At 52.4% G+C, this 68,009-nt stretch overlaps 7 non-coding genes across 7 annotated transcripts; all 7 read left to right on the forward strand.

Annotated features, from left to right (window-relative positions):
* Window positions 1–27,585: 27,585 nt before the first annotated feature.
* Window positions 27,586–27,659, forward strand: TRNAN-GUU (transfer RNA asparagine (anticodon GUU)). Its single transcript has one exon. It is a non-coding gene; the product is annotated as a tRNA-Asn (tRNA).
* A 6,242-nt stretch (window positions 27,660–33,901) lies between these two features.
* On the forward strand, window positions 33,902–33,975 carry TRNAN-GUU (transfer RNA asparagine (anticodon GUU)). Its single transcript has one exon. It is a non-coding gene; the product is annotated as a tRNA-Asn (tRNA).
* A 1,533-nt stretch (window positions 33,976–35,508) lies between these two features.
* TRNAN-GUU (transfer RNA asparagine (anticodon GUU)) lies at window positions 35,509–35,582 on the forward strand. The gene has a single exon. It is a non-coding gene; the product is annotated as a tRNA-Asn (tRNA).
* Window positions 35,583–39,759: 4,177 nt separating this feature from the next.
* Window positions 39,760–39,833, forward strand: TRNAN-GUU (transfer RNA asparagine (anticodon GUU)). The gene has a single exon. It is a non-coding gene; the product is annotated as a tRNA-Asn (tRNA).
* Window positions 39,834–42,682: 2,849 nt separating this feature from the next.
* TRNAN-GUU (transfer RNA asparagine (anticodon GUU)) lies at window positions 42,683–42,756 on the forward strand. Its single transcript has one exon. It is a non-coding gene; the product is annotated as a tRNA-Asn (tRNA).
* Window positions 42,757–57,207: 14,451 nt separating this feature from the next.
* On the forward strand, window positions 57,208–57,281 carry TRNAN-GUU (transfer RNA asparagine (anticodon GUU)). The gene has a single exon. It is a non-coding gene; the product is annotated as a tRNA-Asn (tRNA).
* Window positions 57,282–64,694: 7,413 nt separating this feature from the next.
* Window positions 64,695–64,768, forward strand: TRNAN-GUU (transfer RNA asparagine (anticodon GUU)). Its single transcript has one exon. It is a non-coding gene; the product is annotated as a tRNA-Asn (tRNA).
* The last annotated feature ends 3,241 nt before the right edge of the window (window positions 64,769–68,009 follow it).

Raw genomic sequence — 68,009 nt, forward strand, 5'->3', positions numbered from 1 at the left:
GGCGCAATTGGCTAGCGCGATTAGCTGTTAACCGAAAGGTTGGAGGTTTTAGCCCTCCCGGGAGTGGTGTGTTGCTTTTTTCTTTGCGCTGATAGCTTTGAAGATATGTTCTGATGGTGATGAGAGTAGAGCAGGACTGTCTCCGTGGCGCAATTGGCTAGCGCGATCGGCTGTTAACCGGAAGGTGGAGGTTGGAGCCCACCCGGGGACGGAGTGTCGCTTTTTGTCTTTGCGCTGATAGCTTTGAAGAAATGTTCTGACGGTGGTGAGAGTGGAGCACGACTGTCTCCGAGGTGCAATTGGCTAGGGCGATCGGTTGTTAACTGAAAGGTTGGAGGTTCGAGCCCACCTGGTGGTGGTGCGGCACTTTTTTTTCTTTAGGCTGATAGCTTTGAAGATATGTTCTGATGGTAATGAGAGTGGAGCAGGACTGTCTCCGTGGCGCAATTGGCTAGAGCGATCGGCTGTTAACCAAAATGTTGGAGTTTCGAGCCTTCCCGAGAGTGGTGTGTTGCTTTTTTCTTTGGGCTGATAGCTTTGAAGAAATGTTCTGATGGTAGTGAGGGTGGAGCAGGACTATCTCCGTGGCGCAATTGGCTAGCGCGATTAGCTGTTAACCGAAATGTTGGAGGTTTTAGCCCTCCCGGGAGTGGTGTGTTGCTTTTTTCTTTGCGCTGATAGCTTTGAAGATATGTTCTGATGGTGATGAGAGTAGAGCAGGACTGTCTCCGTGGCGCAATTGGCTAGCGCGATCGGCGGTTAACCGGAAGGTGGAGGTTCGAGCCCACCCGGGGACGGTGTGTCGCTTTTTTTCTTTGCGCTGATAGCTTTGAAGAAATGTTCTGACGGTGGTGAGAGTGGAGCACGACTGTCTCCGAGGTGCAATTGGCTAGGGCGATCGGTTGTTAACTGAAAGGTTGGAGGTTCGAGCCCACCTGGTGGTGGTGCGGCACTTTTTTTTCTTTAGGCTGATAGCTTTGAAGATATGTTCTGATGGTAATGAGAGTGGAGCAGGACTGTCTCCGTGGCGCAATTGGCTAGAGCGATCGGCTGTTAACCGAAAGGTTGGAGTTTCGAGCCCACCCCGTGGTGGGGCGGCGCTTTTTTTTCTTTGGGCTGATAGCTCTGAAGAAATGTTCTTACGGTGGTGAAAGTGGAGCAAGACTGTTAATGTGGCGCAATTAGCTAGCGTGATCGGCTGTTAACCGAAAGGTTGGAGGTTCAAGCCTACCCGGTTGTGGTGCGGCGCTTTTTTTTCTTTGGGCTGATAGTTTTGAAGATATGTTCTGATGGTGGTGAGAGTGGAGAAAATCTGTCTCCGCGGCGCCATTTTCTAGCGCGATTGGCTGTTAACCGAAAGGTTGGAGTTTCGCGCCTTCCCGGGAGTGGTGTGTTGCTTTTTTCTTTGCGCTGATAGCTTTTAACATATGTTCTGATAGTCGTGAGAGTGGAGTACGACTATCTCCGTGGCACAATTGGCTAGCGCGATTGGCTGTTAACCAAAAGGTTGGAGTTTCGAGCTCACCCGGTGGTGGTGCGGCGCTTTTTTTTCTTTAGGCTGATAGCTTTGAAGATATGTTTTGATGGTAGTGAGAGTGGAGCAGGACTATCTCCGTGGCGCAATTGGCTAGCGCGATTAGCTGATAACTGAAAGGTTGGAGGTTTGAGCCCACCCGGGGACGGTGTGTCACTTTATTTTGCGCGGATAGCTTTGGAGAAATGTTCTGACGGTGGTGAGAGTGGAGCACGACTGTCTCTGTGGCGCAATTGGCTAGCGCGATCGGCTGTTAACTGAAAGGCTGAAGGTTCGAGCCCACCTGGGGGTGGTGCGGCGCTTTTTTTTTCTTTAGGCTTATAGCTTTGAACATATGTTCTGATGTTGGTGAGAGTGGAGCAGGGCTGTCTCCGTGGCACAATTCGCTAGCGCAATCGGCTGTTAACCGAAAGGTTGGAGTTTCGAGCCCTCCCGGGAGTGGTGTGTTGCTTTTTTTTGCGCTGATACCTTTGAAGATATGTTCTGATAGGGGTGAGAGTGGAGTACGACTGTCTGCGTGGCGCAATTGGCTAGCGCGATGGACTGTTAACCGAAAGGTTGGAGTTTCGAGCCCATCCTGTGGTGGTGCGGCGCTTTTTTTTCTTCGGGCTGAAAGCTTTGAAGGTATATTCTGATGGTGGTGAGAGTGGCGCAGGACTGCCTCCGTTGCACTATTGGCTAGCGCAATTGGCTGTTAACCGAAAGGTTGGAGGTTCGAGCCCGCCCGTCGGTGGTGCGGTGCTTTTTTCTCTTTAGGCTGATAGGTTTGAAGATATGTTCTGATGGTGGTGAGAGTGGAGCAGGACGGTCTCTGTGGCGCAATTAGCTGGCGCGGTCGGCTGTTAACCGAAAGGTTGGAGTTTCGAGCCCACCCGGTGGTGGTGCGGCGCTTGTTTTTCTTTCCGCTGATAGCTTTGGAGAAATGTTCTGACGGTGGTGAGATTGGAGCATGACTGTCTGCGTGGCGCAATTGGCTAGCACGTTCGTGTGTTAACCGACAAATTGAAGTTTCGAGCCCTCCCGGGAGTGGTGTGTCGCTTTTTTTGCACTGATAGCTTTGAAGATATGTTCTGATGGTGGTGAGAGTGGAGCAGGACTATCTCCGTGGCGCAATTGGCTAGCGCGATTAGCTGTTAACCGAAAGGTTGGAGGTTTGAGCCCTCCCGGGAGTGGTGTGTTGCTTTTTTCTTTGCGCTGATAGCTTTGAAAATATGTTCTGATGGTGGTGAGAGTGGAGCACGACTGTCTCCGTGGCGCAATTGTCTAGCGCGATCGGCTGTTAACCGAAAAGTTGGAGGTTCGAGCCCACCCGGTGGTGGTGCGGCGCTTTTTTTTCTTTGCGCTGATAGCTTTGGAGAAATGTTCTGACGGTGGTGAGATTGGAGCACGACTGTTTCCGTGGCGCAATTGGCTAGCACGTGCGGCTGATAACCGAAAAATTGAAGTTTCGAGCCCTCCCGGGAGTGGTGTGTCGCTTTTTTCTTTGCGCTGATAGCTTTGAAGTTATGTTCTGATGGTGATGAGAGTAGAGCAGGACTGTCTCCGTGGCGCAATTGGCTAGCGCGATCGGCTGTTAACCTGAAGGTGGAGGTTCGAGCCCACCCGGGGACGGTGTGTCGCTTTTTTTCTTTGCGCTGATAGCTTTGAAGATATGTTCTGATGGTGGTGAGAGTGGAGCATGACTGTCTCTGTGGCACAATTGGCTAGCGCAATCGGCTGTTAACCGAAAGGTTGGAGGTTCGAGCCCACCTGGTGGTGGTGCGGCGCTTTTTTTTCTTTAGGCTGATAGTTTTGAAGATATGTTCTGATGGTGGTGAGAGTAGAGCACGACTGTCTCCGTGGCACAATTAGCTGGCGCGATCAGCTGTTAACCGAAAGGTTGGAGTTTCGAGCCCACCCCGTGGTGGGGCGGCGCTTTTTTTTCTTTGGGCTGATAGCTCTGAAGAAATGTTCTTACGGTGGTGAAAGTGGAGCAAGACTGTCTATGTGGCGCAATTAGCTAGCGTGATCGGCTGTTAACCGAAAGGTTGGAGGTTCAAGCCTACCCGGTTGTGGTGCGGCGCTTTTTTTTCTTTGGGCTGATAGTTTTGAAGATATGTTCTGATGGTGGTGAGAGTGGAGAAAATCTGTCTCCGCGGCGCCATTGGCTAGCGCGATTGGCTGTTAACCGAAAGGTTGGAGTTTCGCGCCTTCCCGGGAGTGGTGTGTTGCTTTTTTCTTTGCGCTGATAGCTTTTAACATATGTTCTGATGGTGGTGACAGTGAAGCACGACTGTCTCCGGGGCGCAGTTGGCTAGCGCGATCGGCTGTTATCCGAAAGGTTGGAGGTTCTAGCCCATCCGGGGACGGTGTGTCGCTTTTTTTTCTTTGCGCTGATAGCTTTGAAGAAATGTTCTGACGGTGGTGAGATTGGAGCACGACTGTCTGCGTGGCGTAATTGGCTAGAAGGTTCGTGTGTTAACCGACCAATTGAAGTTTCGAGCCCACCTGGGGACGGTGTATCGCTTTTTTTTCTTTGCACTGATAGCTTCGAAGATATGTTCTGATAGTCGTGAGAGTGGAGTACGACTATCTCCGTGGCACAATTGGCTAGCGCGATTGGCTGTTAACCAAAAGGTTGAAGTTTCGAGCTCACCCGGTGGTGGTGCGGCGCTTTTTTTTCTTTAGGCTGATAGCTTTGAAGATATGTTCTGATGGTAGTGAGAGTGGAGCAGGACTATCTCCGTGGCGCAATTGGCTAGCGCGATTAGCTGATAACTGAAAGGTTGGAGGTTTGAGCCCACCCGGGGACGGTGTGTCACTTTATTTTGCGCGGATAGCTTTGGAGAAATGTTCTGACGGTGGTGAGAGCGGAGCACGACTGTCTCTGTAGCGCAATTGGCTAGCGCGATCGGCTGTTAACTGAAAGGCTGAAGGTTCGAGCCCACCTGGGGGTGGTGCGGCGCTTTTTTTTCTTTAGGCTTATAGCTTTGAACATATGTTCTGATGTTGGTGAGAGTGGAGCAGGGCTGTCTCCGTGGCACAATTCGCTAGCGCAATCGGCTGTTAACCGAAAGGTTGGAGTTTCGAGCCCTCCCGGGAGTGGTGTGTTGCTTTTTTTTGCGCTGATACCTTTGACGATATGTTCTGATAGGGGTGAGAGTGGAGTACGACTGTCTGCGTGGCGGAATTGGCTAGCGCGATCGGCTGTTAACCGAAAGGTTGGAGTTTCGAGCCCATCCTGTGGTGGTGCGGCGCTTTTTTTTCTTCGGGCTGAAAGCTTTGAAGGTATATTCTGATGGTGGTGAGAGTGGCGCAGGACTGCCTCCGTTGCACTATTGGCTAGCGCAATTGGCTGTTAACCGAAAGGTTGGAGGTTCGAGCCCACCCGGTGGTGGTGCGGCGCTTTTTTTTTCTTTGCGCTGATAGCTTTGAAGATATGTTCTGATGGTGGTGAGAGTGCAGCACGACTGTCTCTGTGGCGCAATGGGCTAGCGCGATCGGCTGTTAACCGAACGGTTGGAGGTTTGAGCCCACCTGGTGGTGGTGCGGCGCTTTTTTTTCTTTGGGCTGATAGCATTGAAGATATGTTCTGATGGTGGTGAGAGTGGAGCAAGGCTGTCTTCGTGGCGCAATGGGCTAGCGCGATCGCTGTTAACCAAAAAGTTGGAGGTTCGAGCCCACCCGTTGGTGGTGCGGCGCTTTTTTTTCTTTAGGCTGATAGCTTTGAAGATATGTTCTGATGGTGGTGAGAGTGGAGCAGGACTGTCTCCGTGGCGCAATAGGCTAGCGCGATCGGCTGTTAACCGAAAATTTGTAGTTTCGAGCCCTCCCGGGAGTGGTGTGTTGCTTTTTTCTTTGCACTGATAGCTTTGAAGATATGTTCTGATGGTGGTGAGAGTGGAGCACGACTGTCTCCGTGGCGCACTTGGCTAGCGCGATCGGCTGTTAACCGAACGGTTGGAGGTTTGAGCCCACCTGGTGGTGGTGCGGCGCTTTTTTTTCTTTGGGCTGATAGCATTGAAGATATGTTCTGATGGTGGTGAGAGTGGAGCAAGGCTGTCTTCGTGGCGCAATTGACTAGCTGAATCGGCTGTTAACCGAAAGGTTGGAGTTTCGAGCCCTCCCTTGAGTGGTGTGTTGCTTTTTTCTTTGCGCTGATAGCTTTGAAGATATGTTCTGATGGTGTTCAGTGTGGAGCACGACTGTCTCCGTGGCGCAATTGGCTAGCGCGATCGGCTGTTAACCGAAAGGTAGGAGGTTAGAGCCCACCCAGTGGTGGTGCGGCGCTTTTTTTTCTTTGGGCTGATAGCTTTGAAAATATGTTCTGATGGTGGTGAGAGTGGAGCAGGACTGTCTCCATGGCACAATTAGCTAGCGTGATCGGCTGTTAACCGAAAGGATGGAGTTTCGAGCCCACCCATCGGTGGTGCGGTGCTTTTTTCTCTTTAGGCTGATAGGTTTGAAGATATGTTCTGATGGTGGTGAGAGTGGAACAGGACGGTCTCTGTGCGCAATTAGCTGGCGCGGTCGGCTGTTAACCGAAAGGTTGGAGTTTCGAGCCCACCCGGTGGTGGTGCGGCGCTTGTTTTTCTTTGCGCTGATAGCTTTGGAGAAATGTTCTGACGGTGGTGAGATTGAAGCATGACTGTCTGCGTGGCGCAATTGGCTAGCACGTTCGTGTGTTAACCGACAAATTGAAGTTTCGAGCCCTCCCGGGAGTGGTGTGTCGCTTTTTTTGCACTGATAGCTTTGAAGATATGTTCTGATGGTGATGAGAGTGGAGTACGACTGTCTTTGTGGCGCAATTGGCTAGCGCGATCGGCTGTTAACCAAAAGGTTGGAGTTTCGAGCCCTCCCGGGAGTGGTGTGTTGCTTTTTTCTTGCGCAGATAGCTTTGAAGGTATGTTCTGATGGTGGTGAGAGTGGAGCACGACTGTCTCCGTGGCACAATTGGCTAGCGCGATCGTCTGTTAACCGAAAGGTGGAGGTTCGAGCTCACCCGGTGGTGGTGCGGCGCTTTTTTTTTTGGGCTGATAGCTTTGAAGATATGTTCTGATGGTAGTGAGGGTGGAGCAGGACTATCTCCGTGGCGCAATTGGCTAGCGCGATTAGCTGTTAACCGAAAGGTTGGAGGTTCGAGCCCACCTGGTGGTGGTGCGGCGCTTTTTTTTCTTTAGGCTGATAGTTTTGAAGATATGTTCTGATGGTGGTGAGAGTAGAGCACGACTGTCTCCGTGGCACAATTAGCTGGCGCGATCAGCTGTTAACCGAAAGGTTGGAGTTTAGAGCCCACCCCGTGGTGGGGCGGCGCTTTTTTTTCTTTGGGCTGATAGCTCTGAAGAAATGTTCTGACGGTGGTGAGAGAGGAGCACGACTGACTCCGTGGCGCAATTGGCTAGCGCGATCGGCTGTTAACCGAAAGGTTGGAGGTTCGAGCCAACCCGGTGGTGGTGCGGCGCTTTTTTTTCTTTGGGCTGATAGCTTTGAAGATATGTTCTGATGGTGGTGAAAGTGGAGCAAGACTGTCTATGTGGCGCAATTAGCTAGCGTGATCGGCTGTTAACCGAAAGGTTGGAGGTTCAAGCCTACCCGGTTGTGGTGCGGCGCTTTTTTTTCTTTGGGCTGATAGTTTTGAAGATATGTTCTGATGGTGGTGAGAGTGAAGAAAGTCTGTCTCCGCGGCGCCATTGGCTAGCGCGATTGGCTGTTAACCGAAAGGTTGGAGTTTCGAGCCTTCCCGGGAGTGGTGTGTTGCTTTTTTCTTTGCGGTGATAGCTTTTAACATATGTTCTGTTGGTGGTGACAGTGAAGCACGACTGTCTCCGGGGCGCAGTTGGCTAGCGCGATCGGCTGTTATCCGAAAGGTTGGAGGTTCGAGCCCATCCGGGGACGGTGTGTCGGTTTTTTTTCTTTGCGCTGATAGCTTTGAAGATATGTTCTGATGGTGGTGAGAGTGCAGCACGACTGTCTCTGTGGCGCAATGGGCTAGCGCGATCGCTGTTAACCAAAAAGTAGGAGGTTCGAGCCCACCCGTTGGTGGTGCGGCGCTTTTTTTTCTTTAGGCTGATAGCTTTGAAGATATGTTCTGATGGTGGTGAGAGTGGAGCAGGACTGTCTCCGTGGCGCAATAGGCTAGCGCGATCGGCTGTTAACCGAAAATTTGTAGTTTCGAGCCCTCCCGGGAGTGGTGTGTTGCTTTTTTCTTTGCACTGATAGCTTTGAAGATATGTTCTGATGGTGGTGAGAGTGGAGCACGACTGTCTCCGTGGCACACTTGGCTAGCGCGATCGGCTGTTAACCGAACGGTTGGAGGTTCGAGCCCACCTGGTGGTGGTGCGGCGCTTTTTTTTCTTTGGGCTGATAGCTTTGAAGATATGTTCTGATGGTTGTGAGAGTGGAGCAAGACTGTCTTCGTGGCGCAATTGACTAGCTGAATCGGCTGTTAACCGAAAGGTTGGAGTTTCGAGCCCTCCCGTGAGTGGTGTGTTGCTTTTTTCTTTGCGCTGATAGCTTTGAAGATATGTTCTGATGGTGTTCAGTGTGGAGCACGACTGTCTCCGTGGCGCAATTGGCTAGCGCGATCGGCTGTTTACCGAAAGGTAGGAGGTTAGAGCCCACCCAGTGGTGGTGCGGCGCTTTTTTTTCTTTGGGCTGATAGCTTTGAAGATATGTTCTGATGGTGGTGAGAGTGGAGCAGGACTGCCTCCATGGCACAATTAGCTAGCGTGATCGGCTGTTAACCGAAAGGATGGAGTTTCGAGCCCACCCGTCGGTGGTGCGGTGCTTTTTTCTCTTTAGGCTGATAGGTTTGAAGATATGTTCTGATGGTGGTGAGAGTGGAGCAGGACGGTCTCTGTGGCGCAATTAGCTGGCGCGGTCGGCTGTTAACCGAAAGGTTGGAGTTTCGAGCCCACCCGGTGGTGGTGCGGCGCTTGTTTTTCTTTGCGCTGATAGCTTTGGAGAAATGTTCTGACGGTGGTGAGATTGGAGCATGACTGTCTGCGTGGCGCAATTGGCTAGCACGTTCGTGTGTTAACCGACAAATTGAAGTTTCGAGCCCTCCCGGGAGTGGTGTGTCGCTTTTTTTGCACTGATAGCTTTGAAGATATGTTCTGATGGTGGTGAGAGTGGAGTACGACTGTCTTTGTGGCGCAATTGGCTAGCGCGATCGGCTGTTAACCAAAAGGTTGGAGTTTCGAGCCCTCCCGGGAGTGGTGTGTTGCTTTTTTCTTTGCGCAGATAGCTTTGAAGGTATGTTCTGATGGTGGTGAGAGTGGAGCACGACTGTCTCCGTGGCACAATTGGCTAGCGGGATCGTCTGTTAACCGAAAGGTGGAGGTTCGAGCTCACCCGGTGGTGGTGCGGCGCTTTTTTTTCTTTGGGCTGATAGCTTTGAAGATATGTTCTGATGGTAGTGAGGGTGGAGCAGGACTATCTCCGTGGCGCAATTGGCTAGCGCGATTAGCTGTTAACCAAAGGTTGGAGGTTCGAGCCCACCTGGTGGTGGTGCGGCGCTTTTTTTTCTTTAGGCTGATAGTTTTGAAGATCTGTTCTGATGGTGGTGAGAGTAGAGCACGACTGTCTCCGTCGCACAATTAGCTGGCGCGATCAGCTGTTAACCGAAAGGTTGGAGTTTAGAGCCCACCCCGTGGTGGGGCGGCGCTTTTTTTTCTTTGGGCTGATAGCTCTGAAGAAATGTTCTGACGGTGGTGAGAGAGGAGCACGACTGACTCCGTGGCGCAATTGGCTAGCGCGATCGGCTGTTAACCGAAAGGTTTGAGGTTCGAGCCAACCCGGTGGTGGTGCGGCGCTTTTTTTTCTTTGGGCTGATAGCTTTGAAGATATGTTCTGATGGTGGTGAAAGTGGAGCAAGACTGTCTATGTGGCGCAATTAGCTAGCGTGATCGGCTGTTAACCGAAAGGTTGGAGGTTCAAGCCTACCCGGTTGTGGTGCGGCGCTTTTTTTTCTTTGGGCTGATAGTTTTGAAGATATGTTCTGATGGTGGTGAGAGTGGAGAAAGTCTGTCTCCGCGGCGCCATTGGCTAGCGCGATTGGCTGTTAACCAAAAGGTTGGAGTTTCGAGCCTTCCCGGGAGTGGTGTGTTGCTTTTTTCTTTGCGGTGATAGCTTTTAACATATGTTCTGTTGGTGGTGACAGTGAAGCACGACTGTCTCCGGGGCGCAGTTGGCTAGCGCGATCGGCTGTTATCCGAAAGGTTGGAGGTTCGAGCCCATCCGGGGACGGTGTGTCGGTTGTTTTTCTTTGCGCTGATAGCTTTGAAGATATGTTCTGATGGTGGTGAGAGTGCAGCACGACTGTCTCTGTGGCGCAATGGGCTAGCGCGATCGCTGTTAACCAAAAAGTTGGAGGTTCGAGCCCACCCGTTGGTGGTGCGGCGCTTTTTTTTCTTTAGGCTGATAGCTTTGAAGATATGTTCTGATGGTGGTGAGAGTGGAGCAGGACTGTCTCCGTGGCGCAATAGTCTAGCGCGATCGGCTGTTAACCGAAAATTTGTAGTTTCCAGCCCTCCCGGGAGTGGTGTGTTGCTTTTTTCTTTGCACTGATAGCTTTGAAGATATGTTCTGATGGTGGTGAGAGTGGAGCACGACCGTCTCCGTGGCACACTTGGCTAGCGCGATCGGCTGTTAACCGAACGGTTGGAGGTTCGAGCCCACCTGGTGGTGGTGCGGCGCTTTTTTTTCTTTGGGCTGATAGCTTTGAAGATATGTTCTGATGGTGGTGAGAGTGGAGCAAGACTGTCTTCGTGGCGCAATTGACTAGCTGAATCGGCTGTTAACCGAAAGGTTGGAGTTTCGAGCCCTCCCGTGAGTGGTGTGTTGCTTTTTTCTTTGCGCTGATAGCTTTGAAGATATGTTCTGATGGTGTTCAGTGTGGAGCACGACTGTCTCCGTGGCGCAATTGGCTAGCGCGATCGGCTGTTTACCGAAAGGTAGGAGGTTAGAGCCCACCCAGTGGTGGTGCGGCGCTTTTTTTTCTTTGGGCTGATAGCTTTGAAGATATGTTCTGATGGTGGTGAGAGTGGAGCAGGACTGCCTCCATGGCACAATTAGCTAGCGTGATCGGCTGTTAACCGAAAGGATGGAGTTTCGAGCCCACCCGTCGGTGGTGCGGTGCTTTTTTCTCTTTAGGCTGATAGGTTTGAAGATATGTTCTGATGGTGGTGAGAGTGGAGCAGGACGGTCTCTGTGGCGCAATTAGCTGGCGCGGTCGGCTGTTAACCGAAAGGTTGGAGTTTCGAGCCCACCCGGTGGTGGTGCGGCGCTTGTTTTTCTTTGCGCTGATAGCTTTGGAGAAATGTTCTGACGGTGGTGAGATTGGAGCATGACTGTCTGCGTGGCGCAATTGGCTAGCACGTTCGTGTGTTAACCGACAAATTGAAGTTTCGAGCCCACCCGGGAGTGGTGTGTCGCTTTTTTTGCACTGATAGCTTTGAAGATATGTTCTGATGGTGGTGAGAGTGGAGTACGACTGTCTTTGTGGCGCAATTGGCTAGCGCGATCGGCTGTTAACCAAAAGGTTGGAGTTTCGAGCCCTCCCGGGAGTGGTGTGTTGCTTTTTTCTTTGCGCAGATAGCTTTGAAGGTATGTTCTGATGGTGGTGAGAGTGGAGCACGACTGTCTCCGTGGCACAATTGGCTAGCGCGATCGTCTGTTAACCGAAAGGTGGAGGTTCGAGCTCACCCGGTGGTGGTGCGGCGCTTTTTTTTCTTTGGGCTGATAGCTTTGAAGATATGTTCTGATGGTAGTGAGGGTGGAGCAGGACTATCTCCGTGGCGCAATTGGCTAGCGCGATTAGCTGTTAACCGAAAGGTTGGAGGTTCGAGCCCACCTGCTGGTGGTGCGGCGCTTTTTTTTCTTTAGGCTGATAGTTTTGAAGATCTGTTCTGATGGTGGGGAGAGTAGAGCACGACTGTCTCCGTGACACAATTAGCTGGCGCGATCAGCTGTTAACCGAAAGGTTGGAGTTTAGAGCCCACCCCGTGGTGGGGCGGCGCTTTTTTTTCTTTGGGCTGATAGCTCTGAAGAAATGTTCTGACGGTGGTGAGAGAGGAGCACGACTGACTCCGTGGCGCAATTGGCTAGCGCGATCGGCTGTTAACCGAAAGGTTGGAGGTTCGAGCCAACCCGGTGGTGGTGCGGCGCTTTTTTTTCTTTGGGCTGATAGCTTTGAAGATATGTTCTGATGGTGGTGAAAGTGGAGCAAGACTGTCTATGTGGCGCAATTAGCTAGCGTGATCGGCTGTTAACCGAAAGGTTGGAGGTTCAAGCCTACCCGGTTGTGGTGCGGCGCTTTTTTTTCTTTGGGCTGATAGTTTTGAAGATATGTTCTGATGGTGGTGAGAGTGGAGAAAGTCTGTCTCCGCGGCGCCATTGGCTAGCGCGATTGGCTGTTAACCGAAAGGTTGGAGTTTCGAGCCTTCCCGGGAGTGGTGTGATGCTTTTTTCTTTGCGGTGATAGCTTTTAACATATGTTCTGTTGGTGGTGACAGTGAAGCACGACTGTCTCCGGGGCGCAGTTGGCTAGCGCGATCGGCTGTTATCCGAAAGGTTGGAGGTTCGAGCCCATCCGGGGACGGTGTGTCGGTTGTTTTTCTTTGCGCTGATAGCTTTGAAGATATGTTCTGATGGTGGTGAGAGTGCAGCACGACTGTCTCTGTGGCGCAATGGGCTAGCGCGATCGCTGTTAACCAAAAAGTTGGAGGTTCGAGCCCACCCGTTGGTGGTGCGGCGCTTTTTTTTCTTTAGGCTGATAGCTTTGAAGATATGTTCTGATGGTGGTGAGAGTGGAGCAGGACTGTCTCCGTGGCGCAATAGGCTAGCGCGATCGGCTGTTAACCGAAAATTTGTAGTTTCGAGCCCTCCCGGGAGTGGTGTGTTGCTTTTTTCTTTGCACTGATAGCTTTGAAGATATGTTCTGATGGTGGTGAGAGTGGAGCAAGACTGTCTCCGTGGCGCACTTGGCTAGCGCGATTAGCTGGTAACCGAAAGGTTGGAGGTTTGAGCCCTCCCGGGAAAGGTGTGTTGCTTTTTTCTTTGCGCTGATAGCTTTGAAAATATGTTCTGATGGTGGTGAGAGTGGAGCACGACTGTCTCCGTGGCGCAATTGTCTAGCGCGATCGGCTGTTAACCGAAAAGTTGGAGGTTCGAGCCCACCCGGTGGTGGTGCGGCGCTTTTTTTTCTTTGCGCTGATAGCTTTGGAGAAATGTTCTGACGGTGGTGAGATTGGAGCACGACTGTTTCCGTGGCGCAATTGGCTAGCACGTGCGGCTGTTAGCCGAAAAATTGAAGTTTCGAGCCCTCCCGGGAGTGGTGTGTCACTTTTTTCTTTGCGCTGATAGCATTGAAGAAATGTTCTGACGGTGGTGAGTGTGGAGCACGACTGTCTCCGTGGCACAATTGGCTAGCGCGATCGTCTGTTAACCGAAAGGTGGAGGTTCGAGCTCACCCGGTGGTGGTGCGGCGCTTTTTTTTCTTTGGGCTGATAGCTTTGAAGATATGTTCTGATGGTAGTGAGGGTGGAGCAGGACTGTCTCCGTGGCGCAATTGGCTAGCGCGATCGGCTGTTAACCGGAAGGTGGAGGTTCGAGCCCACCCGGGGACGGTGTGTCGCTTTTTTTCTTTGCGCTGATAGCATTGAAGAAATGTTCTGACGGTGGTGAGAGTGGAGCACGACTGTCTCCGAGGTGCAATTGGCTAGGGCGATCGGTTGTTAACTGAAAGGTTGGAGGTTCAAGCCCACCTGGTGGTGGTGCGGCACTTTTTTTTCTTTAGGCTGATAGCTTTGAAGTTATGTTCTGATGGTAATGAGAGTGGAGCAGGACTGTCTTCGTGGCGCAATTGGCTAGAGCGATCGGCTGTTAACCAAAATGTTGGAGTTTCTTGCCTTCCCGAGAGTGGTGTGTTGCTTTTTTCTTTGGGCTGATAGCTTTGAAGAAATGTTCTGATGGTGATGAGAGTGGAGCAGGACTGTCACCGTGGCGCAATTGGCTAGCGTGATCGGCTGTTAACCAAAAAGTTGGAGGTTCGAGCCCTCCCGGGAGTGGTGTGCTGCTTTTTAGTTGCGCTGATAGCTTTGAAGATATGTTCTGATAGTGGTGAGAGTGGAGCAAGACTGTCTCCGTGGCGCAATTGACTAGCGCGATCGGCTGTTAACCGAAAGGTTGGAGGTTCGAGCACACCTGGTGGTGGTGCGGCGCTTTTTTTTCTTTGGTCTAATAGCTTTGAAGATATGTTCTGACGGTGGTGAGATTGAAGCACGACTGTCTCCGTGGCGCAATTGGCTAGCACGTGCGGCTGTTAACCGAAAAATTGAAGTTTCAAGCCCTCCCGGGAGTGGTGTGTCGCTTTTTTCTTTGCGCTGATAGCTTTGAAGATATGTTCTGATTGTGATGAGAGTAGAGCAGGACTGTCTCCGTGGCGCAATTGGCTAGAGCGATCGGCTGTTAACCGGAAGGTGGAGGTTCGAGCCCATCCGGGGACGGTGTGTCACTTTTTTTTCTTTGCGCTGATAGCTTTGAAGAAATGTTCTGACGGTGGTGAGATTGGAGCACGACTGTCTGCGTGGCGCAATTGGCTAGCACGTTCGTGTGTTAACCGACCAATTGAAGTTTCGAGCCCACCCGGGGACGGTGTGTCGCTTTTTTTTCTTTGCACTGATATCTTCGAAGATATGTTCTGATAGTCGTGAGAGTGGAGTACGACTGTCTCCGTGGCGCAATTGGCTAGCGCGATTGGCTGTTAACCAAAAGGTTGGAGTTTCGAGCTCACCCGGTGGTGGTGCGGCGCTTTTTTTTCTTTAGGCTGATAGCTTTGAAGATATGTTCTGATGGTAGTGAGAGTGGAGCAGGACTATCTCCGTGGCGCAATTGGCTAGCGCGATTAGCTGATAACTGAAAGGTTGGAGGTTTGAGCCCACCCGGGGACGGTGTGTCACTTTATTTTGCGCGGATAGCTTTGGAGAAATGTTCTGACGGTGGTGAGAGTGGAGCACGACTGTCTCTGTGGCGCAATTGGCTAGCGCGATCGGCTGTTAACTGAAAGGCTGAAGGTTCGAGCCCACCTGGGGGTGGTGTGGCGCTTTTTTTTCTTTAGGCTTATAGCTTTGAACATATGTTCTGATGTTGGTGAGAGTGGAGCAGGGCTGTCTTCGTGGCGCAGTTGGCTAGCGCGATCGGCTGTTAACCGAAAGGTTGAAGAATCGAGTGCTCCCGGGAGTGGTGTGTTGCTTTTTTTTCTTTGGGCTGATAGCTTTGAAGATATGTTCTGATGTTGGTGAGAGTGGAGCAGGACTGTCTCCGTGGCGCAATTGGCTAGCGCGATCGGCTGTTAACCGAAAGGTTGGAGGTTCGAGCCCACCCGGTGGTGGTGCGGACCTTTTTTTCTTTGGGCTGATAGCTTTGAACATATGTTCTGATGGTGGTGAGAGTGGAGCGGGACTGTCTCCGTGGCGCAATTGGCTAGCGCGATCGGCTGTTAACCGAAAGGTTGGAGGTTCGAGCCCACCCGGTGGTGGTGCGGCGCTTTTTTTTCTTTCGGCTCATAGCTTTGAAGATATGTTCTGATGGTGGTGAGAGTGGAGCAGGACTGCCTCCGTGGCGCAATTGGCTAGCGCGATCGGCTGTTAACGGAAAGATTGGAGATTCGAGCCCTCTCGGGAGTGGTGTGTTGCTTTTTTCTTTGCAGTGATAGCTTTGAAGATATGTACTGATGGTGGTGAGAGTGGAGCACGACTGTCTCCGTGGCGCAATTGGCTAGCGCGATCGGCTGTTAACCGAAAGGTTCGAGGTTCAAGCCCTCCCGGGAGTGGTGTGTTGCTTTTTTCTTTTCGCTGATAGCTTTGAAGATTTGTTCTGGTGGTGGTGAGAGTGGAGCACGACTCTCTCCGTGACGCAATTGGCTAGTGCGATCGGCTGTTAACGAAAAGGTTGGAGGTTCGAGCCCATCCGTTGGTGGTCCGGCGCTTTTTTTCCTTTGGGCTGACAGCTCTGAAGAAATGTTCTGACGGTGGTGAGAGTGGAGCAGGACTGTCTCTGTGGCGGAATTGGCTAGCGCGATCAGCTATTAACCGAAAGGTTGGAGGTTCGAGCTCTCCCGGGAGTGGTGTGTTGCTTTTTTCTTTGCGCTGATAGCTTTGAAGATATGTTCTGATGGTGATGAGAGTGGAGCACGACTGTCTCCATGGCGCAGTTAGCTAGCGGGATCTGCTGTTAACCGAAAGGTTGGATATTCGAGCCCACCCGGTGGGGGTGCGGCGCTTTTTTTTCTTTGCGCTGATAGCTTTGAAGATATGTCCTCATGGTGGTGAGAGTGGAGCACGACTGTCTGAGTGGCGCAATTGGCTAGCGCGATCGGCTGTTAACAGAAAAGTTAGAGGTTCGAGCCCACCTGGTGGTGGTGCGGCGCTTCTTTTTCTTTGGGCTGATAGCTCTGAAGAAATGTTCAGACGGGGGTGAGAGTGGAGCACGACTGTCTCCGTGGCGCAATTGGCTGGCGCGATCGGCTGTTAACTGAAAGGTTGGAGGTTCGAGCCCACCCGTTGGTGGTGCGGCGCTTTTTTTTCTTTGGGCTGATAGCTTTGAAGATTTTTCTGATGGGGGTGAGAGTGGAGCAGGACTGTCTCCGTGGCGCAATTGGCTAGCGCGATCGGCTGTTAACCGAAAGGTTGGATGTTCGAGCCCACGCGGTGGTGGTGCGGCGCTTTTTTTCTTTGGGCTGATAGCTTTGAAGATATGTTCTGATGGTGGTGAGAGTGGAGCAGGACTGTCACCGTGGCGCAATTGGCTAGCGCGATCAGCTGTTAACCAAAAGTTTGGAGGTTCGAGCCCACCCGGTGGTGGTGCGGCGCTTTTTCTTCTTTGGGCTGATAGCTTTGAAGATATGTTCAGATGGTGCGATGAGTGGAGCAGGACTGTCTCTGTGGCAGAATTGGCTAGCGCGATCAGCTGTTAACCGAAAGGTTGGAGGTTCGAGCTCTCCCGGGAGTGGTGTTTTGCTTTTTTCTATGCGCTGATAGCTTTGAACATATCTTCTGATGGTGGTGAGAGTGGAGCGGGACTGTCTCCGTGGGGCAATTGGCTAGCGCGATCGGCTGTTAACCGAAAGGTTGGAGGTTCGAGCCCACCCGGTGGTGGTGCGGCGCTTTTTTGTTCTTTCGACCGATAGCTTTGAAGATATGTTCTGATGGTGGTGAGAGTGAAGCAGGACTGCCTCCGTGGCGCAATGGTCTAGCGCGATCGGCTGTTAACGGGAAAATGGAGGTTCGAGCCCTCTCGGGAGTGGTTTGTTGCTTTTTTCTTTGCGCTGATAGCTTTGAAAATATGTTCTGATGGTGGTGAGAGTGGAGCACGACTGTCTCCGTGGCGCAATTCGCTAGCGCGATCGGCTGTTAACCGAACGGTTCGAGGTTCAAGCCCTCCCGGAAGTGGTGTGTTGCTTTTTTCTTTGCGGTGATAGCTTTGAAGATATGTTATGTTGGTGGTGAGAGAGGAGCACGACTCTCTCCGCGGCGCAATTGGCTAGCGCGATCGGCTGTTAACCAAATGGTTGGAGGTTCGAGCCCACCCGGTGGTGGTCCGGCGCTTTTTTACCTTTGGGCTGACAGCTCTGAAGAAATGTTCTGACGGTGGTGAGAGTGGAGCAGGACTGTCTCCGTGGCGCAATTGGCTAGCGCGATCGGCTGTTAACCGAAAGGTTGGAGGTTCGAGCCCACCCGGTTGTGGTGCGGACCTTTTTTTCTTTGGGCTGATAGCTTTGAAGATATGTTCTGATGGTCGTGAGAGTGGAGCAGGACTGTCTCCGTGGCGCAATTGGCTAGCGTGATCGGCTGTTAACCGAAAGCTTGGAGTTTCGAGCCCACCTGGTGGTGGTGCGGCGCTTTTTTTTTGGCCTGATAGCTTTGAAGATATGTTCTGATGGTGGTGAGAGTGGAGAAGGATTGTCTCCGTGGCGCCATTAGCTAGCGCTATCGGCTGTTAACCGAAAGGTTGGAGTTTCGAGCCCACCCGGGGACGGTGTGTCGCTTTTTTTTTCTTTGCGCTGATAGCTTTGAAGATATGTTCTGATGGTGGTGAGAGTGGAGCACGACTGTGTCCGTGGCGCAATCGGCTAGCGCGATCGGCTGTTAACCGAAAAATTGGAGGTTCGAGCCCACACGGTGTTGGTGCGGCGCTTTTTTTTCTTTGGGCTGATAGCTTTGAAGATATGCTCTGATGGTGGTAAGAGTATAGCAGGACTGTCTCCGTGGCGCAATTTGCTAGCGCGATCGGCTTTTAACCGAAAGGTTGGAGCTTCGAGCCCTCCCGGGAGTGGTGTGTTGCGTTTTCACTTGCGCTGATAGCTTTGAAGATGTTTTCTGATGGTGGTGAGAGTGGAGCACGACTGTCTCCGTGGCCCAATTGGCTAGCGCGATCGGCTGTTAACCGAAAGGTTGGAGGTTCGAGCGCTCTCGGGGACGGTGTGTCACTTTTTTTCTTTGGGCTGAGAGCTTTGGAGAAATGTTCTGACAGTGGTGAGATTGCAGCACGACTGTCTCCGTGGCGATTTCGGCTAGCGCGATGGTCTGTTAACCGAAAAGTTGGAGGTTTGAGCCCACCCGGTGGTGGTGCGGCGCTCTTTTCTTTGCAATGATAGCTTTGAAGATATGTTCTGATGGTGGTGAGAGTGGAGCACGACTGTCTCCTTGGCGCAATTAGCTAGCGCGATCGGCTGTTGATCGAAAGGTTGGAGGTTCGAGCCCACCCGGTGGTGGTGCGGCGCTTTTTTTTCTTTGCGCTGATAGCTTTGGAAAAATGTTCTGACGGTGGTGAGATTGGAGCACGACGGTCTCCGTTGCGCAATTGGCTAACACGTTCCGCTATTAACCGATAAATTGTAGTTTCGAGCCCTCCCGGGAGTGGTGTGTCGCTTTTTTCTTTGCGCTGATAGCTTTGAAGATATGTCCTGATGGTGGTGAGAGTGGAGCACGACTGTCTCCGTGGCGCAATTGGCTGGAGCGAAAGGCTGTTAACCGAAAGCTTGGAGTTTCGAGCCCACCCGGTGGTGGTGCGGCGCTTTTTTTTCTTTGGGCTGATAGCTCTGAAGAAATGTTCTGACGGGGGTGAGAGTGGAGCACGACTGTCTCCGTGGCGCAATTGGCTGGCGCGATCGGCTGTTAACTGAAAGGTTGGAGGTTCGAGCTCACCCGGTGGTGGTGCGGTGCTTTTTTTCTTTCGACCGATAGCTTTAAAGATATGTTCTGATGGTAGTGAGAGTGAGCAGGACTGCCTCCGTGGCGCAATTGGCTAGCGCGATCGGCTGTTAACGGAAAATTGGAGGTTCGAGCCCTCTCGGGAGTGGTGTGTTGCTTTTTTCTTTGCGCTGATAGCTTTGAAAATATGTTCTGATGGTGGTGAAAGTGGAGCACGACTGTCTCCGTGGCGCAATTGGCTAGCGCGATCGGCTGTTAACCGAAAGGTTGGAGAATCGAGCTCTCCCGGGAGTGGTGTGTTGCTTTTTTCTTTGCGCTGATAGCTTTGAAGATATGTTCTGATGGTGGTGAGAGTGGAGCAGGACTGTCTCCGTGGCGCAATTGGCTAGCGCGATCGGCTGTTAACCGAAAGGTTGGAAGTTCGAGCCCTCCCGGGAGTGGTGTGTCGCTTTTTTCTTTGCGCTGATAGCTTTGAAAATATGTTTTGATGGTGGTGAGAGTGAGCAGGACTGCCTCCGTGGCGCAATTGGCTAGCGCGATCGGCTGTTAACGGAAAATTGGAGGTTCGAGCCCTCTCAGGAGTGGTGTGTTGCTTTTTTCTTTGCACTGATAGCTTTGAAAATATGTTCTGATGGTGGTGAAAGTGGAGCACGACTGTCTCCGTGGCGCCATTGGCTAGCGCGTTCGGCTGTTAACCGAAAAATTGGAGTTTCGAGCCCTCGCGGGAGTGGTGTGTTGCTTTTTTCTTTGCACTGAAAGCTTTGAAGATATTTTCTGATGGTGGTGAGAGTGGAGCACGACTGTCTCCGTGGCGCAATTAGCTAGCGCGATCGGCTGTTAACCGAAAGTTTGGAGGTTCGAGCCCACCCAGTGGTGATGCGGCGCTTTTTTTTCTTTGCGCTGATAGCTTCGGAGAAATGTTCTGACGGTGGTGAAAGTGGAGCACGACTGTCTCCGTGGCGCAATTGGCTAGCGCGTTCGGCTGTTAACCGAAAAATTGGAGTTTCGAGCCCTCGCGGGAGTGGTGTGTTGCTTTTTTCTTTGCAGTGATAGCTTTGAAGATATGTACTGATGGTGGTGAGAGTAGAGCACGACTGTCTCCGTGGCGCAATTGGCTAGCGCGATCGGCTGTTAACCGAAAGGTTCGAGGTTCAAGCCCTCCCTGGAGTGGTGTGTTGCTTTTTTCTTTGCGCTGATAGCTTTGAAGATATGTTCTGTTTGTGTTGAGAGTGGAGCACGACTCTCTCCGTGACGCAATTGGCTAACGCGATCGGCTGTTAACCGAAAGGTTGGAGGTTCGAGCCCACCCGGTGGTGGTGCGTACCTTTTTTTCTTTGGGCTGATAGCTTTGAAGATATGTTCTGATGGTCGTGAGAGTGGAGCAGGACTGTCTCCGTGGCGCAATTGGCTAGCGTGATCGGCTGTTAACCGAAAGCTTGGAGTTTAGAGCCCACCTGGTGGTGGTGCGGCGCTTTTTTTTTAACCTGATAGCTTTGAAGATATGTTCTGATGGTGGTGAGAGTGGAGAACGACTGTCTCCGTGGCCCAGTTGGCTAGCGCGATCTGCTGTTGACCGAAAGTTTGGAGCTTCGAGCCCACCCTGTGGTCGCGTGGCGCTTTTTTTGGGCTGATAGCTCTGAAGAAATGTTATGATGGTGGTGAGAGTGGAGCACGACTGTCTCCGTGGCGCAATTGGCTTGCGCGATCGGCTGTTAACCGAAAAGTTTGAGGTTCAAGCCCACACGGTGGTGGTGCGGCGCTTTTTTTTCTTTGGGCTGATAGCTTTGAAGATATGCTCTGATGATGTTGAGAGTATAGCAGGACTGTCTCCGTGGCGCAATTTGCTAGCGCGATCGGCTGTTAACCGACAGGTTGGAGCTTCGAGCCCTTCCGGGAGTGGTGTGTTGCGTTTTCACTTGCGCTGATAGCTTTGAAGATGTTTTCTCATGGTGGTGAGAGTGGAGCACGACTGTCTCCGTGGCGCAATTGGCTGGCGCGATCGGCTGTTAACCGAACGGTTGGAGGTTCGAGCGCTCCCGGGGACGGTGTGTCGCTTTTTTTCTTTGCAGTGATAGCTTTGAAGATATGTACTGATGGTGGTGAGAGTGTAGCGCGACTGTCTCCGTGGCGCAATTGGCTAGCGCGATCGGCTGTTAACCGAAAGGTTCGAGGTTCAAGCCCTCCCGGGAGTGGTGTGTTGCTTTTTTTTTGCGCTGATAGCTTTGAAGATATGTTCTGTTGGTGGTGAGAGTGGAGCACGACTCTCTCCGTGACGCAATTGGCTAGCGCGATCGGCTGTTAACGAAAAGGTTGGAGGTTCGAGCCCATCTGGTGGTGGTCCGGCGCTTTTTTTCCTTTGGGCTGACAGCTCTGAAGAAATGTTCTGACGGTGGTGAGAGTGGAGCAGGACTGTCTCTGTGGCGGAATTGGCTAGCGTGATCGGCTGTTAACCGAAAGGTTGGATGTTCGAGCCCACGCGGTGGTGGTGCGGCGCTTTTTTTTCTTTGGGCTGATAGCTTTGAAGATATGTTCTGATGGTGGTGAGAGTGGAGCTTGACTGTCTCCGTGGCGCGATTGGCTAGCGCGATTGGCTGTTAACCGAAAGGTTGGAGGTTCGAGCCCACCCGGTGGTGGTGCGGCGCTTTTTTGTTCTTTTGACCGATAGCTTAGAAGATATGTTCTGATGGTGGTGAGAGCGAAGCAGGACTGCCTCCGTGGCGCAATTGTCTAGCGCGATCGGCTGTTAACCGAAAGGTTGGAAGTTCGAGCCCTCCCGGGAGTGGTGTGTCGCTTTTTTCTTTGCGCTGATAGCTTTGAAAATATGTTCTGATGGTGGTGAAAGTGGAGCACGACTGTCTCCGTGGCGCAATCGGCTAGCGCGATCGGCTGTTAACAGAAAGGTTGAAGAATCGAGCTCTCCCGGGAGTGGTGTGTTGCTTTTTTTTTGCGCTGATAGCTTTAAAGATATGTTCTGATGGTGGTGAGAGTGAGCAGGACTGCCTCCGTGGCGCAATTGGCTAGCGCGATCGGCTGTTCACGGAAAATTGGAGGTTAGAGCCCTCACAGGAGTGGTGTGTTGCTTTTTTCTTTGCGCTGATAGCTTTGAAAATATGTTCTGATGGTGGTGAAAGTGGAGCACGACTGTCTCCGTGGCGCAATTGGCTAGCGCGTTCGGCTGTTAACCGAAAAATTGGAGTTTCGAGCCCTCGCGGGAGTGGTGTGTTGCTTTTTTCTTTGCACTGAAAGCTTTGAAGATATTTTCTGATGGTGGTGAGGGTGGAGCACGACTGTCTCCGTGGCGCAATTAGCTACCGCGATCGGCTCTTAACCGAAAGGTTGGAGGTTCGAGCCCACCCAGTGGTGATGCGGCGCTTTTTTTTCTTTGCGCTGATAGCTTCGGAGAAATGTTCTGACGGTGGTGAAAGTGGAACACGACTGTCTCCGTGGCGCAATGGGCTAGCGCGTTCGGCTGTTAACCGAAAAATTGGAGTTTCGAGCCCTCGCGGGAGTGGTGTGTTGCTTTATTCTTTGCGCTGATAGCTTTGGAGATATGTCCTGATGGTGGTGAGAGTGGAGCACGACTGTCTCTGTGACGCAATTAGCTAGGGCGATCGGCTGTTAACCGAAAGTTTGGAGGTTCGAGCCCACCCGGTGGTGGTGCGGCGATTCTTTTTCTTTGGGCTGATAGCTCTGAAGAAATGTTCTGATGGTAGTGAGAGTAGAGCAGGACTGTCTCCGTTGCGCAATTGGCTGGCGCGATCGGCTGTTAACCGAAAGGTTGGAGGTTGGAGCCCACCCGGTGGTGGTGCGGCGCTTTTTTTTCTTTCGGTTGATAGCTTTGAAGATATGTTCTAATGGTGGTGTGAGTGGAGCAGGACTGTTTCCGTGGCGCAATTGGCTAGCGCGATCGGCTGTTAACCGAAAGGTTGGAGGTTCGAGCCCACCCGGTGGTGGTGCGGCGCTTTTTTTTCATTGGGCTGATAGCTTTCAAGATATGTTGTGATGGTGCGGAGAGTGGAGCAGGACTGTCTCTGTGGTGAAATTGGCTAGCGCGATCGGCTGTTAACTGAAAGGTTGGAGGTTCGAGCTCTCCCGGGAGTGGTGTGTTGCTTTTTTCTTTGCGCTGATAGCTTTGAACATATGTTCTGATGGTGGTGAGAGTGGAGCGGGACTGTCTCCGTGGCGCAATTGGCTAGCGCGATCGGCTGTTAACCGAAAGGTTGGAGGTTCGAGCCCACCCGGTGGTGGTGCGGCGCTTTTTTTCTTTCGGCTGATAGCTTTGAAGATATGTTCTGATGGTGATGAGAGTGGAGCAGGACTGCCTCTGTGGCGCAATTGGCTAGCGCGATCGGCTGTTAACGGAAAGGTTGGAGATTCGAGCCCTCTCGGGAGTGGTGTGTTGCTTTTTTCTTTGCAGTGATCGCTTTGAAGATATGTCCTGATGGTGGTGAGAGTGGAGCAGGACTGTCTCTGTGGCGGAATTGGCTAGCGCGATCGGCTGTTAACTGAAAGGTTGGAGGTCCGAGCTCTCCCGGGAGTGGTGTGTTGCTTTTTTCTGTGCGCTGATAGCTTTCAACATATGTTCTGATGGTGGTGAGAGTGGAGCGGGACTGTCTCCGCGGAACAATTGGCTAGCGCGATCGGCTGTTAACCGAAAGCTTGGAGTTTCGAGCCCACCTGGTGGTGGTGCGGCGCTTTTTTTTTAACCTGATAGCTTTGAAGATATGTTCTGATGGTGGTGAGAGTGGAGCACGACTGTCTCCGTGGCGCAATTGGCTAGCGCGATCGGCTGTTAACCGAAAGGTGGGAGGTTTGAGTCCACCCGGGGACGGTGTGTCGCTTTTTTTTCTTTTCGCTGATAGCTTTGAAGATATGTTCTGATGGTGGTGAGAGTGGCGAACGACTGTCTCCGTGGCGCAGTTGGCTAGAGCGATCTGCTGTTGACCAAAAGTTTGGAGGTTCGAGCCCACCCTGTGGTCGTGTGGCGCTTTTTTTGGGCTGATAGCTCTGAAGAAATGTTATGATGGTGGTGAGAGTGGAGCAGGACTGTCTCCGTGGCGCAATTTGCTAGCGCGATCGGCTGTTAACCGAAAGGTTGGAGCTTCGAGCCCTCCCTGGAGTGGTGTGTTGCGTTTTCACTTGCGCTGATAGCTTTGAAGATGTTTTCTGATGGTGGTGAGAGTGGAGCACGACTGTCTCCGTGGCGCAATTGGCTGGCGCGATCGGCTGTTAACCGAACGGTTGGAGGTTCGAGCGCTCCCGGGGACGGTGTGTCGCTTTTTTTCTTTGCAGTGATAGCTTTGAAGATATGTACTGATGGTGGTGAGAGTGGAGCACGACTGTCTCCGTGGCGCAATTGGCTAGCGCGATCGGCTGTTAACCGAAAGGTTCGAGGTTGAAGCCCTCCCGGGAGTGGTGTGTTGCTTTTTTCTTTGCGCTGATAGCATTGAAGATATGTTCTGTTGGTGGTGAGAGTGGAGCACGACTCTCTCCGTGACGCAATTGGCTAGCGCGATCGGCTGTTAACGAAAAGGTTGGAGGTTCGAGCCCATCCGGTGGTGGTCCGGTGCTTTTTTTCCTTTGGGCTGACAGCTCTGAAGAAATGTTCTGACGGTGGTGAGAGTGGAGCAGGACTGTCTCTGTGGCGGAATTGGCCTGCGCGATCGGCTGTTAACCGAAAGGGTTGAGGTTCGAGCTCACCCGGTGGTGTTGCGGTGCTTTTTTTAGTTTCGACCGATAGCTTTGAAGATATGTTCTGATGGTGGTGAGAGTGGAGCGGGACTGTCTCCGCGGAACAATTGGCTAGCGCGATCGGCTGTTAACCGAAAGCTTGGAGTTTCGAGCCCACCTGGTGGTGGTGCGGCGCTTTTTTTTTAACCTGATAGCTTTGAAGATATGTTCTGATGGTGGTGAGAGTGGAGCACGACTGTCTCCGTGGCGCAATTGGCTAGCGCGATCGGCTGTTAACCGAAAGGTGGGAGGTTTGAGTCCACCCGGGGACGGTGTGTCGCTTTTTTTTCTTTTCGCTGATAGCTTTGAAGATATGTTCTGATGGTGGTGAGAGTGGCGAACGACTGTCTCCGTGGCGCAGTTGGCTAGAGCGATCTGCTGTTGACCAAAAGTTTGGAGGTTCGAGCCCACCCTGTGGTCGTGTGGCGCTTTTTTTGGGCTGATAGCTCTGAAGAAATGTTATGATGGTGGTGAGAGTGGAGCAGGACTGTCTCCGTGGCGCAATTTGCTAGCGCGATCGGCTGTTAACCGAAAGGTTGGAGCTTCGAGCCCTCCCTGGAGTGGTGTGTTGCGTTTTCACTTGCGCTGATAGCTTTGAAGATGTTTTCTGATGGTGGTGAGAGTGGAGCACGACTGTCTCCGTGGCGCAATTGGCTGGCGCGATCGGCTGTTAACCGAACGGTTGGAGGTTCGAGCGCTCCCGGGGACGGTGTGTCGCTTTTTTTCTTTGCAGTGATAGCTTTGAAGATATGTACTGATGGTGGTGAGAGTGGAGCACGACTGTCTCCGTGGCGCAATTGGCTAGCGCGATCGGCTGTTAACCGAAAGGTTCGAGGTTGAAGCCCTCCCGGGAGTGGTGTGTTGCTTTTTTCTTTGCGCTGATAGCATTGAAGATATGTTCTGTTGGTGGTGAGAGTGGAGCACGACTCTCTCCGTGACGCAATTGGCTAGCGCGATCGGCTGTTAACGAAAAGGTTGGAGGTTCGAGCCCATCCGGTGGTGGTCCGGTGCTTTTTTTCCTTTGGGCTGACAGCTCTGAAGAAATGTTCTGACGGTGGTGAGAGTGGAGCAGGACTGTCTCTGTGGCGGAATTGGCCTGCGCGATCGGCTGTTAACCGAAAGGGTTGAGGTTCGAGCTCACCCGGTGGTGTTGCGGTGCTTTTTTTAGTTTCGACCGATAGCTTTGAAGATATGTTCTGATGGTGGTGAGAGTGGAGCGGGACTGTCTCCGCGGAACAATTGGCTAGCGCGATCGGCTGTTAACCGAAAGCTTGGAGTTTCGAGCCCACCTGGTGGTGGTGCGGCGCTTTTTTTTTAACCTGATAGCTTTGAAGATATGTTCTGATGGTGGTGAGAGTGGAGCACGACTGTCTCCGTGGCGCAATTGGCTAGCGCGATCGGCTGTTAACCGAAAGGTGGGAGGTTTGAGTCCACCCGGGGACGGTGTGTCGCTTTTTTTTCTTTTCGCTGATAGCTTTGAAGATATGTTCTGATGGTGGTGAGAGTGGCGAACGACTGTCTCCGTGGCGCAGTTGGCTAGAGCGATCTGCTGTTGACCAAAAGTTTGGAGGTTCGAGCCCACCCTGTGGTCGTGTGGCGCTTTTTTTGGGCTGATAGCTCTGAAGAAATGTTATGATGGTGGTGAGAGTGGAGCAGGACTGTCTCCGTGGCGCAATTTGCTAGCGCGATCGGCTGTTAACCGAAAGGTTGGAGCTTCGAGCCCTCCCGGGAGTGGTGTGTTGCTTTTTTCTTTGCGCTGATAGCTTGGAAAATATGTTCTGATGGTGATGAGAGTGGAGCACGACTGTCTCCATGGCGCAGTTAGCTAACGTGATCTGCCTTTAACCGAAAGGTTGGAGGTTCGAGCCCACCCGGTGGGTTGTGCGGCGCTTTTTTTTCTTTGCGCTGATAGCTTTGAAGATATGTCCTCATGGTGGTGAGAGTGGAGCACGACTGTCTGAGTGGCGCAATCGGCTAGCGCGATCGGCTGTTAACAGAAGGGTTGGAGGTTCGAGCCCACCTGGTGGTGGTGCAGCGTTTCTTTTTCTTTGGGCTGATAGCTCTGAAGATATGTCCTGATGGTGGTGAGAGTGGAGCACGACTGTCTCCGTGCCGCAATTGGCTAGGGCGAAAGGCTGTTAACCGAAAGCTTGGAGTTTCGAGCCCACCTGGTGGTGGTGCGGCGCTTTTTTTCTTTGGGCTGATAGCTCTGAAGAAATGTTCTGACGGGGGTGAGAGTGGAGCACGACTGTCTCCATGGCGCAATTGGCTGGCGCGATCGGCTGTTAACCGAAAGGTTGGAGGTTCGAGCTCACCCGGTGGTGTTGCGGTGCTTTTTTTAGTTTCGACCGATAGCTTTGAAGATATGTCCTGATGGTGGTGAGAGTGGAGCAGGACTGTCTCTGTGGCAGAATTAGCTAGCGCGATCAGCTGTTAACCGAAAGGTTGGAGGTTCGAGCTCTCCCGGGAGTGGTGTGTTGCTTTTTTCTATGCGCTGATAGCTTTGAACATATGTTATGATGGTGGTGAGAGTGGAGCGGGACTGTCTCCGTGGCGCAATTGGCTAGCGCGATTGGCTGTTAACCGAAAGGTTGGAGGTTCGAGCCCACCCGGTGGTGGTGCGGCGCCTTTTTGTTCTTTTGACCGATAGCTTAGAAGATATGTTCTGATGGTGGTGAGAGTGAAGCAGGACTGCCTCCGTGGCGCAATTGTGTAGCGCGATCGGCTGTTAACGGAAAATTGGAGGTTCGAGCCCTCTCGGGAGTGGTGTGTTGCTTTTTTCTTTGCGCTGATAGCTTTGAAAATATGTTCTGATGGTGGTGAGAGTGGAGCACGACTGTCTCCGTGGCGCAATTGGCTAGCGCGATCGGCTGTTAACCGAACGGTTCGAGGTTCAAGCCCTCCCGGAAGTGGTGTGTTGCTTTTTTTTCTTTGGGCTGATAGCTTTGAAGATATGCTCTGAGTGTGGTGAGAGTATAGCAGGACTGTCTCCGTGGCGCAATTTGCTAGCGCGATCGGCTGTTAACCGAAAGGTTGGAACTTCGAGCCCTCCCGGGAGTGGTGTGTTGCGTTTTCACTTGCGCTGATAGCTTTGAAGATGTTTTCTGATGGTGGTGAGATTGGAGCACGACTGTCTCCGTGGCGCAATTGGCTAGCGCGATCGGCTGTTAACCGAAAGGTTGGAGGTTCGAGCGCTCCCGGGGACGGTGTGTCGCTTTTTTTCTTTGGGCTGATTGCTTTGGAGAAATGTTCTGACAGTGGTGAGAGTGCAGCACGACAGTCTCCATGGCGATTTCGGCTAGCGCGATGGTCTGTTAACCGAAAGGTTGGAGGTTTGAGCCCACCCGGTGGTGGTGCGGCGCTTTTTCCTTTGCACTGATAGCTTTGAAAATATGTTCTGATGGTGGTGAGAGTGGAGCACGACTGTCTCCGTGTCGCAATTAGCTAGCGCGATCGGCTGTTAATCGAAAGGTTGGAGGTTCGAGCCCACCCGGTGGTGGTGCGGCGCTTTTTTTTCTTTGCGCTGATAGCTTTGGAGAAATGTTCTGACGGTGGTGAGATTGGAGCACGACGGTCTCCGTGGCGCGATTGGCTAACACGTTCAGCTGTTAACCAATAAATTGGAGTTTCGAGCCCTCCCGGGAGTGGTGTGTCACTTTTTTCTTTGCGCTGATAGCTTTGAAGATATGTCCTGATGGTGGTGAGAGTGGAGCACGACTGTCTCCGTGCCGCAATTGGCTAGCGCGAAAGGCTGTTAACCGAAAGCTTGGAGTTTCGAGCCCACCTGGTGGTGGTGCGGCGCTTTTTTTCTTTGGGCTGATAGCTCTGAAGAAATGTTCTGACGGGGGTGAGAGTGGAGCACGACTGTCTCCATGGCGCAATTGGCTGGTGCGATCGGCTGTTAACCGAAAGGTTGGAGGTTTGAGCTCACCCGGTGGTGGTGCGGTGCTTTTTTTACTTTCGACCGATAGCTTTGAAGATATGTTCTGATGGTGGTGAGAGTGCAGCACGACTGTCTCTGTGGCGCAATGGGCTAGCGCGATCGGCTGTTAACCGAAAAGTTGGAGGTTCGAGCCCACCCGGTGGTGGTGCGGCGCTTTTTTTTCTTTAGGCTGATAGCTTTGAAGATATGTTCTGATGGTGGTGAGAGTGGAGAAGGATTGTCTCCGTGGCGCAATTAGCTAGCGCTATCGGCTGTTAACCGAAAGGTTGGAGTTTCGAGCCCACCCGGGGACGATGTGCCGCTTTTTTCTTTGTGCTGATAGCTTTGAAGATATGTTCTGATGGTGGTGAGAGTGGAGCACGACTGTCTCCGTGGCGCAATTGGCTAGTGCGATCGGCTGTTAACCGAAAGGTTGGAGAATCGAGCTCTCCCGGGAGTGGTGTGTTGCTTTTTTTTGCGCTGATAGCTTTGAAGATATGTTCTGATGGTGGTGAGAGTGGAGCACGACTGTCTCCGTGGCACAATTGGCTAGCGAGATTGGCTGTTAACCGAAAGGTTGGAGGTTCGAGCCCTCCCGGGAGTGGTGTGTTGCTTTTTTTCTTTGGGCTGATAGCTTTGAAGATATGTTCTGATGGTGGTGAGAGTGGAGCAGGACTGTCTCCGTGGCGCAATTGGCTAGCGCGATCGGCTGTTAACCGAAAGGTTGGAGGTTCGAGCCCACCCGGTGGTGGTGCGGCGCTTTTTTTCTTTGGGCTGATAGCTTTGAAGATATGTTCTGATGGTCGTGAGAGTGGAGCAGGACTGTCTCCGTGGCGCAATTGGCTAGCGCGATCGGCTGTTAACCGAAAGCTTGGAGTTTAGAGCCCACCTGGTGGTGGTGCGGCGCTTTTTTTTCTTTGGGCTGATAGCTTTGAAGATATGTTCTGATGGTGGTGAGAGTGGAGAAGGATTGTCTCCGTGGCGCAATTAGCTAGCGCTATCGGCTGTTAACCGAAAGGTTGGAGTTTCGAGCCCACCCGGGGACGATGTGCCGCTTTTTTTCTTTGTGCTGATAGCTTTGAAGATATGTTCTGATGGTGGTGAGAGTGGAGCACGACTGTCTCCGTGGCGCAATTGGCTAGCGCGTTCGGCTGTTAACCGAAAGGTTGGAGGTTTGAGTCCATCAGGGGACGGTGTGTCGCTTTTTTTTCGCTCATAGCTTTGAAGAAATGTTCTGATGGTGGTGAGAGTGGAGCACGACTGTCTCAGTGGCGCAATTACCTAGCGCGATCGGCTGTTAATCGAAAGGTTGGAGCTTCGAGCCCACCCGGTGGTGGTGCGGCGCTTTTTTTTTCTTTGCGCTGATAGCTTTGAAGATATGTCCTGATGGTGGTGAGAGTGGAGCATGACTGTCTCCGTGGCGCATTTGGCTAGCGCGAAAGGCTGTTAACCGAAAGCTTGGAGTTTCTAGCCCACCCGGTGGTGGTGCGGCGCTTTTTTTTCTTTGGGCTGATAGCTCTGAAGAAATGTTCTGATGGTGGTGAGAGTGGAGCACGACTGTCTCCGTGGCGCAATAGGCTAGCGCGATCGGCTGGTAACCGAAAGGTTCGAGGTTCAAGCCCTCCCGGGATTGGTGTGTTGCTTTTTTCTTTGCGCTAATAGCTTTGAAGATATGTTCTGTTTGTGGTGAGAGTGGAGCACGACTCTCTCCATGGCGCAATTGGCTTGCACGATCGGCTGTTAACCAAAAGGTTGGAGGTTCGAGCCCACCCGGTGGTGGTCCGGCGCTTTTTTTCCTTTGGGCTAATAGCTCTGAAGAAATGTTCTGACGGTGGTGGGAGTGGAGCAGGACTGTCTCCGTGGCGCAATTGGCTTGCGCGATCGGCTGTTAACAGAAAGGGTGGAGCCTCGAGCTCTCCCGGGAGTGGTGTGTTGCTTTTTTTCTTTGCGCTGATAGCTTTGAAGATATGTTCTGATGGTGGTGAGAGTGGAGCACGATTGTCTCCGTGGCGCGATTGGCTAACGCGATCGGCTGTTAACCGAAAGGTTGGAGGTTCGAGCCCTCCCGGGATTGGTGTGTTGCTTTTTCACTTGCGCTGATAGCTTTGAAGGTGTGTTCTCATGGTGATGAGAGTGGAGCACGACTGTCTCCGTAGCGCAATTGGCTAGCGCGTTCGGCTGTTAACCGAAAGGTTGGAGGTTTGAGTCCATCAGGGGACGGTGTGTCGCTTTTTTTTCGCTCATAGCTTTGAAGAAATGTTCTGATGGTGGTGAGAGTGGAGCACGACTGTCTCCGTGGCGCAATTGGCTAGCGCGATCGGCTGTTAACCGAAAAGTTGGAGGTTCGAGCCAACACGGTGGTGGTGCGGCGCTTTTTTTTTCTTTGGACTGATAGCTTTTATGATATCCTCTCATGGTGGTGAGAGTATAGCAGGACTGTCTCCGTGGCGCAATTTGCTAGCGCGATCGGCTGTTAACCGAAAGGTTGAAGGTTCGAGCCCTCCCGGGAGTGGTGTGTTGCTTTTTCACTTGCGCTGATAGCTTTGAAGATGTGTTCTGATGGTGGTGGGAGTGGAGCGCGACTGTCTCCGTGGCGCAATTGGCTAGCGCGATCGGCTGTTAACCAAAAGGTTGGAGGTTCAAGTACTCCCGGGGACGGTGTGTCGCTTTTTTTTCTTTGAGCTGATAGCTTTGGAGAAATGTTCTGGCAGTGGTGAGAGGGGAGCACGACTGTCTCCGTGGCGCAATTGGCTAGCGCGATTGGCTGTTAACCGAAAGGTGGGAGGTTTGAGTCCACCCGAAGACGGTGTGTCGCTTTTTTTTTCTTTTCACTGATAGCTTTGAAGATATGTTCTGATGGTGGTGAGAGTGGAGCACGACTGTCTAAGTGGCGCAATTACCTAGCGCGATCGGCTGTTAATCGAAAGGTTGGAGCTTCGAGCCCACCCGGTGGTGGTGCGGCGCTTTTTTTTCTTTGGGCTGATAGCTTTGAAGATATGTTCTGATGGTGCTGAGAGTGGAGCGGGACTGTCTCTGTGGCGGAATCGGCTAGCGCGATCGGCTGTTAACCGAAAAGGTTGGAGGTTCGAGCTCTCCCGGGAGTGGTGTGTTGCTTTTTTCTTTGTGCTGATAGCTTTGAACATATGTTCTGATGGTGGTGAGAGTGGAGCAGGACTGTCTCCGTGGCGCATTTGGCTAGCGCGATCGGCTGCTAACGGAAAGGTTGGAGGTTCGAGCCCTCTCGGGAGTGGTGTGTTGCTTTTTTCTTTGCGCTGATAGCTTTGAAGATATGTTCTGATGGTGGTGAGAGTGGAGCACGACTGTCTCCGTGGCGCAATTGGCTAGCGCGATCGGCTTGTAACCGAAAGGTTCGAGGTTCAAGCCCTCCCGGGAGTGGTGTGTTGCTTTTTTCTTTGCGCTAATAGCTTTGAAGATATGTTCTGTTGGTGGTGAGACTGGAGCACGACTCTCTCCATGGCGCAATTGGGTTGCACGATCGGCTGTTAACCAAAAGGTTGGAGGTTCGAGCCCACCCGGTGGTGGTCCGGCGCTTTTTTTCCTTTGGGCTAATAGCTCTGAAGAAATGTTCTGACGGTGGTGGGAGTGGAGCAGGACTGTCTCCGTGGCGCATTTGGCTTGCGCGATCGGCTGTTAACAGAAAGGTTGGAGCCTCGAGCTCTCCCGGGAGTGGTGTGTTGCTTTTTTCTTTGCGCTGATAGCTTTGAAGATATGTTCTGATGGTGGTGAGAGTGGAGCACGATTGTCTCCGTGGAGCGATTGGCTAGCGCGATCGGCTGTTAACCGAAAGGTTGGAGGTTTGAGCCCACTCGGTGGTGGTGCCGCGCTTTTTTTTCTTTGCGCTGATAGCTTTGGAGAAATGTTCTGACGGTGGTAAGATTGGAGCACGACTGTCTCCGTGGTGCAATTGGCTAGCACGTTCGGCTGTTAACCGAAAAATTGGAGTTTTGAGCCCTCCCGGGAGTGGTGTGTCGCTTTTTTCTTTGCGCTGATAGCTTTGAAGATATGTTCTCATGGTGGTGAGAGTGGAGCACGACTGTCTCCGTGGCGCAATTGGCTAGCGCGATCGGCTGTTAACCGAAAGGTTGGATGTTCGATCCCACGCGGTGGTGGTGCGGCGCTTTTTTTTCTTTGGGCTGATAGCTTTGAAGATATGTTCTGATGGTGGTGAGAGTGGAGCAGGACTGTCTCCGTGGCGCAATCGGCTAGCGCGATCAGCTGTTAACCAAAAGTTTGGAGGTTCGAGCCCACCCGGTGGTGGTGCGGCGCTTTTTCTTCTTTGGGCTGATAGCTTTCAAGATATGTTCAGATGGTGCGGAGAGTGGAGCAGGACTGTCTCTGTGGCAGAATTAGCTAGCGCGATCGGCTGTTAACCGAAAGGTTGGAGGTTCGAGCTCTCCCGGGAGTGGTATGTTCCTTTTTTCTATGCGCTGATAGCTTTGAACATATGTTCTGATGGTGGTGAGAGTGAAACGGGACTGTCTCCGTGGCGCAATTGGCTAGCGCGATTGGCCGTTAACCAAAAGGTTGGAGGTTCGAGCCCACCCGGTGGTGGTGCGGCGCTTTTTTGTTCTTTTGACCGATAGCTTAGAAGATATGTTCTGATGGTGGTGAGAGTGAAGCAGGACTGCCTCCGTGGCGCAATTGTCTAGCGCGATCGACTGTTAACGGAAAATTGGAGGTTCGAGCCCTCTCGGGAGTGGTGTGTTGCTTTTTTCTTTGCGCTGATAGCTTTGAAAATATGTTCTGATGGTGGTGAGAGTGGAGCACGACTGTCTCCGTGGCGCAATCGGCTAGCGCGATCGGCTGTTAACCGAACGGTTCGAGGTTCAAGCCCTCCCGGAAGTGGTGTGTTGCTTTTTTCTTTGCGGTGATAGCTTTGAAGATATGTTATGTTGGTGGTGAGAGAGGAGCACGACTCTCTCCGCGGCGCAATTGGCTAGCGCGATCAGCTGTTAACCAAAAGGTTGGAGGTTCGAGCCCACCCAGTGGTAGTCCGGCGCTTTTTTTCCTTTGGGCTGACAGCTCTGAAGAAATGTTCTGACGGTGGTGAGAGTGGAGCAGGACTGTCTTCGTGGCGCAGTTGGCTAGCGCGATCGGCTGTTAACCGAAAGGTTGGAGAATCGAGCTCTCCCGGGAGTGGTGTGTTGCTGTTTTCTTTGCGCTGATAGCTTTGAAGATATGTTCTGATGGTGGTGAGAGTAGAGCACGACTGTCTCCGTGACGCAATTGGCTAGTGTGATCGGCTGTTAACCGAAAGGCTGGAGGTTCGAGCCCTCCCGGGAGTGGTGTGTTGCTTTTTTTTCTTTGGGCTGACAGCTTTGAAGATATGCTCTGAGTGTGGTGAGAGTATAGCAGGACTGTCTCCGTGGCGCAATTTGCTAGCGCGATCGGCTGTTAACCGAAAGTTTGGAGCTTCGAACCCTCCCGGGAGTGGTGTGTTGCGTTTTCACTTGCGCTGATAGCTTTGAAGATGTTTTATGATGGTGGTGAGATTGGAGCACGACTGTCTCCGTGGCGCAATTGGCTAGCGCAATCGGCTGTTAACCGAAAGGTTGGAGGTTCGAGCGCTCCCGGGGACGGTGTGTCGCTTTTTTTCTTTGGGCTGATTGCTTTGGAGAAATGTTCTGACAGTGGTGAGAGTGCAGCACGACTGTCTCCGTGGCGATTTCGGCTAGCGCGATCGGCTGTTAATCGAAAGGTTGGAGGTTCGCGCCCACCCGGTGGTGGTGCGGCGCTTTTTTTCTTTACGCTGATAGCTTTGGAGAAATGTTCTGACGGTGGTGAGATTGGAGCACGACGGTCTCCGTGGCGCAATTGGCTAACACGTTCCGCTGTTAACCAATAAATTGGAGTTTCGAGCCCTCCCGGGAGTGGTGTGTCGCTTTTTTCTTTGCGCTGATAGCTTTGAAGATATGTCCTGATGGTGGTGAGAGTGGAGCACGACTGTCTCCGTGCCGCAATTGGCTAGCGCGAAAGGCTGTTAACCGAAAGGTTGGATGTTCGAGCCCACGCGGTGGTGGTGCGGCGCTTTTTTTTCTTTGGGCTGATAGCTTTGAAGATATGTTCTGATGGTGGTGAGAGTGGAGCAGGACTGTCTCCGTGGCGCAATTGGCTAGCGCGATCAGCTGTTAACCAAAAGTTTGGAGGTTCGAGCCCACCCGGTGGTGGTGCGGCGCTTTTTCTTCTTTGGGCTGATAGCTTTCAAGATATGTTCAGATGGTGCGGAGAGTGGAGCAGGACTGTATCTGTGGCAGAATTAGCTAGCGCTATCGGCTGTTAACCGAAAGGTTGGAGGTTCGAGCTCTCCCGGGAGTGGTGTGTTCCTTTTTTCTATGCGCTGATAGCTTTGAACATATGTTCTGATGGTGGTGAGAGTGGAGCGGGACTGTCTCCGTGGCGCAATTGGCTAGCACGATTGGCTGTTAACCGAAAGGTTGGAGGTTCGAGCCCACCCGGTGGTGGTGCGGCGCTTTTTTGTTCTTTTGACCGATAGCTTAGAAGATATGTTCTGATGGTGGTGAGAGTGAAGCAGGACTGCCTTCTTGGCTAGCGCGATCGGCTGTTAACGGAAAATTGGAGGTTCGAGCCCTCTCGGGAGTGGTATGTTGCTTTTTTCTTTGCGCTGATAGCTTTGAAAATATGTTCTGATGGTGGTGAGAGTGGAGCAGGACTGTCTTCGTGGCGCAGTTGGCTAGCGCGATCGGCTGTTAACCGAAAGGTTGGAGAATCGAGCTCTCCCGGGAGTGGTGTGTTGCTGTTTTCTTTGCCCTGATAGCTTCGAAGATATGTTCTGATGGTGGTGAGAGTAGAGCACGACTGTCTCCGTGACGCTATTGGCTAGTGTGATCGGCTGTTAACCGAAAGGTTGGAGGTTCGAGCCCTCCCGGGAGTGGTGTGTAGCTTTTTTTTCTTTGGGCTGATAGCTTTGAAGATATGCTCTGAGTGTGGTGAGAGTATAGCAGGACTGTCTCCGTGGCGCAATTTGCTAGCGCGATCGGCTGTTAACCGAAAGGTTGGAGCTTCGAGCCCTCCCGGGAGTGGTGTGTTGCGTTTTCACTTGCGCTGATAGCTTTGAAGATGTTTTCTGATGGTGGTGAGATTGGAGCACGACTGTCTCCGTGGCGCAATTGGCTAGCGCGATCGGCTGTTAACCGAAAGGTTGGAGGTTCGAGCGCTCCCGGGGACGGTGTGTCGCTTTTTTTCTTTGGGCTGATTGCTTTGGAGCAATGTTCTGACACTGGTGAGAGTGCAGCACGACTGTCTCCGTGGCGATTTCGGCTAGCGCGATCGGCTGTTAATCGAAAGGTTGGAGGTTCGAGCCCACCCGGTGGTGGTGCGGCGCTTTTTTTTCTTTGCGCTGATAGCTTTGGAGAAATGTTCTGACGGTGGTGAGATTGGAGCACGACGGTCTCCGTGGCGCAATTGGCTAACACGTGCCGCTGTTAACCAATAAATTGGAGTTTCGAGCCCTCCCGGGAGTGGTGTGTCGCTTTTTTCTTTGCGCTGATAGCTTTGAAGATATGTCCTGATGGTGGTGAGAGTGGAGCACGACTGTCTCCGTGCCGCAATTGGCTAGCGCGAAAGGCTGTTAACCGAAAGCTTGGAGTTTCGAGCCCACCCGGTGGTGGTGCGGCGCTTTTTTTCTTGGGGCTGATAGCTCTGAAGAAATGTTCTGACGGGGGTGAGAGTGGAGCACGACTGTCTCCATAACGCGATTGGCTGGCGCGATCGGCTGTTAACCGAAAGGTTGGAGGTTCGAGCTCACCCGGTGGTGGTGCGGTGCTTTTTTTACTTTCGACCGATAGCTTTAAAGATGTGTTCTGATGGCGGTGAGAGTGAGCAGGACTGCCTCCGTGGCGCAATTGGCTAGCGCGATCGGCTGTTAACGGAAAATTGGAGGTTCGAGCCCTCTCGGGAGTGGTGTGTTGCTTTTTTCTTTGCGCTGATAGCTTTGAAAATATGTTCTGATGGTGGTGAAAGTGGAGCACGAGTGTCTCCGTGGCGCAATTGGCTAGCGCGATCGGCTGTTAACCGAAAGGTTGGAGAATCGAGCTCTCCCGGGAGTGGTGTGTTGCTTTTTTCTTTGCGCTGATAGCTTTGAAGATATGTTCCGATGGTGGTGAGAGTGGAGCATGACTGTCTCCGTGGCGCAATTGGCTAGCGTGATTGGCTGTTAACCGAAAGTTTGGAGGTTCGAGCCCTCCCGGGAGTGGTGTGTTGCTTTTTTTCTTTGGGCTGATAGCTTTGAAGATATGTTCTGATGGTGGTGAGAGTGGAGCAGGACTGTCTCCGTGGCGCAATTGGCTAGCGCGATCGGCTGTTAAGCGAAAGCTTGGAGTTTAGAGCCCACCTGGTGGTGGTGCGGCGCTTTTTTTTCTTTGGGCTGATAGCTTTGAAGATATGTTCTGATGGTGGTGAGAGTGGAGAAGGATTGTCTCCGTGGCGCAATTAGCTAGCGCTATCGGCTGTTAACCGAAAGGTTGGAGTTTCGAGCCCACCCGGGGACGGTGTGTCGCTTTTTTTCTTTGCGCTGATAGCTTTGAAGATATGTTCTGATGGTGGTGAGAGTGGAGCACGACTGTCTCCGTGGCGCAATTGGCTAGCGCGTTCGGCTGTTAACCGAAAGGTTCGAGGTTTGAGTCCATCCGGGGACGGTGTGTCGCTTTTTTTTCGCTGATAGCTTTGAAGATATGTTCTGATGGTGGTGAGACTGGAGAACGACTGTCTCCGTGGCGCAGTTGGCTAGCGCGATCTGCTGTTGACCGAAAGTTTGGAGGTTCGAGCCCACCCTGTGGTGGTGTGGCGCTTTTTTTGGGCTGATAGCTTTGAAGATATCCTCTCATGGTGGTGAGAGTATAGCAGGACTGTCTCCGTGGCGCAATTTGCTAGCGCGATCGGCTGTTAACCGAAATGTTGGAGGTTCGAGCCCTCCCGGGAGTGGTGTGTTGCTTTTTCACTTGCGCTGATAGCTTTGAAGATGTGTTCTGATGGTGGTGAGAGTGGAGCACGACTGTCTCCGTGGCGCAATTGGCTAGCGCGATCGGCTGTTAACCAAAAGGTTGGAGGTTCGAGCACTCCCGGGGACGGTGTGTCGCTTTTTTTTCTTTGAGCTGATAGCTTTGGAGAAATGTTCTGACAGTGGTGAGAGGGGAGCACGACTGTCTCCCTGGCGCAATTGGCTAGCGCGATTGGCTGTTAACCGAAAGGTGGGAGGTTTGAGTCCACCCGGGGACGGTGTGTCGCTTTTTTTTTCTTTTCGCTGATAGCTTTGAAGATATGTTCTGATGGTGGTGAGAGTGGAGCATGACTGTCTCAGTGGCGCAATTAGCTAGCGCGATCGGCTGTTAACCGAAAGGTTAGAGGTTCGAGCTCACCCGGGAGTGGTGTGTTCCTTTTTTCAATGCGCTGATAGCTTTGAACATAGTTCTGATGGTGGTGAGAGTGGAGCGGGACTGTCTCCGTGGCGCAATTGGCTAGCGCGATTGGCTGTTAACCGAAAGGTTGGAGGTTCGAGCCCACCCGGTGGTGGTGCGGCGCTTTTTTGTTCTTTGACCGATAGCTTAGAAGATATGTTCTGATGGTGGTGAGAGTGAAGCAGGACTGCCTCCGTGGCGCAATTGTCTAGCGCGATCGGCTGTTAACGGAAAATTGGAGGTTCGAGCCCTCTTGGGAGTGGTGTGTTGCTTTTTTCTTTGCGCTGATAGCTTTGAAAATATGTTCTGATGGTGGTGAGAGTGGAGCACGACTGTCTCCGTGGCGCAATTGGCTAGCGCGATCAGCGGTTAACCAAAAGGTTGGAGGTTCGAGCCCTCCCGGTGGTGGTCCGGCGCTTTTTTTCCTTTGGGCTGACAGCTCTGAAGAAATGTTCTGACGGTGGTGAGAGTGGAGCAGGACTGTCTTCGTGGCGCAGTTGGCTAGCGCGATCGGCTGTTAACCGAAAGGTTGGAGATTCGAGCTCTCCCGGGAGTGGTGTGTTGCTGTTTTCTTTGCGCTGATAGCTTTGAAGATATGTTCTGATGGTGGTGAGAGTGGAGCAGGACTGTCTCCGTGGCGCAATTGGCTAGCGCGATCAGCTGTTAACCAAAAGTTTGGAGGTTCGAGCCCACCCGGTGGTGGTGCGGCGCTTTTTCTTCTTTGGGCTGATAGCTTTCAAGATATGTTCAGATGGTGCGGAGAGTGGAGCAGGACTGTATCTGTGGCAGAATTAGCTAGCGCTATCGGCTGTTAACCGAAAGGTTGGAGGTTCGAGCTCTCCCGGGAGTGGTGTGTTCCTTTTTTCTATGCGCTGATAGCTTTGAACATATGTTCTGATGGTGGTGAGAGTGGAGCGGGACTGTCTCCGTGGCGCAATTGGCTAGCACGATTGGCTGTTAACCGAAAGGTTGGAGGTTCGAGCCCACCCGGTGGTGGTGCGGCGCTTTTTTGTTCTTTTGACCGATAGCTTAGAAGATATGTTCTGATGGTGGTGAGAGTGAAGCAGGACTGCCTCCGTGGCGCAATTGTCTAGCGCGATCGGCTGTTAACGGAAAATTGGAGGTTCGAGCCCTCTCGGGAGTGGTGTGTTGCTTTTTTCTTTGCGCTGATAGCTTTGAAAATATGTTCTGATGGTGGTGAGAGTGGAGCACGACTGTCTCCGTGGCGCAATTGGCTAGCGCGATCGGCTCTTAACCGAACGGTTCGAGGTTCAAGCCCTCCCGGAAGTGGTGTGTTGCTTTTTTCTTTGCGGTGATAGCTTTGAAGATATGTTATGTTGGTGGTGAGAGAGGAGCACGACTCTCTCCGCGGCGCAATTGGCTAGCGCGATCAGCTGTTAACCAAAAGGTTGGAGGTTCGAGCCCACCCGGTGGTGGTCCGGCGCTTTTTTTCCTTTGGGCTGACAGCTCTGAATAAATGTTCTGACGGTGGTGAGAGTGGAGCAGGACTGTCTTCGTGGCGCAGTTGGCTAGCGCGATCGGCTGTTAAACGAAAGGTTGGAGAATCGAGCTCTCCCGGGAGTGGTGTGTTGCTGTTTTCTTTGCCCTGATAGCTTCGAAGATATGTTCTGATGGTGGTGAGAGTAGAGCACGACTGTCTCCGTGACGCAATTGGCTAGTGTGATCGGCTGTTAACCGAAAGGTTGGAGGTTCGAGCCCTCCCGGGAGTGGTGTGTTGCTTTTTTTTCTTTGGGCTGATAGCTTTGAAGATATGCTCTGAGTGTGGTGAGAGTATAGCAGGACTGTCTCCGTGGCGCAATTTGCTAGCGCGATCGGCTGTTAACCGAAAAATTGGAGCTTCGAGCCCTCCCGGGAATGGTGTGTTGCGTTTTCACTTGCGCTGATAGCTTTGAAGATGTTTTCTGATGGTGGTGAGATTGGAGCACGACTGTCTCCGTGGCGCAATTGGCTAGCGCGATCGGCTGTTAACCGAAAGGTTGGAGGTTCGAGCGCTCCCGGGGACGGTGTGTCGCTTTTTTTCTTTGGGCTGATTGCTTTGGAGCAATGTTCTGACACTGGTGAGAGTGCAGCACGACTGTCTCCGTGGCGATTTCGGCTAGCGCGATCGGCTGTTAATCGAAAGATTGGAGGTTCGAGCCCACCCGGTGGTGGTGCGGCGCTTTTTTTTCTTTGCGCTGATAGCTTTGGAGAAATGTTCTGACGGTGGTGAGATTGGAGCACGACGGTCTCCGTGGCGCAATTGGCTAACACGTGCCACTGTTAACCAATAAATTGGAGTTTCGAGCCCTCCCGGGAGTGGTGTGTCGCTTTTTTCTTTGCGCTGATAGCTTTGAAGATATGTCCTGATGGTGGTGAGAGTGGAGCACGACTGTCTCCGTGCCGCAATTGGCTAGCGCGAAAGGCTGTTAACCGAAAGCTTGGAGTTTCGAGCCCACCCGGTGGTGGTGCGGCGCTTTTTTTCTTGGGGCTGATAGCTCTGAAGAAATGTTCTGACGGGGGTGAGAGTGGAGCACGACTGTCTCCATGGCGCGATTGGCTGGCGCGATCGGCTGTTAACCGAAAGGTTGGAGGTTCGAGCTCACCCGGTGGTGGTGCGGTGCTTTTTTTACTTTCGACCGATAGCTTTAAAGATATGTTCTGATGGCGGTGAGAGTGAGCAGGACTGCCTCCGTGGCGCAATTGGCTAGCGCGATCGGCTGTTAACGGAAAATTGGAGGTTCGAGCCCTCTCGGGAGTGGTGTGTTGCTTTTTTCTTTGCGCTGATAGCTTTGAAAATATGTTCTGATGGTGGTGAAAGTGGAGCACGACTGTCTCCGTGGCGCAATTGGCTAGCGCGATCGGCTGTTAACCGAAAGGTTGGAGAATCGAGCTCTCCCGGGAGTGGTGTGTTGCTTTTTTCTTTGCGCTGATAGCTTTGAAGAGATGTTCCGATGGTGGTGAGAGTGGAGCATGACTGTCTCCGTGGCGCAATTGGCTAGCGTGATTGGCTGTTAACCGAAAGTTTGGAGGTTCGAGCCCTCCCGGGAGTGGTGTGTTGCTTTTTTTCTTTGGGCTGATAGCTTTGAAGATATTTTCTGATGGTGGTGAGAGTGGAGCAGGACTGTCTCCGTGGCGCAATTGGCTAGCGCGATCGGCTGTTAACCGAAAGCTTGGAGTTTAGAGCCCACCTGGTGGTGGTGCGGCGCTTTTTTTCTTTGGGCTGATAGCTTTGAAGATATGTTCTGATGGTGGTGAGAGTGGAGAAGGATTGTCTCCGTGGCGCAATTAGCTAGCGCTATCGGCTGTTAACGGAAAGGTTGGAGTTTGGAGCCCACCCGGGGACGGTGTGTCGCTTTTTTTCTTTGCGCTGATAGCTTTGAAGATATGTTCTGATGGTGGTGAGAGTGGAGCACGACTGTCTCCGTGGCGCAATTGGCTAGCGCGTTCGGCTGTTAACCGAAAGGTTCGAGGTTTGAGTCCATCCGGGGACGGTGTGTCGCTTTTTTTTTCGCTGATAGCTTTGAAGATATGTTCTGATGGTGGTGAGAGTGGAGAACGACTGTCTCCGTGGCGCAGTTGGCTAGCGCGATCTGCTGTTGACCGAAAGTTTGGAGGTTCGAGCCCACCCTGTGGTGGTGTGTCGCTTTTTTTTCGCTGATAGCTTTGAAGATATGTTCTGATGGTGGTGAGAGTGGAGAACGACTGTCTCCGTGGCGCAGTTGGATAGCGCGATCTGCTGTTGACCGAAAGTTTGGAGGTTCGAGCCCACCCTGTGGTGGTGTGGCGCTTTTTTTGGGCTGATAGCTTTGAAGATATGTTCTGATGGTGGTGAGAGTGGAGCATGACTGTCTCAGTGGCGCAATTAGCTAGCGCGATCGGCTGTTAACCGAAAGGTTAGAGGTTCGAGCTCACCCGGGAGTGGTGTGTTCCTTTTTTCTATGCGCTGATAGCTTTGAACATAGTTCTGATGGTGGTGAGAGTGGAGCGGGACTGTCTCCGTGGCGCAATTGGCTAGCGCGATTGGCTGTTAACCGAAAGGTTGGAGGTTCGAGCCCACCCGGTGGTGGTGCGGCGCTTTTTTGTTCTTTTGACCGATAGCTTAGAAGATATGTTCCGATGGTGGTGAGAGTGAAGCAGGACTGCCTCCGTGGCGCAATTGTCTAGCGCGATCGGCTGTTAACGGAAAATTGGAGGTTCGAGCCCTCTCGGGAGTGGTGTGTTCTTTTTTCTTTGCGCTGATAGCTTTGAAAATATGTTCTGATGGTGGTGAGAGTGGAGCACGACTGTCTCCGTGGCGCAATTGGCTAGCGCGATCAGCGGTTAACCGAAAGGTTGGAGGTTCGAGCCCTCCCGGTGGTGGTCCGGCGCTTTTTTTCCTTTGGGCTGACAGCTCTGAAGAAATGTTCTGACGGTGGTGAGAGTGGAGCAGGACTGTCTTCGTGGCGCAGTTGGCTAGCGCGATCGGCTGTTAACCGAAAGGTTGGAGATTCGAGCTCTCCCGGGAGTGGTGTGTTGCTGTTTTCTTTGCGCTGATAGCTTTGAAGATATGTTCTGATGGTGGTGAGAGTAGAGCACGACTGTCTCCGTGACGCAATTGGCTAGTGTGATCGGCTGTTAACCGAAAGGTTGGAGGTTCGAGCCCTCCCGGGAGTGGTGTGTTGCTTTTTTTTCTTTGGGCTGATAGCTTTGAAGATATGCTCTGAGTGTGGTGAGAGTATAGCAGGACTGTCTCCTTGGCGCAATTTGCTAGCGCGATCGGCTGTTAACCGAAAGGTTGGAGCTTCGAGCCCTCCCGGGAGTGGTGTGTTGCGTTTTCACTTGCGCTGATAGCTTTGAAGATGTTTTCTGATGGTGGTGAGATTGGAGCACGACTGTCTCCGTGGCGCAATTGGCTAGCGCGATCGGCTGTTAACCGAAAGGTTGGAGGTTCGAGCGCTCCCGGGGACGGTGTGTCGCTTTTTTTCTTTGGGCTGATTGCTTTGGAGCAATGTTCTGACAGTGGTGAAAGTGCAGCACGACTGTCTCCGTGGCGATTTCGGATGGCGCGATCGGCTGTTAACCGAAAGGTTGGAGGTTCGAGCTCACCCGGTGGTGGTGCGGTGCTTTTTTTACTTTCGACCGATAGCTTTAAAGATATGCTTGATGGTGGTGAGAGTGAGCAGGACTGCCTCCGTGGCGCAATTGGCTAGCGCGATCGGCTGTTAACGGAAAATTGGAGGTTCGAGCCCACTCGGGAGTGGTGTGTTGCTTTTTTCTTTGCGGTGATAGCTTTGAAAATATGTTCTGATGGTGGTGAAAGTGGAGCACGACTGTCTCCGTGGCGCAATTGGCTAGCGCGATCGGCTGTTAACCGAAAGGTTGGAGAATCGGGCTCTCCCGGGAGTGGTGTGTTGCTTTTTTCTTTGCGCTGATAGCTTTGAAGATATGTTCCGATGGTGGTGAGAGTGGAGCATGACTGTCTCCGTGGCGCAATTGGCTAGCGTGATTGGCTGTTAACCGAAAGGTTGGAGGTTCGAGCCCTCCCGGGAGTGGTGTGTTGCTTTTTTTCTTTGGGCTGATAGCTTTGAAGATATGTTCTGGTGGTGGTGAGAGTGGAGCAGGACTGTCTCCGTGGCGCAATTGGCTAGCACGATCGGCTGTTAACCGAAAGGTTGGAGGTTCGAGCCCACCCGGTGGTGGTGGGGCGCTTTTTTTCTTTCGGCTGATAGCTTTGAAGATATGTTCTGATGGTCGGAGAGTGGAGCAGGACTGTCTCCGTGGCGCAATTGGCTAGCGCGATCGGCTGTTAACCGAAAGCTTGGAGTTTAGAGCCCACCTGGTGGTGGTGCGGCGCTTTTTTTTCTTTGGGCTGATAGCTTTGAAGATATGTTCTGATGGTGGTGAGAGTGGAGAAGGATTGTCTCCGTGGCGCAATTAGCTAGCGCTATCGGCTGTTAACCGAAAGGTTGGAGTTTCGAGCCCACCCGGGGACGGTGTGTCGCTTTTTTTCTTTGCGCTAATAGCTTTGAAGATATGTTCTGGTGGTGGTGAGAGTGGAGCACGACTGTCTCCGTGGCGCAATTGGCTAGCGCGTTCGGCTGTTAACCGAAAGGTTCGAGGTTTGAGTCCATCCGGGGACGGTGTGTCGCTTTTTTTTTCGCTGATAGCTTTGAAGATATGTTCTGATGGTGGTGAGAGCGGAGAACGACCGTCTCCGTGGCGCAGTTGGCTAGCGCGATCTGCTGTTGACCGAAAGTTTAGAGGTTCGAGCCCACCCTGTGGTGGTGTGGCGCTTTTTTGGGCTGATAGCTCTGAAGAAATGTTCTGATGGTGGTGAGAGTGGAGCACGACTGTCTCCGTGGCGCAATTGGCTAGCGCGATCGGCTGTTAACCGAAAAGTTGGAGGTTCGAGCCAACACGGTGGTGGTGCGGCACTTTTTTTTTCTTTGGACTGATAGCTTTTAAGATATCCTCTCATGGTGGTGAGAGTATAGCAGGACTGTCTCCGTGGCGCAATTTGCTAGCGCGATCGGCTGTTAACCGAAAGGTTGGTGGTTCGAGCCCTCCCGGGAGTGGTGTGTTGCTTTTTCACTTGCGCTGATAGCTTTGAAGATGTGTTCTGATGGTGGTGAGAGTGGAGCACGACTGTCTCCGTGGCGCAATTGGCTAGCGCGATCGGCAGTTAACCAAAAGTTTGGAGGTTCGAGCACTCCCGGGGACGGTGTGTCGCTTTTTTTTCTTTGAGCTGATAGCTTTGGAGAAATGTTCTGACAGTGGTGAGAGGGGAGCACGACTGTCTCCGTGGCGCAATTGGCTAGCGCGATTGGCTGTTAACCGAAAGGTGGGAGGTTTGAGTCCACCCGGGGACGGTGTGTCGCTTTTTTTTTCTTTTCGCTGATAGCTTTGAAGATATGTTCTGATGGTGGTGAGAGTGGAGCACGACTGTCTCAGTGGCGCAATTAGCTAGCGCGATCGGCTGTTAACCGAAAGGTTGGAGGTTCGAGCTCACCCGGTGGTGGTGCGGTGCTTCTTTTCTTTGGTCTGATAGCTTTAAAGATATGTTCTGATGGTGGTGAGAGTGGAGCAGGACTGTCTCCGTGGCGCAAATGGCTAGCGCGATCGGCTGTTAACCGAAAGGTTGGATGTTCGAGCCCACGCGGTGGTGGTGCGGCGCTTTTTTTTCTTTGGGCTGATAGCTTTGAAGATATGTTCTGATGGTGCTGAGAGTGGAGCGGGACTGTCTCTGTGGCGGAATCGGCTAGCGCGATCGGCTGTTAACCGAAAGGTTGGAGGTTCGAGCTCTCCCTGGAGTGGGTTGTTGCTTTTTTCTTTGTGCTGATAGCTTTGAACATATGTTCTGATGGTGGTGAGAGTGGAGCGGGACTGTCTCCGTGGCGCAATTGGCTAGCGCGATCGGCTGCTAACCGAAAGGTTGGAGGTTCGAGCCCACCCGGTGGTGGTGCGGCGCTTTTTTTTTCTTTCGGCTGATAGCTTTGAAGATATGTTCTGATGGTGGTGAGAGTGGAGCAGGACTGTCTCCGTGGCGCATTTGGCTAGCGCGATCGGCTGCTAACGGAAAGGTTGGAGGTTCGAGCCCTCTCGGGAGTGGTGTGTTGCTTTTTTCTTTGCGCTGATAGCTTTGAAGATATGTTCTGATGGTGGTGAGAGTGGAGCACGACTGTCTCCGTGGCGCAATTGGCTAGCGCGATCGGCTGTTAACCGAAAAGATGGAGGTTCGAGCCAACACGGTGGTGATGCGGCGCTTTTTTTTCTTTGGACTGATAGCTTTTAAGATATCCTCTCATGGTGGTGAGAGTATAGCAGGACTGTCTCCGTGGCGCAATTTGCTAGCGCGATCGGCTGTTAACCGAAAGGTTGGTGGTTCCTGCCCACCCGGTGGTGGTCCGGCGCTTTTTTTCCTTTGGGCTTATAGCTCTGAAGAAATGTTCTGACGGTGGTGAGAGTGGAGCAGGACTGTCTTCGTGGCGCAATTGGCTAGCGCGATCGGCTGTTAACAGAAAGGTTGGAGCCTCGAGCTCTCCCGGGAGTGGTGTGTTGCTTTTTTCTTTGCGCTGATAGCTTTGAAGATATGTTCTGATGGTGGTGAGAGTGGAGCACGATTGTCTCCGTGGCGCGATTGGCTAGCGCGATCGGCTGTTAACCGAAAGGTTGGAGGTTCGAGCCCTCCCGGGATTGGTGTGTTGCTGTTTCACTTGCGCTGATAGCTTTGAAGGTGTGTTCTGATGGTGATGAGAGTGGAGCACGACTGTCTCCGTGGTGCAATCGGCTAGCACGTTCGGCTGTTAATCGAAAGTTTGGAGGTTCGAGCCCACCCGGTGGTGGTGCGGCGCTTTTTTTTGTTGGGCTTATAGCTTTGAATATATGTTCTGATGGTGATGAGAGTGAAGCAGGACTGTCTCCGTGGCGCAATTGGCTAGCGCGATCGGCCGTTAACCGAAAGGTTGGAGGTTCGAGCACTCCCGGGGACGGTGTGTCGCTTTTTTTTTCTTTGCGCTGATAGCTTTGGAGAAATGTTCTAACAGTGGTGAGAGTGGAGCACGACTGTCTCCGTGGCGAGTTTGGCTAGCGCGATGGGCTGTTAACCGAAAAGTTGGAGGTTCGAGCCCTCCCGGGAGTGGTGTGTTGCTTTTTTTTCTTTGGGCTGATAGCTTTGAAGATATGCTCTGAGTGTGGTGAGAGTATAGCAGGACTGTCTCCGTGGCGCAATTTGCTAGCGCGATCGGCTGTTAACCGAAAGGTTGGAGCTTCGAGCCCTCCCGGAAGTGGTGTGTTGCGTTTTCACTTGCGCTGATAGCTTTGAAGGTGTTTTCTGATGGTGGTGAGATTGGAGCACGACTGTCTCCGTGGCGCAATTGGCTAGCGCGATCGGCTGTTAACCGAAAGGTTGGAGGTTCGAGCGCTCCTGGGGACGGTGTGTCGCTTTTTTTCTTTGGGCTGATTGCTTTGGAGCAATGTTCTGACAGTGGTGAGAGTGCAGCACGACAGTCTCCGTGGCGATTTCGGCTAGCGCGATCGGCTGTTAATCGAAAGGTTGGAGGTTCGAGCCCACCCGGTGGTGGTGCGGCGCTTTTTTTTCTTTGCGCTGATAGCTTTGGAGAAATGTTCTGACGGTGGTGAGATTGGAGCACGACGGTCTCCGTGGCGCAATTGGCTAACACGTTCCGCTGTTAACCAATAAATTGGAGTTTCGAGCCCTCCCGGGAGTGGTGTGTCGCTTATTTCTTTGCGCTGATAGCTTTGAAGATATGTCCTGATGGTGGTGAGAGTGGAGCACGACTGTCTCCGTGCCGCAATTGGCTAGCGCGAAAGGCTGTTAACCGAAAGCTTGGAGTTTAGCCCACCCGGTGGTGGTGCGGCGCTTTTTTTCTTCGGGCTGATAGCTCTGAAGAAATGTTCTGACGGGGGTGAGAGTGGAGCACGACTGTCTCCATGGCGCAATTGGCTGGCGCGATCGGCTGTTAACCGAAAGGTTGGAGATCCGAGCTCACCCGGGAGTGGTGTGTTGCTTTTTTTCTTTGGGCTGATAGCTTTGAAGATATGTTCTGATGGTGGTGAGAGTGGAGCAGCACTGTCTCCGTGGCGCAATTGGCTAGCGCGATCGGCTGTTAACCGAAAGGTTGGAGGTTCGAGCCCACCCGGTGGTGGTGGGGCGCTTTTTTTCTTTGGGCTGATAGCTTTGAAGATATGTTCTGATGGTCGGAGAGTGGAGCAGGACTGTCTCCGTGGCGCAATTGGCTAGCGCGATCGGCTGTTAACCGAAAGCTTGGAGTTTAGAGCCCACCTGGTGGTGGTGCGGCACTTTTTTTTCTTTGGGCTGATAGCTTTGAAGATATGTTCTGATGGTGGTGAGAGTGGAGAAGGATTGTCTCCGTGGCGCAATTAGCTAGCGCTATCGGCTGTTAACCGAAAGGTTGGAGTTTCGAGCCCACCCGGGGACGGTGTGTCGCTTTATTTCTTTGCGCTGATAGCTTTGAAGATATGTTCTGATGGTGGTGAGAGTGGAGCACGACTGTCTCCTTGGCGCAATTGGCTAGCGCGTTCGGCTGTTAACCGAAAGGTTCGAGGTTTGAGTCCATCCGGGGACGGTGTGTCGCTTTTTTTTTCGCTGATAGCTTTGAAGATATGTTCTCATGGTGGTGAGAGTGGAGCACGACTGTCTCCATGGCGCGATTGGCTGGCGCGATCGGCTGTTAACCGAAAGGTTGGAAGTTCGAGCCCACCCGGTGGTGGTGGGGTGCTTTTTTTCTTTGGGCTGATAGCTTTGAAGATATGTTCTGATGGTCGGAGAGTGGAGCAGGACTGTCTCCGTGGCGCAATTGGCTAGCGCGATCGGCTGTTAACCGAAAGCTTGGAGTTTAGAGCCCACCTGGTGGTGGTGCGGCGCTTTTTTTTCTTTGGGCTGATCGCTTTGAAGATATGTTCTGATGGTGGTGAGAGTGGAGAAGGATTGTCTCCGTGGCGCAATTAGCTAGCGCTATCGGCTGTTAACCGAAAGGTTGGAGTTTCGAGCCCTCCCGGGAGTGGTGTGTCGCTTTTTTCTTTGCGCTGATAGCTTTGAAGATATGTCCTGATGGTGGTGAGAGTGGAGCACGACTGTCTCCGTGCCGCAATTGGCTAGCGCGAAAGGCTGTTAACCGAAAGCTTGGAGTTTCGAGCCCACCCGGTGGTGGTGCGGTGCTTTTTTTACTTTCGACCGATAGCTTTAAAGATATGTTCTGAGGGTGGTGAGAGTGAGCAGGACTGCCTCCGTGGCGCAATTGGCTAGCGCGATCGGCTGTTAACGAAAAATTGGAGGTTCGAGCCCTCTCGGGAGTGGTGTGTTGCTTTTTTCTTTGCGCTGATAGCTTTGAAAATATGTTCTGATGGTGGTGAAAGTGGACCACGACTGTCTCCGTGGCGCAATTGGCTAGCGCGATCGGCTGTTAACCGAAAGGTTGGAGAATCGGGCTCTCCCGGGAGTGGTGTGTTGCTTTTTTCTTTGCGCTGATAGCTTTGAAGATATGTTCCGATGGTGGTGAGAGTGGAGCATGACTGTCTCCGTGGCGCAATTGGCTAGCGTGATTGGCTGTTAACCGAAAGGTTGGAGGTTCGAGCCCTCCCGGGAGTGGTGTGTTGCTTTTTTTCTTTGGGCTGATAGCTTTGAAGATATGTTCTGATGGTGGTGAGATTGGAGCAGGACTGTCTCCGTGGCGCAATTGGCTAGCGCGATCGGCTGTTAACCGAAAGGTTGGAGGTTCGAGCCCACCCGGTGGTGGTGGGGCGCTTTTTTTCTTTGGGCTGATAGCTTTGAAGATATGTTCTGATGGCCGGAGAGTGGAGCAGGACTGTCTCCGTGGCGCAATTGGCTAGCGCGATCGGCTGTTAACCGAAAGCTTGGAGTTTAGAGCCCACCTGGTGGTGGTGCGGCGCTTTTTTTTCTTTGGGCTGATAGCTTTGAAGATATGTTCTGATGGTGGTGAGAGTGGAGAAGGATTGTCTCCGTGGCGCAATTAGCTAGCGCTATCGGCTGTTAACCGAAAGGTTGGAGTTTCGAGCCCACCCGGGGACGGTGTGTCGCTTTTTTTCTTTGCGCTGATAGCTTTGAAGATATGTTCTTGTGGTGGTGAGAGTGGAGCACGACTGTCTCCGTGGCGCAATTGGCTAGCGCGTTCGGCTGTTAACCGAAAGGTTCGAGGTTTCAGTCCATCCGGGGACGGTGTGTCGCTTTTTTTTCGCTGATAGCTGTGAAGATATGTTCTGATGGTGGTGAGAGCGGAGAACGACTGTCTCCGTGGCGCAGTTGGCTAGCGCGATCTGCTGTTGACCGAAAGTTTGGAGGTTCGAGCCCACCCTGTGGTGGTGTGGCGCTTTTTTTGGGCTGATAGCTCTGAAGAAATGTTCTGATGGTGGTGAGAGTGGAGCACGACTGTCTCCGTGGCGCAATTGGCTAGCGCGATCGGCTGTTAACCGAAAAGTTGGAGGTTCGAGCCAACACGGTGGTGGTGCGGCGCTTTTTTTTTCTTTGGACTGATAGCTTTTAAGATATCCTCTCATGGTGGTGAGAGTATAGCAGGACTGTCTCCGTGGCGCAATTTGCTAGCGCGATCGGCTGTTAACCGAAAGGTTGGAGGTTCGAGCCCTCCCGGGAGTGGTGTGTTGCTTTTTCACTTGCGCTGATAGCTTTGAAGATGTGTTCTGATGGTGGTGAGAGTGGAGCACGACTGTCTCCGTGGCGCAATTGGCTAGCGCGATCGGCTGTTAACCAAAAGGTTGGAGGTTCGAGCACTCCCGGGGACGGTGTGTCGCTTTTTTTTCTTTGAGCTGATAGCTTTGGAGAAATGTTCTGACAGTGGTGAGAGGGGAGCACGACTGTCTCCGTGGCGCAATTGGCTAGCGCGATTGGCTGTTAACCGAAAGGTGGGAGGTTTGAGTCCACCCGGGGACGGTGTGTCGCTTTTTTTTTTCTTTTCGCTGATAGCTTTGAAGATATGTTCTGATGGTGGTGAGAGTGGAGCACGACTGTCTCAGTGGCGCAATTAGCTAGCGCGATCGGCTGTTAACCGAAAGGTTGGAGGTTCGAGCTCACCCGGTGGTGGTGCGGTGCTTTTTTTCTTTGGTCTGATAGCTTTAAAGATATGTTCTGATGGTGGTGAGAGTGGAGCAGGACTGTCTCCGTGGCGCAAATGGCTAGCGCGATCGGCTGTTAACCGAAAGGTTGGATGTTCGAGCCCACGCGGTGGTGGTGCGGCGCTTTTTTTTCTTTGGGCTGATAGCTTTGAAGATATGTTCTGATGGTGCTGAGAGTGGAGCGGGACTGTCTCTGTGGCGGAATCGGCTAGCGCGATCGGCTGTTAACCGAAAGGTTGGAGGTTCGAGCTCTCCCGGGAGTGGGTTGTTGCTTTTTTCTTTGTGCTGATAGCTTTGAACATATGTTCTGATGGTGGTAAGAGTGGAGCGGGACTGTCTCCGTGGCGCAATTGGCTAGCGCGATCGGCTGCTAACCGAAAGGTTGGAGGTTCGAGCCCACCCGGTGGTGGTCCGGCGCTTTTTTTCCTTTGGGCTTATAGCTCTGAAGAAATGTTCTGACGGTGGTGAGAGTGGAGCAGGACTGTCTTCGTGGCGCAATTGGCTAGCGCGATCGGCTGTTAACAGAAAGGTTGGAGCCTCGAGCTCTCCCGGGAGTGGTGTGTTGCTTTTTTCTTTGCGCTGATAGCTTTGAAGATATGTTCTGATGGTGGTGAGAGTGGAGCACGATTGTCTCCGTGGCGCGATTGGCTAGCGCGATCGGCTGTTAACCGAAAGGTTGGAGGTTCGAGCCCTCCCGGGATTGGTGTGTTGCTGTTTCACTTGCGCTGATAGCTTTGAAGGTGTGTTCTGATGGTGATGAGAGTGGAGCACGACTGTCTCCGTGGTGCAATCGGCTAGCACGTTCGGCTGTTAATCGAAAGTTTGGAGGTTCGAGCCCACCCGGTGGTGGTGCGGCGCTTTTTTTTGTTGGGCTTATAGCTTTGAATATATGTTCTGATGGTGATGAGAGTGAAGCAGGACTGTCTCCGTGGCGCAATTGGCTAGCGCGATCGGCCGTTAACCGAAAGGTTGGAGGTTCGAGCACTCCCGGGGACGGTGTGTCGCTTTTTTTTTCTTTGCGCTGATAGCTTTGGAGAAATGTTCTAACAGTGGTGAGAGTGGAGCACGACTGTCTCCGTGGCGAGTTTGGCTAGCGCGATGGGCTGTTAACCGAAAAGTTGGAGGTTCGAGCCCTCCCGGGAGTGGTGTGTTGCTTTTTTTTCTTTGGGCTGATAGCTTTGAAGATATGCTCTGAGTGTGGTGAGAGTATAGCAGGACTGTCTCCGTGGCGCAATTTGCTAGCGCGATCGGCTGTTAACCGAAAGGTTGGAGCTTCGAGCCCTCCCGGAAGTGGTGTGTTGCGTTTTCACTTGCGCTGATAGCTTTGAAGGTGTTTTCTGATGGTGGTGAGATTGGAGCACGACTGTCTCCGTGGCGCAATTGGCTAGCGCGATCGGCTGTTAACCGAAAGGTTGGAGGTTCGAGCGCTCCTGGGGACGGTGTGTCGCTTTTTTTCTTTGGGCTGATTGCTTTGGAGCAATGTTCTGACAGTGGTGAGAGTGCAGCACGACAGTCTCCGTGGCGATTTCGGCTAGCGCGATCGGCTGTTAATCGAAAGGTTGGAGGTTCGAGCCCACCCGGTGGTGGTGCGGCGCTTTTTTTTCTTTGCGCTGATAGCTTTGGAGAAATGTTCTGACGGTGGTGAGATTGGAGCACGACGGTCTCCGTGGCGCAATTGGCTAACACGTTCCGCTGTTAACCAATAAATTGGAGTTTCGAGCCCTCCCGGGAGTGGTGTGTCGCTTATTTCTTTGCGCTGATAGCTTTGAAGATATGTCCTGATGGTGGTGAGAGTGGAGCACGACTGTCTCCGTGCCGCAATTGGCTAGCGCGAAAGGCTGTTAACCGAAAGCTTGGAGTTTAGCCCACCCGGTGGTGGTGCGGCGCTTTTTTTCTTCGGGCTGATAGCTCTGAAGAAATGTTCTGACGGGGGTGAGAGTGGAGCACGACTGTCTCCATGGCGCAATTGGCTGGCGCGATCGGCTGTTAACCGAAAGGTTGGAGATCCGAGCTCACCCGGGAGTGGTGTGTTGCTTTTTTTCTTTGGGCTGATAGCTTTGAAGATATGTTCTGATGGTGGTGAGAGTGGAGCAGCACTGTCTCCGTGGCGCAATTGGCTAGCGCGATCGGCTGTTAACCGAAAGGTTGGAGGTTCGAGCCCACCCGGTGGTGGTGGGGCGCTTTTTTTCTTTGGGCTGATAGCTTTGAAGATATGTTCTGATGGTCGGAGAGTGGAGCAGGACTGTCTCCGTGGCGCAATTGGCTAGCGCGATCGGCTGTTAACCGAAAGCTTGGAGTTTAGAGCCCACCTGGTGGTGGTGCGGCACTTTTTTTTCTTTGGGCTGATAGCTTTGAAGATATGTTCTGATGGTGGTGAGAGTGGAGAAGGATTGTCTCCGTGGCGCAATTAGCTAGCGCTATCGGCTGTTAACCGAAAGGTTGGAGTTTCGAGCCCACCCGGGGACGGTGTGTCGCTTTATTTCTTTGCGCTATTAGCTTTGAAGATATGTTCTGATGGTGGTGAGAGTGGAGCACGACTGTCTCCTTGGCGCAATTGGCTAGCGCGTTCGGCTGTTAACCGAAAGGTTCGAGGTTTGAGTCCATCCGGGGACGGTGTGTCGCTTTTTTTTTCGCTGATAGCTTTGAAGATATGTTCTCATGGTGGTGAGAGTGGAGCACGACTGTCTCCATGGCGCGATTGGCTGGCGCGATCGGCTGTTAACCGAAAGGTTGGAAGTTCGAGCCCACCCGGTGGTGGTGGGGTGCTTTTTTTCTTTGGGCTGATAGCTTTGAAGATATGTTCTGATGGTCGGAGAGTGGAGCAGGACTGTCTCCGTGGCGCAATTGGCTAGCGCGATCGGCTGTTAACCGAAAGCTTGGAGTTTAGAGCCCACCTGGTGGTGGTGCGGCGCTTTTTTTTCTTTGGGCTGATCGCTTTGAAGATATGTTCTGATGGTGGTGAGAGTGGAGAAGGATTGTCTCCGTGGCGCAATTAGCTAGCGCTATCGGCTGTTAACCGAAAGGTTGGAGTTTCGAGCCCTCCCGGGAGTGGTGTGTCGCTTTTTTCTTTGCGCTGATAGCTTTGAAGATATGTCCTGATGGTGGTGAGAGTGGAGCACGACTGTCTCCGTGCCGCAATTGGCTAGCGCGAAAGGCTGTTAACCGAAAGCTTGGAGTTTCGAGCCCACCCGGTGGTGGTGCGGTGCTTTTTTTACTTTCGACCGATAGCTTTAAAGATATGTTCTGATGGTGGTGAGAGTGAGCAGGACTGCCTCCGTGGCGCAATTGGCTAGCGCGATCGGCTGTTAACGAAAAATTGGAGGTTCGAGCCCTCTCGGGAGTGGTGTGTTGCTTTTTTCTTTGCGCTGATAGCTTTGAAAATATGTTCTGATGGTGGTGAAAGTGGACCACGACTGTCTCCGTGGCGCAATTGGCTAGCGCGATCGGCTGTTAACCGAAAGGTTGGAGAATCGGGCTCTCCCGGGAGTGGTGTGTTGCTTTTTTCTTTGCGCTGATAGCTTTGAAGATATGTTCCGATGGTGGTGAGAGTGGAGCATGACTGTCTCCGTGGCGCAATTGGCTAGCGTGATTGGCTGTTAACCGAAAGGTTGGAGGTTCGAGCCCTCCCGGGAGTGGTGTGTTGCTTTTTTTCTTTGGGCTGATAGCTTTGAAGATATGTTCTGATGGTGGTGAGATTGGAGCAGGACTGTCTCCGTGGCGCAATTGGCTAGCGCGATCGGCTGTTAACCGAAAGGTTGGAGGTTCGAGCCCACCCGGTGGTGGTGGGGCGCTTTTTTTCTTTGGGCTGATAGCTTTGAAGATATGTTCTGATGGCCGGAGAGTGGAGCAGGACTGTCTCCGTGGCGCAATTGGCTAGCGCGATCGGCTGTTAACCGAAAGCTTGGAGTTTAGAGCCCACCTGGTGGTGGTGCGGCGCTTTTTTTTCTTTGGGCTGATAGCTTTGAAGATATGTTCTGATGGTGGTGAGAGTGGAGAAGGATTGTCTCCGTGGCGCAATTAGCTAGCGCTATCGGCTGTTAACCGAAAGGTTGGAGTTTCGAGCCCACCCGGGGACGGTGTGTCGCTTTTTTTCTTTGCGCTGATAGCTTTGAAGATATGTTCTTGTGGTGGTGAGAGTGGAGCACGACTGTCTCCGTGGCGCAATTGGCTAGCGCGTTCGGCTGTTAACCGAAAGGTTCGAGGTTTCAGTCCATCCGGGGACGGTGTGTCGCTTTTTTTTCGCTGATAGCTGTGAAGATATGTTCTGATGGTGGTGAGAGCGGAGAACGACTGTCTCCGTGGCGCAGTTGGCTAGCGCGATCTGCTGTTGACCGAAAGTTTGGAGGTTCGAGCCCACCCTGTGGTGGTGTGGCGCTTTTTTTGGGCTGATAGCTCTGAAGAAATGTTCTGATGGTGGTGAGAGTGGAGCACGACTGTCTCCGTGGCGCAATTGGCTAGCGCGATCGGCTGTTAACCGAAAAGTTGGAGGTTCGAGCCAACACGGTGGTGGTGCGGCGCTTTTTTTTTCTTTGGACTGATAGCTTTTAAGATATCCTCTCATGGTGGTGAGAGTATAGCAGGACTGTCTCCGTGGCGCAATTTGCTAGCGCGATCGGCTGTTAACCGAAAGGTTGGAGGTTCGAGCCCTCCCGGGAGTGGTGTGTTGCTTTTTCACTTGCGCTGATAGCTTTGAAGATGTGTTCTGATGGTGGTGAGAGTGGAGCACGACTGTCTCCGTGGCGCAATTGGCTAGCGCGATCGGCTGTTAACCAAAAGGTTGGAGGTTCGAGCACTCCCGGGGACGGTGTGTCGCTTTTTTTTCTTTGAGCTGATAGCTTTGGAGAAATGTTCTGACAGTGGTGAGAGGGGAGCACGACTGTCTCCGTGGCGCAATTGGCTAGCGCGATTGGCTGTTAACCGAAAGGTGGGAGGTTTGAGTCCACCCGGGGACGGTGTGTCGCTTTTTTTTTTCTTTTCGCTGATAGCTTTGAAGATATGTTCTGATGGTGGTGAGAGTGGAGCACGACTGTCTCAGTGGCGCAATTAGCTAGCGCGATCGGCTGTTAACCGAAAGGTTGGAGGTTCGAGCTCACCCGGTGGTGGTGCGGTGCTTTTTTTCTTTGGTCTGATAGCTTTAAAGATATGTTCTGATGGTGGTGAGAGTGGAGCAGGACTGTCTCCGTGGCGCAAATGGCTAGCGCGATCGGCTGTTAACCGAAAGGTTGGATGTTCGAGCCCACGCGGTGGTGGTGCGGCGCTTTTTTTTCTTTGGGCTGATAGCTTTGAAGATATGTTCTGATGGTGCTGAGAGTGGAGCGGGACTGTCTCTGTGGCGGAATCGGCTAGCGCGATCGGCTGTTAACCGAAAGGTTGGAGGTTCGAGCTCTCCCGGGAGTGGGTTGTTGCTTTTTTCTTTGTGCTGATAGCTTTGAACATATGTTCTGATGGTGGTAAGAGTGGAGCGGGACTGTCTCCGTGGCGCAATTGGCTAGCGCGATCGGCTGCTAACCGAAAGGTTGGAGGTTCGAGCCCACCCGGTGGTGGTGCGGCGCTTTTTTTTCTTTCGGCTGATAGCTTTGAAGATATGTTCTGATGGTGGTGAGAGTGGAGCAGGACTGTCTCCGTGGCGCATTTGGCTAGCGCGATCGGCTGCTAACGGAAAGATTGGAGGTTCGAGCCCTCTCGGGAGTGGTGTGTTGCTTTTTTCTTTGCGCTGATAGCTTTGAAGATATGTTCTGATGGTGGTGAGAGTGGAGCACGACTGTCTCCGTGGCGCAATTGGCTAGGGCGATCGGCTGGTAACCGAAAGGTTCGAGGTTCAAGCCCTCCCGGGAGTGGTGTGTTGCTTTTTTCTTTGCGCTAATAGCTTTGAAGATATGTTCTGTTGGTGGTGAGAGTGGAGCACGACTCTCTCCATGGCGCAATTGGCTTGCACGATCGGCTGTTAACCAAAAGGTTGGAGGTTCGAGCCCACCCGGTGGTGGTCCGGCGCTTTTTTTCCTTTGGGCTTATAGCTCTGAAGAAATGTTCTGACGGTGGTGAGAGTGGAGCAGGACTGTCTTCGTGGCGCAATTGGCTAGCGCGATCGGCTGTTAACAGAAAGGTTGGAGCCTCGAGCTCTCCCGGGAGTGGTGTGTTGCTTTTTTCTTTGCGCTGATAGCTTTGAAGATATGTTCTGATGGTGGTGAGAGTGGAGCACGATTGTCTCCGTGGCGCGATTGGCTAGCGCGATCGGCTGTTAACCGAAAGGTTGGAGGTTCGAGCCCTCCCGGGATTGGTGTGTTGCTGTTTCACTTGCGCTGATAGCTTTGAAGGTGTGTTCTGATGGTGATGAGAGTGGAGCACGACTGTCTCCGTGGTGCAATCGGCTAGCGCGATCGGCCGTTAACCGAAAGGTTGGAGGTTCGAGCGCTCCCGGGGACGGTGTGTCGCTTTTTTTTTCTTTGCGCTGATAGCTTTGGAGAAATGTTCTGACAGTGGTGAGAGTGGAGCACGACTGTCTCCGTGGCGAGTTTGGCTAGCGCGATGGGCTGTTAACCGAAAAGTTGGAGGTTCGAGCCCTCCCGGGAGTGGTGTGTTGCTTTTTTTTCTTTGGGCTGATAGCTTTGAAGATATGCTCTGAGTGTGGTGAGAGTATAGCAGGACTGTCTCCGTGGCGCAATTTGCTAGCGCGATCGGCTGTTAACCGAAAGGTTGGAGCTTCGAGCCCTCCCGGAAGTGGTGTGTTGCGTTTTCACTTGCGCTGATAGCTTCGAAGATGTTTTCTGATGGTGGTGAGATTGGAGCACGACTGTCTCCGTGGCGCAATTGGCTAGCGCGATCGGCTGTTAACCGAAAGGTTGGAGGTTCGAGCGCTCCCGGGGACGGTGTGTCGCTTTTTTTCTTTGGGCTGATTGCTTTGGAGCAATGTTCTGACAGTGGTGAGAGTGCAGCACCACTGTCTCCGTGGCGATTTCGGCTAGCGCGATCGGCTGTTAATCGAAAGGTTGGAGGTTCGAGCCCACCCGGTGGTGGTGCGGCGCTTTTTTTTCTTTGCGCTGATAGCTTTGGAGAAATGTTCTGACGGTGGTGAGATTGGAGCACGACGGTCTCCGTGGCGCAATTGGCTAACACGTTCCGCTGTTAACCAATAAATTGGAGTTTCGAGCCCTCCCGGGAGTGGTGTGTCGCTTTTTACTTTGCGCTGATAGCTTTGAAGATATGTCCTGATGGTGGTGAGAGTGGAGCACGACTGTCTCCGTGCCGCAATTGGCTAGCGCGAAAGGCTGTTAACCGAAAGCTTGGAGTTTCGAGCCCACCCGGTGGTGGTGCGGCGCTTTTTTTCTTGGGGCTGTTGGCTCTGAAGAAATGTTCTGACGGGGGTGAGAGTGGAGCACGACTGTCTCCATGGCGCAATTGGCTGGCGCGATCGGCTGTTAACCGAAAGGTTGGAGGTTCGAGCTCACCCGGTGGTGGTGCGGTGCTTTTTTTACTTTCGACCGATAGCTTTAAAGATATGTTCTGATGGTGGTGAGAGTGAGCAGGACTGCCTCCGTGGCGCCATTGGCTAGCGCAATCGGCTGTTAACGGAAAATTGGAGGTTCGAGCCCTCTCGGGAGTGGTGTGTTGCGGTTTTCTTTGCGCTGATAGCTTTGAAAATATGTTCTGATGGTGGTGAAAGTGAAGCACGACTGTCTCGGTGGCGCAATTGGCTAGCGCGATCGGCTGTTAACCGAAAGGTTGGAGAATCGAGCTCTCCCGGGAGTGGTGTGTTGCTTTTTTCTTTGCGCTGATAGCTTTGAAGATATGTTCTGTTGGTGGTGAGAGTGGAGCATGACTGTCTCCGTGGCGCAATTGGCTAGCGTGATTGGCTGTTAACCGAAAGGTTGGAGGTTCGAGCCCTCCCGGGAGTGGTGTGTTGCTTTTTTTCTTTGGGCTGATAGCTTTGAAGATATGTTCTGACGGTGGTGAGAGTGGAGCAGCACTGTCTCCGTGGCGCAATTGGCTAGCGCGATCGGCTGTTAACCGAAAGGTTGGAGGTTCGAGCCCACCCGGTGGTGGTGGGGCGCTTTTTTTCTTTGGGCTGATAGCTTTGAAGATATGTTCTGATGGTCGGAGAGTGGAGCAGGACTGTCTCCGTGGCGCAATTGGCTAGCGCGATCGGCTGTTAACCGAAAGCTTGGAGTTTAGAGCCCACCTGGTGGTGGTGCGGCGCTTTTTTTTCTTTGGGCTGATAGCTTTGAAGATATGTTCTGATGGTGGTGAGAGTGGAGAAGGATTGTCTCCGTGGCGCAATTAGCTAGCGCTATCGGCTGTTAACCGAAAGGTTGGAGTTTCGAGCCCACCCGGTGGTGGTGCGGTGCTTTTTTTACTTTCGACCGATAGCTTTAAAGATATGTTCTGATGGTGGTGAGAGTGAGCAGGACTGCCTCCTTGGCGCAATTGGCTAGCGCGATCGGCTGTTAACGGAAAATTGGAGGTTCGAGCCCTCTCGGGAGTGGTGTGTTGCTGTTTTCTTTGCGCTGATAGCTTTGAAAATATGTTCTGATGGTGGTGAAAGTGGAGCACGACTGTCTCGGTGGCGCAATTGGCTAGCGCGATCGGCTGTTAACCGAAAGGTTGGAGAATCGAGCTCTCCCGGGAGTGGTGTGTTGCTTTTTTCTTTGCGCTGATAGCTTTGAAGATATGTTCTGATGGTGGTGAGAGTGGAGCATGACTGTCTCCGTGGCGCAATTGGCTAGCGTGATTGGCTGTTAACCGAAAGGTTGGAGGTTCGAGCCCTCCCGGGAGTGGTGTGTTGCTTTTTTTCTTTGGGCTGATAGCTTTGAAGATATGTTCTGATGGTGGTGAGAGTGGAGCAGCACTGTCTCCGTGGCGCAATTGGCTAGCGCGATCGGCTGTTAACCGAAAGGTTGGAGGTTCGAGCCCACCCGGTGGTGGTGGGGCGCTTTTTTTCTTTGGGCTGATAGCTTTGAAGATATGTTCTGATGGTCGGAGAGTGGAGCAGGACTGTCTCCGTGGCGCAATTGGCTAGCGCGATCGGCTGTTAACCGAAAGCTTGGAGTTTAGAGCCCACCTGGTGGTGGTGCGGCGCTTTTTTTTCTTTGGGCTGATAGCTTTGAAGATATGTTCTGATGGTGGTGAGAGTGGAGAAGGATTGTCTCCGTGGCGCAATTAGCTAGCGCTATCGGCTGTTAACCGAAAGGTTGGAGTTTCGAGCCCACCCGGGGACGGTGTGTCGCTTTTTTTCTTTGCGCTGATAGCTTTGAAGATATGTTCTGATGGTGGTGAGAGTGGAGCACGACTGTCTCCGTGGCGCAATTGGCTAGCGCGATCGGCTGTTAACCGAAAAGTTGGAGGTTCGAGCCAACACGGTGGTGGTGCGGTGCTTTTTTTTTCTTTGTACTGATATCTTTTAAGATATCCTCGCATGGTGGTGAGAGTATAGCAGGACTGTCTCCGTGGCGCAATTTGCTAGCGCGATCGGCTGTTAACCGAAAGGTTGGAGGTTCGAGCCCACCCGGTGGTGGTGGGGCGCTTTTTTTCTTTGGGCTGATAGCTTTGAAGATATGTTCTGATGGTCGGAGAGTGGAGCAGGACTGTCTCCGTGGCGCAATTGGCTAGCGCGATCGGCTGTTAACCGAAAGCTTGGAGTTTAGAGCCCACCTGGTGGTGGTGCGGCGCTTTTTTTTCTTTGGGCTGATAGCTTTGAAGATATGTTCTGATGGTGGTGAGAGTGGAGAAGGATTGTCTCCGTGGCGCAATTAGCTAGCGCTGTCGGCTGTTAACCGAAAGGTTGGAGTTTCGAGCCCACCCGGGGACGGTGTGTCGCTTTTTTTCTTTGCGCTGATAGCTTTGAAGATATGTTCTGATGGTGGTGAGAGTGGAGCATGACTGTCTCCGTGGCGCAATTGGCTAGCGTGATTGGCTGTTAACCGAAAGGTTGGAGGTTCGAGCCCTCCCGGGAGTGGTGTGTTGCTTTTTTTCTTTGGGCTGATAGCTTTGAAGATATGTTCTGATGGTGGTGAGAGTGGAGCAGCACTGTCTCCGTGGCGCAATTGGCTAGCGCGATCGGCTGTTAACCGAAAGGTTGGAGGTTCGAGCCCACCCGGTGGTGGTGGGGCGCTTTTTTTCTTTGGGCTGATAGCTTTGAAGATATGTTCTGATGGTCGGAGAGTGGAGCAGGACTGTCTCCGTGGCGCAATTGGCTAGCGCGATCGGCTGTTAACCGAAAGCTTGGAGTTTAGAGCCCACCTGGTGGTGGTGCGGCGCTTTTTTTTCTTTGGGCTGATAGCTTTGAAGATATGTTCTGATGGTGGTGAAAGTGGAGCACGACTGTCTCGGTGGCGCAATTGGCTAGCGCGATCGGCTGTTAACCGAAAGGTTGGAGAATCGAGCTCTCCCGGGAGTGGTGTGTTGCTTTTTTCTTTGCGCTGATAGCTTTGAAGATATGTTCTGATGGTGGTGAGAGTGGAGCATGACTGTCTCCGTGGCGCAATTGGCTAGCGTGATTGGCTGTTAACCGAAAGGTTGGAGGTTCGAGCCCTCCCGGGAGTGGTGTGTTGCTTTTTTTCTTTGGGCTGATAGCTTTGAAGATATGTTCTGATGGTGGTGAGAGTGGAGCAGCACTGTCTCCGTGGCGCAATTGGCTAGCGCGATCGGCTGTTAACCGAAAGGTTGGAGGTTCGAGCCCACCCGGTGGTGGTGGGGCGCTTTTTTTCTTTGGGCTGATAGCTTTGAAGATATGTTCTGATGGTCGGAGAGTGGAGCAGGACTGTCTCCGTGGCGCAATTGGCTAGCGCGATCGGCTGTTAACCGAAAGCTTGGAGTTTAGAGCCCACCTGGTGGTGGTGCGGCGCTTTTTTTTCTTTGGGCTGATAGCTTTGAAGATATGTTCTGATGGTGGTGAGAGTGGAGAAGGATTGTCTCCGTGGCGCAATTAGCTAGCGCTATCGGCTGTTAACCGAAAGGTTGGAGTTTCGAGCCCACCCGGTGGTGGTGCGGTGCTTTTTTTACTTTCGACCGATAGCTTTAAAGATATGTTCTGATGGTGGTGAGAGTGAGCAGGACTGCCTCCTTGGCGCAATTGGCTAGCGCGATCGGCTGTTAACGGAAAATTGGAGGTTCGAGCCCTCTCGGGAGTGGTGTGTTGCTGTTTTCTTTGCGCTGATAGCTTTGAAAATATGTTCTGATGGTGGTGAAAGTGGAGCACGACTGTCTCGGTGGCGCAATTGGCTAGCGCGATCGGCTGTTAACCGAAAGGTTGGAGAATCGAGCTCTCCCGGGAATGGTGTGTTGCTTTTTTCTTTGCGCTGATAGCTTTGAAGATATGTTCTGATGGTGGTGAGAGTGGAGCATGACTGTCTCCGTGGCGCAATTGGCTAGCGTGATTGGCTGTTAACCGAAAGGTTGGAGGTTCGAGCCCTCCCGGGAGTGGTGTGTTGCTTTTTTTCTTTGGGCTGATAGCTTTGAAGATATGTTCTGATGGTGGTGAGAGTGGAGCAGCACTGTCTCCGTGGCGCAATTGGCTAGCGCGATCGGCTGTTAACCGAAAGGTTGGAGGTTCGAGCCCACCCGGTGGTGGTGGGGCGCTTTTTTTCTTTGGGCTGATAGCTTTGAAGATATGTTCTGATGGTCGGAGAGTGGAGCAGGACTGTCTCCGTGGCGCAATTGGCTAGCGCGATCGGCTGTTAACCGAAAGCTTGGAGTTTAGAGCCCACCTGGTGGTGGTGCGGCGCTTTTTTTTCTTTGGGCTGATAGCTTTGAAGATATGTTCTGATGGTGGTGAGAGTGGAGAAGGATTGTCTCCGTGGCGCAATTAGCTAGCGCTATCGGCTGTTAACCGAAAGGTTGGAGTTTCGAGCCCACCCGGGGACGGTGTGTCGCTTTTTTTCTTTGCGCTGATAGCTTTGAAGATATGTTCTGATGGTGGTGAGAGTGGAGCACGACTGTCTCCGTGGCGCAATTGGCTAGCGCGATCGGCTGTTAACCGAAAAGTTGGAGGTTCGAGCCAACACGGTGGTGGTGCGGTGCTTTTTTTTTCTTTGGACTGATATCTTTTAAGATATCCTCTCATGGTGGTGAGAGTATAGCAGGACTGTCTCCGTGGCGCAATTTGCTAGCGCGATCGGCTGTTAACCGAAAGGTTGGAGGTTCGAGCCCACCCGGTGGTGGTGGGGCGCTTTTTTTCTTTGGGCTGATAGCTTTGAAGATATGTTCTGATGGTCGGAGAGTGGAGCAGGACTGTCTCCGTGGCGCAATTGGCTAGCGCGATCGGCTGTTAACCGAAAGCTTGGAGTTTAGAGCCCACCTGGTGGTGGTGCGGCGCTTTTTTTTCTTTGGGCTGATTGCTTTGAAGATATGTTCTGATGGTGGTGAGAGTGGAGAAGGATTGTCTCCGTGGCGCAATCAGCTAGCGCTGTCGGCTGTTAACCGAAAGGTTGGAGTTTCGAGCCCACCCGGGGACGGTGTGTCGCTTTTTTTCTTTGCGCTGATAGCTTTGAAGATATGTTCTGATGGTGGTGAGAGTGGAGCACGACTGTCTCCTTGGCGCAATTGGCTAGCGCGTTCGGCTGTTAACCGAAAAGTTCGAGGTTTGAGTCCATCCGGGGACGGTGTGTCGCTTTTTTTTTCGCTGATAGCTTTGAAGATATGTTCTGATGGTGGTGAGAGTGGAGAACGACTGTCTCCGTGGCGCAGTTGGCTAGCGCGATCTGCTGTTGACCGAAAGTTTGGAGGTTCGAGCCCACCCTGTGGTGGTGTGGCGCTTTTTTTGGGCTGATAGCTCTGAAGAAATGTTCTGATGGTGGTGAGAGTGGAGCACGACTGTCTCCGTGGCGCAACTGGCTAGCGCGATCGGCTGTTAACCGAAAAGTTGGAGGTTCGAGCCAACACGGTGGTGGTGCGGTGCTTTTTTTTCTTTGGACTGATAGCTTTTAAGATATCCTCTCATGGTGGTGAGAGTATAGCAGGACTGTCTCCGTGGCGCAATTTGCTAGCGCGATCGGCTGTTAACCGAAAGGTTGGAGGTTCGAGCCCTCCCGGGAGTGGTGTGTTGCTTTTTCACTTGCGCTGATAGCTTTGAAGATGTGTTCTGATGGTGGTGAGAGTGGAGCACGACTGTCTCCGTGGCGCAATTGGCTAGCGCGATCGGCTGTTAACCAAAAGGTTGGAGGTTCAAGCACTCCCGGGGACGGTGTGTCGCTTTTTTTTCTTTGAGCTGATAGCTTTGGAGAAATGTTCTGACAGTGGTGAGAGGGGAGCACGACTGTCTCCGTGGCGCAATTGGCTAGCGCGATTGGCTGTTAACCGAAAGGTGGGAGGTTTGAGTCCACCCGGGGATGGTGTGTCGCTTTTTTTTTTCTTTTCGCTGATAGCTTTGAAGATATGTTCTGATGGTGGTGAGAGTGGAGCACGACTGTCTCAGTGGCGCAATTAGCTAGCGCGATCGGCTGGTAACCGAAAAGTTGGAGGTTCGAGCTCACCCGGTGGTGGTGCGGTGCTTTTTTTTCTTTGGTCTTATAGCTTTGAAGATATGTTCTGATGGTGCTGAGAGTGGAGCGGGACTGTCTCTGTGGCGGAATCGGCTAGCGCGATCGGCTGTTAACCGAAAGGTTGGAGGTTCGAGCTCTCCCGGGAGTGGGTTGTTGCTTTTTTCTTTGTGCTGATAGCTTTGAACATATGTTCTGATGGTGGTGAGAGTAGAGCGGGACTGTCTCCGTGGCGCAATTGGATAGCGCGATCGGCTGCTAACCGAACGGTTGGAGGTTCGAGCCCACCCGGTGGTGGTGCGGCGCTTTTTTTTTCTTTCGGCTGATAGCTTTGAAGATATGTTCTGATGGTGGTGAGAGTGGAGCAGGGCTGTCTCCGTGGCGCATTTGGCTAGCGCGATCGGCTGCTAACGGAAAGGTTGGAGGTTCGAGCCCTCTCGGGAGTGGTGTGTTGCTTTTTTCTTTGCGCTGATAGCTTTGAAGATATGTTCTGATGGTGGTGAGAGTGGAGCACGACTGTCTCCGTGGCGCAATTGGCTAGCGCGATCGGCTGGTAACCGAAAGGTTCGAGGTTCAAGCCCTCCCGGGAGTGGTGTGTTTCTTTTTTCTTTGCGCTAATAGCTTTTAAGATATGTTCTGTTGGTGGTGAGAGTGGAGCACGACTCTCTCCATGGCGCAATTGGCTTGCACGATCGGCTGTTAACCAAAAGGTTGGAGGTTCGAGCCCACCCGGTGGTGGTGCGGCGCTTTTTTTGTTGGGCTTATAGCTTTGAATATATCTTCTGATGGTGATGAGAGTGAAGCAGGACTGTCTCCGTGGCGCAATTGGCTAGCGCGATCGGCTGTTAACCGAAAGGTTGGAGGTTCGAGCGCTCCCGGGGACGGTGTGTCGCTTTTTTTTCTTTGCGCTGATAGCTTTTGAGAAATGTTCTGACAGTGGTGAGAGTGGAGCACGACTGTCTCCGTGGCGATTTTGGCTAGCGCGATGGGCTGTTAACCGAAAAGTTGGAGGTTCGAGCCCACCCGGTGGTGCTGCGGCGCTTTTTTTGCACTGATAGCTTTGAAGTTATGTTCTGATGGTGGTAAGAGTGGAGCACGACTGTCTCCGTGGCTCAATTAGCTAGCGCGATCGGCTGTTAAATGAAAGGTTGGAGGTGCGAGCCCACCCGGTGGTGGTGCCGCGCTTTTTTTTCTTTGCGCTGATAGCTTTGGAGAAATGTTCTGACGGTGGTAAGATTGGAGCACGACTGTCTCCGTGGTGCAATTGGCTAGCACGTTCGGCTGTTAACCGAAAAATTGGAGTTTCGAGCCCTCCCGGGAGTGGTGTGTCGCTTTTTTCTTTGCGCTGATAGCTTTGAAGATATGTTCTGATGGTGGTGAGAGTGGAGCACGACTGTCTCGGTGGCGCAATTGGCTAGCGCGATCGGCTGTTAACCGAAAGGTTGGAGAATCGAGCTCTCCCGGGAGTGGTGTGTTGCTTTTTTTCTTTGGGCTGATAGCTTTGAAGATATGTTCTGATGGTGGTGAGAGTGGAGCAGCACTGTCTCCGTGGCGCAATTGGCTAGCGCGATCGGCTGTTAACCGAAAGGTTGGAGGTTCGAGCCCACCCGGTGGTGGTGGGGCGCTTTTTTTCTTTGGGCTGATAGCTTTGAAGATATGTTCTGATGGTCGGAGAGTGGAGCAGGACTGTCTCTGTGGCGCAATTGGCTAGCGCGATCGGCTGTTAACCGAAAGCTTGGAGTTTAGAGCCCACCTGGTGGTGGTGCGGCGCTTTTTTTTCTTTGGGCTGATAGCTTTGAAGATATGTTCTGATGGTGGTGAGAGTGGAGAAGGATTGTCTCCGTGGCGCAATTAGCTAGCGCTATCGGCTGTTAACCGAAAGGTTGGAGTTTCGAGCCCACCCGGGGACGGTGTGTCGCTTTTTTTCTTTGCGCTGATAGCTTTGAAGATATGTTCTGATGGTGGTGAGAGTGGAGCACTACTGTCTCCTTGGCGCAATTGGCTAGCGCGTTCGGCTGTTAACCGAAAGGTTCGAGGTTTGAGTCCATCCGGGGACGGTGTGTCGCTTTTTTTTCGCTGATAGCTTTGAAGATATGTTCTGATGGTGGTGAGAGTGGAGAACGACTGTCTCCGTGGCGCAGTTGGCTAGCGCGATCTGCTGTTGACCGAAAGTTTGGAGGTTCGAGCCCACCCTGTGGTGGTGTGGCGCTTTTTTTGGGCTGATAGTTCTGAAGAAATGTTCTGATGGTGGTGAGAGTGGAGCACGACTGTCTCCGTGGCGCAATTGGCTAGCGCGATCGGCTGTTAACCGAAAAGTTGGAGGTTCGAGCCAACACGGTGGTGGTGCGGTGCTTTTTTTTTCTTTGGACTGATATCTTTTAAGATATCCTCTCATGGTGGTGAGAGTATAGCAGGACTGTCTCCGTGGCGCAATTTGCTAGCGCGATCGGCTGTTAACCGAAAGGTTGGAGGTTCGAGCCCACCCGGTGGTGGTGGGGCGCTTTTTTTCTTTGGGCTGATAGCTTTGAAGATATGTTCTGATGGTCGGAGAGTGGAGCAGGACTGTCTCCGTGGCGCAATTGGCTAGCGCGATCGGCTGTTAACCGAAAGCTTGGAGTTTAGAGCCCACCTGGTGGTGGTGCGGCGCTTTTTTTTCTTTGGGCTGATAGCTTTGAAGATATGTTCTGATGGTGGTGAGAGTGGAGAAGGATTGTCTCCGTGGCGCAATTAGCTAGCGCTGTCGGCTGTTAACCGAAAGGTTGGAGTTTCGAGCCCACCCGGGGACGGTGTGTCGCTTTTTTTCTTTGCGCTGATAGCTTTGAAGATATGTTCTGATGGTGGTGAGAGTGGAGCACGACTGTCTCCTTGGCGCAATTGGCTAGCGCGTTCGGCTGTTAACCGAAAAGTTCGAGGTTTGAGTCCATCCGGGGACGGTGTGTCGCTTTTTTTTTCGCTGATAGCTTTGAAGATATGTTCTGATGGTGGTGAGAGTGGAGAACGACTGTCTCCGTGGCGCAGTTGGCTAGCGCGATCTGCTGTTGACCGAAAGTTTGGAGGTTCGAGCCCACCCTGTGGTGGTGTGGCGCTTTTTTTGGGCTGATAGCTCTGAAGAAATGTTCTGATGGTGGTGAGAGTGGAGCACGACTGTCTCCGTGGCGCAATTGGCTAGCGCGATCGGCTGTTAACCGAAAAGTTGGAGGTTCGAGCCAACACGGTGGTGGTGCGGTGCTTTTTTTTCTTTGGACTGATAGCTTTTAAGATATCCTCTCATGGTGGTGAGAGTATAGCAGGACTGTCTCCGTGGCGCAATTTGCTAGCGCGATCGGCTGTTAACCGAAAGGTTGGAGGTTCGAGCCCTCCCGGGAGTGGTGTGTTGCTTTTTCACTTGCGCTGATAGCTTTGAAGATGTGTTCTGATGGTGGTGAGAGTGGAGCACGACTGTCTCCGTGGCGCAATTGGCTAGCGCGATCGGCTGTTAACCAAAAGGTTGGAGGTTCGAGCACTCCCGGGGACGGTGTGTCGCTTTTTTTTCTTTGAGCTGATAGCTTTGGAGAAATGTTCTGACAGTGGTGAGAGGGGAGCACGACTGTCTCCGTGGCGCAATTGGCTAGCGCGATTGGCTGTTAACCGAAAGGTGGGAGGTTTGAGTCCACCCGGGGATGGTGTGTCGCTTTTTTTTTTCTTTTCGCTGATAGCTTTGAAGATATGTTCTGATGGTGGTGAGAGTGGAGCACGACTGTCTCAGTGGCGCAATTAGCTAGCGCGATCGGCTGGTAACCGAAAAGTTGGAGGTTCGAGCTCACCCGGTGGTGGTGCGGTGCTTTTTTTTCTTTGGTCTTATAGCTTTGAAGATATGTTCTGATGGTGCTGAGAGTTGAGCGGGACTGTCTCTGTGGCGGAATCGGCTAGCGCGATCGGCTGTTAACCGAAAGGTTGGAGGTTCGAGCTCTCCCGGGAGTGGGTTGTTGCTTTTTTCTTTGTGCTGATAGCTTTGAACATATGTTCTGATGGTGGTGAGAGTAGAGCGGGACTGTCTCCGTGGCGCAATTGGATAGCGCGATCGGCTGCTAACCGAACGGTTGGAGGTTCGAGCCCACCCGGTGGTGGTGCGGCGCTTTTTTTTTC

This window comes from Rhipicephalus microplus, unplaced genomic scaffold (genome assembly GCF_043290135.1).
Source record: "Rhipicephalus microplus isolate Deutch F79 unplaced genomic scaffold, USDA_Rmic scaffold_26, whole genome shotgun sequence".
In the NCBI taxonomy this organism is placed as follows: domain Eukaryota; kingdom Metazoa; phylum Arthropoda; class Arachnida; order Ixodida; family Ixodidae; genus Rhipicephalus; species Rhipicephalus microplus.